The following is a 72,089-nucleotide window of genomic DNA, read 5'->3' on the forward strand; positions in this document are numbered from 1 at the left end:
TAATAAAATTTAATAGAAGTACTGAATCCTTAAGAAAGTTTCTACTTTACAAGGACACAATGCTCACTGTATTCATTCGTTCATGTTCTACTAACATCAGCTGTCGATATTTTAAAGGGAGAAATATTTATTCAAAGGAAAAGCCATGAAACAACAGCAAAAACTCTTTTGTAAGCGTGTTCGTAGCAGCTCAGTGAGGTGTCTTTAGGCAGAGTAAATTGCTGATTAGACCCGACGGCGTTAAGAACCCAATCTTTAATTTTATTCCAGTTTCAGGGATTTAGAATCCTGTGCCAATTTTAATGTTTTGGCATCCTTTCCATAACATGAAAAACGTATTCTATAAATCTAAACATTCAAGGACATTTAAAAACAAATATCAGATATCAAAACTACCAAAATTCCCCTGATTTCTAATAGACAAATCTTCCTAATGATAAAATTAAGATATATACCTGTGGAAAAGTAAAATAAACGCATCTCAACTTATAGTTACTGATGAATTGGTTTCTAATTATTCAGATAGAAATATATGCCTCAAAGGAATGCTCAATTATATTTAAGAATTATATTTAGTCATCAGTAACAATTAATGCACAAACTCAAATGTATTAAGGTGTAAATTATACTTGGTATAGAGAAATTCTAGAAAAACAAAGTCAAGTCTATTTTCTGTACTTTTCTTCCAAACTAAATAAATGACAGAAAAGAATAACATGTTCTAACCTTTCCGTTTTGGATTCATTGTCAATTTTGTACCGTTCAAAATCTTGGCTAAGGGCTTCCCTGGTGGCGCAGTGGTTGAGGGTCTGCCTGCCGATGCAGGGGACGCGGGTTCGTGCCCCGGTCCGGGAAGATCCCACATGCCGCGGAGCGGCCGGGCCCGTGAGCCATGGCCACTGAGCCTGCGCGTCCGGAGCCTGTGCTCCGCAACAGGAGAGGCCACAACACTGAGAGGCCCACGTACCGAATAAAAAAAAAAAAAAAAATCTTGGCTAAGAGACTGTAGCTTTTCTTGAAGTCTCTTTTCACATTCAACCCTTCCTCGATAAAATTTTCTCTCTTCTTCCTTTGCTTTCACAAATTTCTCTTCCATAGCCTTAAACTCATGAAGAATTAGACAGCTGACTCCACAGTACTTACAGACTTTCTTCGGGAGACATCTAGAAAATAGAACATACATTTACCAAAATGATGTTTTCTTAATTCTAAAAAATAAAGTTCACGAAAGCTATGTTTGGAAGGAGAGGCTTGTACTTTTGCTTTTCAGCCTTTCTGTGCTTTTGAAGCATTTTTTTGCCATTGGAATGTATTGATTTTTTTTTAATTAACAGGGCTTACCTGGAAATTGGGATTTGTGGAGACTTTTGTTTGCTTGTCTCCTTTTCATTTTTTACACTTTCTTGATTTTTTTTAACCTTATCGATAAGGAGGAGGAGGGTAGTTTAGGGCTTGCTACTAGCCCAGCCTCCTTAACTCCCCACACCCTACAGGCAGGAGGCCCTGCTGGCAGGACCTGGCTGCATGGTACCCTCCCTCCAGGGCAGGGTGGCAGACTCAGCCCCAGAGCACAGGGCCCAGGCACCCCAGGCTACAGGGAGGCCGGCACCATCTGATTTTCCAAGGCTGATTTTGAGGAACAAGGACAGATCCACGGGGTACTGAGGGCTTGGTGCTCAGATCCTGCTAGTAAGGCCCGCTGCCCCCAACACAGCAGGGCCTGTGAAGCGGAGCTCTGGGTGAACAGCAGGGCCCATGGAGTTATGAAAGCAGCAGGTATGTATGACCTGGGGATTTGCCAATCCAAACTGGGCTCGAGTCAACACTGTCCTAACAGTTTCAGCGGCAGATGGACCTTGTGTAGTAAAATGGTTGAGGCTTCAGAACCCAACAGACTTGACTTTGAACCTGGCTCCTGCATCTGACAGCTGGGTGACTTTGGGCAACTGACCTGACCTCTCTGGGCCTCAATTATCTCATTTGTCAAATAGCAGTTATAAGAACACTGTTATAAAAGTGAGTGTTGATCAGACTCACAGACATAGAGAACAGACTCGTGGTTGCCAAGGGGGAGGGGGGTGTGGGGAAGGGAAGGATTGGGAGTTTGGGGTTAGCAGATGCAAACTATTTTATATAGAATGGATAAACAACAAGGTCCTACTGTATAGCACAGGGAACTATATCCAATATCCTGTGATAAACCATAATGGAAACAAACATGCAAAAGAGTGTATACACGTATAACTGAATTATTTTGCTGTACAGCAGAAATTAATACAACATTATAAATCAACTATACTTCAATAAAATTTAAAAGAAACAAAAAGGGAGCATTGATGTACGTAAACCACCTAAGAAAGAGGTTGGCATATAGAAGACATTTAATGCATGGTGACCACACTCATTACCATCATTATTATCTCCTTCTCCTTTGCCTAGAAGGAAAATCAACCATAAAGCTGAATAGAATGAAAACTGAATCCAGAAAGTCTCCAGCTTGGTGACTGTCATCTGGTCCATCTCTGAACCAGATCAGTGTCTCCTCAAGAGTGCAGAGGATAGGGCTTCCCTGGTGGCGCAGTGGTTGAGAGTCCGCCTGCCGATGCAGGGGACGCGGGTTCGTGCCCCAGTCCGGGAAGATCCCACATGCCGCGGAGCGGCCGGGCCCGTGAGCCGTGGCCACTGAGCCTGTGCGTCCGGAGCCTGTGCTCGGCGACAGGAGAGGCCACAACAGTGAGAGGCCCGCGTACCGCAAAAAAAAAAAAAAGTGCAGAGGATGTTGCTCCTCTCTCAACCCTACCTGTGAAACCAAAGTCCCCACCCGGGACTCTGCCCATCCCCCCACCCCTACACTCACCACCACTCCATCCAAGGCGCAGGCTCAGCTCCCAACCCTGCAGTTCCTATTGTTCTCACTTGAAGGCAACCTTGAGCTTCAGATTTCAACCTGACCAGGAGTGTTCACCCTCCTCAATTCTCCAGCCTCCATCACCAAATCACAGACTAACAGAATCAGGCTGCTCATAACACAGAGAGAGCAATTCTAGAGACAAAGAAAAGGCGTGCTGCTTTCCACCACCTAAACACGGCACCAGCTGAAAATATAAAGGGATTTCGGCAGATAAGGAGCAAACATAAGATGGGGAGAGGGGACCTGTGTGCACCTTTGCAGACTTATCTATGAGCAATAAAAAATTACAAGCGACGTAAATGACTGCAATAGCTAGGTAAATTATAATATGTCTACTCGAATGAGCATTTAAAATTCTAATGATGAAGATAACACAGCAATGTGAGACAGTTCCCTAAGCGGAAAGAAGAATGCAATTTTTCTCTATATTTTTATTCCAGCCATCTAAAAATTATATATGCTTGTAGGGGGAAAAAGGAAACAAGAATAAATTAAAAATTAAATTGCAGAGGTGAGAGGACTAGAGGTTTCATAGAGTCTGTTTTGTATTTGTGTTGTTTATTCACTTTTTTAATATTCAGGACTGTTGACAGCTGTTGGTGGAGCATAATGTGGTAGAAAACACACAGATTCTGTAATAACACAGTCCTGACGCTTGTGCCCACTGAAGTCATGGGTCGTCCACAGTACAGACACACCTGTGGGTTAAGATACACATATTCTCCAGAGAGTGACTGAGAAACTGTTCCACTGGAGGGACGGGGCAAGCACTGGTCCAGGATTCATTAAAACACAGTAGAATATAAGAACATGTACGTTTATTAGGTTATCTCTCTTTACTATAGAAAAGCAGGATTTCAACGTGAGGGGAAGAGAATGGAAGAAAGTGGAAGGAGATACTAGACCATAATAATAATCCCTAATTTGGGCAGACCAGGTTTGTCTCAATAATGATTTGCCATTTATAAAGCGTCCCCATGTGTTACGTACCTAGCATTACACTGGGCACATCATGTATATTACCCCGTGTAACGCACTCGACAACTTCGTGAGACAGTAGGATTTACTTTCCACTTTTTATAGATGAAAACTGGAGGCTGAAGTTGCATGATTTGTTAGTGGCCAAGTCAGGATTTGAACCTGGGTCGGTCTCCCTTCCTGAAGCTTGCGCTTCACACACACACACACACACAAAACTGCTCGGAGAGGCAGACAGAGGAGACCGGAAGGGTCCCACGATGGGCAGGACCTGAGCTTGGCCTTAAGCACCAAGTAGGGGGCAAAAAGCTAAATGGAGTATAACCTTTAAAAATTGTGAATCACTATACTGTATACCTGTAACTTATATAATATTGCACAGCAACTATACTAATAAAAATTTTTATTCCAATAAAAAAAGGGGGGGCGGCAAAAAGCTTCACGAGAGACCCTTGTCTTCATCCTAATGACGACACAAATGACATCCGTGTGCCAGAAGATTCTGGACACTTTTGCTGCTGGGTGGGATCAAAGCAAAGCATTTGGCTGGCAGGAGGGGGCAAGAACATCTTCAGAAGATGCTCGTGGGTCCTAGTCTCCACGTTTGCTTGTCTCGCGTTCCCTTGCTCTGGTTTTCCTGCCTCTCAGCATCAATGGGTGAGAGGACAAAACCTGAGCGCCTGCCTGTGTGGGAAAGCACCAAGGTCAAAGAGTTGCATTCAAACCATATACCCCCAGAACTCAGGTGAGCAGAGCCTGTGAAATCAGTGTTGGCCAATCTGCAAATGGGCTAAAAGAGAGAACTTTTCATGAGACGTAATTTGGGCTGGGTTGGTTTTTAGCTAATATTTGTATGTCCGGGTAATCACAAAGGAGGCACTGTTATTGTGTCTGTTTCACAGATGAGAAATCCAGGACTGGAAGGAATTTCCCAAAGCCCCTTAGCTAGGAAAGCGTGACAGACTCCAGAGTCCAAGCTCACTGGAGCCCAAGCTCTCAACCGCTACAATATAATGCCTTCCACTGTGCCAGACTGCTTAGATGGAAAAGAGAACAAAAACTTCACAGCAACGTCTCTGCACCTCAGGCTCTTTATCTGTAAAATGGGCCAATAATAATAATAACACCTGGGACTTCCCTGGTGGCACAGTGGTTGAGAATCTGCCTGCCAATGCAGGGAGCACAGGTTCAACCCCTGGTCCGGGAAGATCCCACATGCTGTGGAGCAACTAAGCCCATGTGCCACAACTACTGAACCTGAGCTCTAGAGCCCATGAGCCACAACTACTGAGCCCGCATGCTGCAACTACTGAAGCGCACCTGCGCGCCTAGAGCCCGTGCTCCACAACAAGAGAAGCCACCGCAATGAGAAGCCCGCACACCTCAATGAAGAGTAGCCCCAGAACAGTATGGAGGTTCCTTAAAAAACTAAAAATAGAACTACCATAGACCCAGCAATCCAACTACTGGGCATATACCCTGAGAAAACCATAATTCAAAAAGAGTCATGTACCACAATGTTCATTGCAGCACTATTTACAGTAGCCAGGACATGGAAGCAACAGATGTCCATCAACAGATGAATGGATAAAGAAGATGTGGCACATATATACAATGGAATATTACTCAGCCATGAAAAGAAATGAAATTGAGTTATTTGTAATGAGGTGGATAGACCTAGAGTCTGTCATACGGAGTGAAGTAAGTCAGAAAAAGAAAAAAAAATACCTTATGCTAACACATATATATGGAATCTAAAAAAAGAAAAAAAATGGTTCTGATGAACCTAGGGGCAGGACAGGAATAAAGACACAGGACGTAGAGAATGGACTTGAGGACACGGGGATGGGGAAGGGTAAGCTGGGATGAAGTGAGAGACTGGCATGGACATATATACACTACCAAATGTAAAATAGATAGCTAGTGGGAAGCAGCCGCATAGCACAGGGAGATCAGCTCGGTGCTTTGTGACCACCTATAGGGGTGGGATAGGGAGGGTGGGAGGAAGATGCAAGAGGGAGGGAATATGGGGATATATGGATACGTATAGCTGATTCACTTTTTTATACAGCAGAAACTAACACATTATAAAGAAATTATACTCCAGTGCGCCACCAGGGAAGCCCCTCCAATAAAGATGTATAGAAAAAAGAGTGACCCCCACTCTCCACAACTAGAGAAAGCCTGTGTGCAGCAACAAAGACCCAACACAGCCAAAATAAATAAATTAAATAAATTTATAAAAATAATAATAACACCACCTACTTCAGAGGGTTGTTGTGAGAATTAAATAAGTTCCTTCATGTAAAGCAGTACATGGTCTCACTCAACAGATAGTAGTTGTTGTTTAACTATTATTGAGATTATAGAGTCAAGACTTGGAAGGACCAAAGTGACCTGGTCTGACATCCCTACAACAACTTCCAGTTGCTTAAACTGCAAAGGAATCATCCTTGCTCCATGAGGGGCTTGTTCTTTCATGAAGACATTCATGATTAGAAATGTCTTCCTAATATATTTGGCTAAATCTGGCTCCCACGACATACATCCTCCCCCAGGTCTATTTCTGCCCTGGAAGAGAGACTGAATAAAGCCAGTCTCTCGCTCCCAGCAGTGCTTCCAAGCCGAGGAGGAGCCCTGCCCTTTGTGCCCCTTCCAGGGCCCCCTCACTACTCAGCATCCCCGTCCCTAGAAGCCCAGAACAGGATGCAGCGTCCAGCTGGACCCTGCCACTTCCCTGACCTCGGCTAATATTAATGCAAAGGTGATCCCCTTTTGTCTTACATTGACAGAATGGAAGGAGAAAAGACATGGGAAGCATAATATTGAAAATAAAAAGGACAGTTGTGTTTGGAGCACTTTGTGATGTGATGAATCTCAGTTCGTGACACTTGGTGATTTCTCAGCTTCAACCCCCAACTCATTCTCCCTGACAGCCACAGCTTCCCCGGAGTGAGGTCTTTGTCCTGGTTTCTGTTCTAGGGGCTTCTGTGCAGTAACCCTCCTTTTCTAGCACACTCAGGCACTGAGAGTAACCAGGGCAAACAGGACTGGGGTCAGAGCACATTTCTGTCCAGAGGACCACGTAGCACGTGGGCCAGACCTGCCTGGAGCCCTCCTCCATCAGTGTTGATCTCTGCATCGTGTCCACACTACATCCAGGAGAGAATCAGGCTCTGGGCCAACTTCCCACAGAAGCAGAGTCGGTGTGTTAAGCATCTTTATCTCCCAGAGGCTGCAGGGAGCTGGGACCACTCAGGGAACTGTCTCCACGCCAAAGGAAGATGTTACTGGGCAGCAGGAAGGACACAGTGCAGGGTTGTTGTCTCATCAGATTCTTTTGAATGTGTGAAAGTGTCCTGGAAAGTTAAAGCTTTATTCCAAGTCTGGGCTAATTGCGTCTCCCTCTGTGCACTCATTCTCTGCCCTTACCAATTTAGACTTACCACTGCATTGCAATTGTCTGGTTACTGATCTAGATCTTTCCCTAATGCGTGAGTTCCTTGCGGGTAGGGATGCACCTCTCTTATTATTTCGATTCCCCAGGAGCTAGCACAGTGCCCAGAGATAGCAGGTGATTGTGGGTATTTGTTGAATGAATTGATTACATGAATGACCAGCACTTACCACCTGATCCACATTATTTTTTTTTTTTTTTTTTTTTTTGTCTGTATAAGGTGGCATGTGAGATTTTAGTTCCCCGACCAGGGATTAAACTCACACCCCCTGCATTGGAAGCTTGGATACCTAACCACTGGACCACCAAGGAAGTCCCCACATTGTGTACTTTCAGTGAAGATGTACAGCCATGGGTGGACTCCCAGTTTCAAGATGGTGGGGTAGGATTTTCTTCTTAGGAATCACACAAGGACAAAAAAGAAGAAACATGAACAGACTTCATTTTCAATGAAACAGGAGACAACTGTAAGACTAACCCCAATGTAGAAGAACTCAAGTACATAGAGAAATGTAAATGACCCAGCAGAGGGGAAGCAAGGCAAACTCAAGGATCTGCATGATTGGCTGGAGGGACCTACACTTTGCTCTACAGAACTCCACAAAGATTCAGGAACAGGAAGTCTCAAGCTTTCACATTAGATAGAGGCTGAACAGGGAATGAAAATAGAAAAAAAAAATTTTTAATCTCTTTAAAGAGTACACAGAGTCCATCAACTAATGAATAAACAAGATGTCATACATCCATACAATGGAATATTATTCAGCTTATCAAAAAATGAAGTACTGATTCATGCTGCAACAGAGATGAAACTTGAAAACATTGTACTAAGTGAAAGAAGCGAGACACAAAAGGTTACATATTGTATGAGTCTATTTATATAAAATGCCCAGACTAGGCAAATCTAGAGAGACAGAAAGTATATTAGTGGTTGCCAGAGGCTGAGGAGGGTGGAGGGAAAGTGACTGCTAATGGGTACAGGGCTTCTCTTTGGGGTGATGAAAATATTCTGGAATTAGAGAGAGGTGTTAGTTGTACAACCTTGTAAATATACTACAAGCAACTGAACTGCATACTTTAAAGGGATAAATTTTGTAATATGTGAATTATATCTCAATTTTTTAAAAAAGAGTACACAGAACTTCTGATCAGCTTTTTCTGATTTAAATTTGAAGTGGGAGACAAGGATCACCAGAATCTTGAAGAACATCTTGACCATGAAAGACAGAGACAAAAACATACAAAGACCATAAAGAAACTCAGAGCAGAGATAATGCAGGGCTCAGAAGAAAACTTCAAATATTTATAATTAATATGCCCTGCATGATAAGAGAAGAAAGAAATTGCTCCCATGAAGCAAGAGCACGAGTAGAGAAGCCAAAGAACAAGAAATTCTTAGAATAAAATTTTTTGTTTAATTATAGCTGAAATAAACCTTTCAATAAAAGGATTAGAAGATTAAATTGTGTGTCCTCCTGAAATACCCTCCCCCAATAAAAAGTCAAAGAGATGGCAAAAGGTGAGAAAAGATTAAGAAGAAATTATATATATATATTTTATTGGCGTATAGTTGCTTTACAATGTTGTGTTAGTTTCTGCTGTACAGCAAAGTGAATCAGTTATATGTATACATATATCCACTCATTTTTAGATTTCCTTCCCTTTTACCACAGATCCCTGAGTAGACTTCCCTATGCTATACAGTAGTTTCTCATTAGTTATGTTTTATACATAGCAGTGTATATATGCCAGTCCCAATCTCCCCATTCGTCCCACCCTCCATCTCTCCTTGGTAACCATAAGTTTGTTCTCTACATCTGTGACTCTATTTCTGCTTTGCAGATAGGTTCATCTGTACCATTTTTCTAGATTCCACATATAAGTGGTATTATATGATATTTGTTTTTCTCTTTCTGACTTACTTCACTTTGTATGACAGTCTCTAGGTCTATCCACGTCTCTGAAAATGGCACTATTTCATTCCTTTCTATGGCTGAGTAATATTCCATTGTATATATGTACCACATCTTCTTTATCCATTTCTCTGTTGATGAATGTTTAGGTGGCTTGCTTCCAAAAAAATTTTTTTTAACTTTTTTTTTAAATTATAGAATCAATTCAGGAAACCTAACATGAAATCCAAGTTATAGGCATTCCAGAAAATGAGGGCAGATAAAATGGTGAAAGGAAAATTATCATAAAAGAATAAAGAAAACTTCACAAAAATTGTAGGATATAAGTCTCTAGATTTTAAAAGCCCTCAAAGTTCCCAGCACAATAAATGAGAAAATAATCTTATGAAGGAATATCATTCTGAAACTGCAGAACAGCAAGGATAAATAAAAGATGCTGACAGCACCTACAGAGAAAAAAACTAAGTCACATACAAAAAGATCAAGAAATGAAATGGTAACCAACTTCTCAACAGCTAGAGAAAAATGGAGAATGACTTCAAAATCTTAGGAAGATTTGAATGAATTTCAACCTCTGTATCCTGCCAGACTATAAGTGAAAAGATTAAAATTAAGACATTTTAAGTATGAGAGATCTGAAGATCTGAAGAGATCTGAAGAATTCACCTCTTGTAAACCCTTTCTGAGAAAACTACTGAAGGATATTCTCCAAGAAAACAAGGGATCAAGGGGGAAAGGAACCAACACAAAAGAAAGGCAAACAGACATCCAGGAAGAAAGGCAAACAGATATCCTAGGAAGGAAGGAAGGGAAATACCAAGACAACCAACAGCTGTGCAGAAAGTTTAAGAAGCAGGAGGAGGGAAGGCTTTGAGAAAAATACTGAGCTGATGAATTCCCTAATAGGTTTGACCATATAAAAAATTATATGGGGAGGTTTACAGGTCTGTTGAAGGGCAGGACATGATTGGTCAAATATTCAAAGAAAAGTTAGCAAACAAAAATATTGTACAAGAAAGGAAATTTAATCACAGTAGACTATCAGATACAATAGCGGACAATGCTTACAAAGTCATAAAATGTAAATACTGAATAAGGATTTTATAAAATATTTAGATAATTATATTGTAGGGAAAGGGAAAGAGAAGGTATAAGTGAGCTAAAATCTTCATCTACCATGCATCAAATTAATGAATCAAGAGATAGCTTAATAGACATACTATTTAGAAACATGGAAGCAATGCCAGAATAAATAGTTAACTGGGTTGAAAGATATTCTTTCTGGGAGAAGGGGGTCAGCATCGGTTGAGTGGCCTGGACGGAGGGGGGAGGGCAAGATAATTTTGACAAAATTTTAAAAATTATCTTAAGTGCACTGACTTTGAAGTCTAGACATGATTTGACCTTGTTCTGCCATTTCCAAGCTGGATGACCTTGAGTGAGTTCTTTCCTTTCTCTGGTCTCAGTTTCTTCTGTGTTAATAATCCCTACCTAGTCCGCAACAAGGACACAATGTATTCACAGATGGTAAATAAATGGGAGATCTCTTCTCACTCCTGTTTCACATGAATGGCATCTTGTTTCTTCTAGGGGGCAGGGACTCTGCTTCTTTCATAACCCACCCACCCAGCACCCAGCAAAGTATGTGAAAAGTATATCATGTGACAAAACTGCCAAATTGAATAATTGGCTATTATGACTTATTGGTCATCTGAGAGAAAGTATTTCATTGAGGGTTAATTATAAGAAAACAAAGATATATCATTATAATAAACCATTACTACCCAGTCCTTTTCATTGCTCCCACAGAAACAGAGTTTTATGGGTTTGGATAAAATAAAAGACTGCAAAATAATCCTGTATGGCCAATAATTTCTAGCCATCCTTTTTTAATAAAAGCCCCTGTGGCCAAAGCTACTAATTATCCACCAGTCTCATTTTCCCCCATCTTCCTTTTAATCATAGAACACCCACCCAACCCTGGCTGCCCAGGTAAAGACTACATTTCCCAGCCTCCTTTGCAGCCAGGGGTGGCCCCTGACCCAGTGCTTACAATGACTTGAGAAGATGGGATGTGTGTGACTTCCATATCACTTCCTCAAAAGAAAACTGCCTACCCTCCACATCCTTTCTCTTTCCCCCATCACACAGGTTGGTTCATGGACATGATGACCAACAAGACAGAAGGAGTCTGAGGCCCCAGACGATGTAGGGGAGCAGAGCTGCCTTCCTGACCCACAGCCCAGCTACTGAGAATCCCCAGCCTGTCTTACTCAAGTGTTGACTGTGAACTCCTGGCACTGGATGTGACAGGAAAACACAAAAGTCAGTTACAAAGGGACTCCTTGCTTCATTCAGTTCTACAATCAAGCACCAAGGAAAGTTTGTCCTTAATTAAGTTGTATAGGTAATACATACACACATACCTCAAAACTCAAAATATGCAAAAATGTGTATTACGAGAAGTCTCCCTTGATTCTGTTGTGTTTCTTGTTTTGGTTTGGTTTTTGTTTTTTGTTGTTTTTTTTTGGAGGGGGGTTGTTTGTTTGTTTGTTTGCCGTGCCTCATAGCTTGTGGGATCTTAGTTCCTCCAACCAGAGATTAACCTGGGCCCTCAGCTGTGAAACCACAGAGTCCTAACCACTGGACAGTCAGGGAATTCCCAAGTCTCCCTTGATTCTAAGTTCACATGGCCAGATCCCATCCCACCCTCAGCCCCCAGGTAACTACTGTTATTGGTTTCTTGTAGATTCTTCAATAATTTCTTTATGCACGTATAAATATAGATGCTTATATTTGCTTCTTATTTACACAAAATAGTTTTCTACATTCTACACCCACCTCTCTACAGTGGTACCACTTCTGGGAATCTATTCTTAGAAAATAACTAGAAATGTTGCTGTATGACCAAAGATATTAATTGCAGCGTTATTTATAATAGTTCTAGAAAGAAAGGAGAAGAAAGAAAGAAAGAAAGAAAGAAAGAAAGAAAGAAAGAAAGAAAGAAAGAAAGAAAGAAAGAAAGAAAGAAAGAAAGAAAGAAAGGAAAAGAAAGAAAGAAAAAGAAAGAAAGAGAGAGAAAGGGAGGAAGGGAGGGAGGAAAGGAGGAAGGAAGGAAGGGAGAAACCCTTAATGCACACAAACAAGAAACTTAGCTACCAAGATTAAATTTGTAAAAAGTATTCCATGGCATGGGAAAATGCTTATGATTTTATACTAAGTGGAATAATCAGATCAGAAATACAATGTGTCTTCAGCTATGTAAAAAATACATACAGAAAATGACAGGAAAACACCACACCTCAATATCAGCAGTGCTTTTTTTCAATCGGCGCAATTATTTCTTCTTCTGCTTCTCTGTTTCCCAAAATGACAGCAATGAGCTTATAGTTCTTCTACATAATAGGGGAGGGCATAAGACAGGGGAGGGAGACATATACCCACCCACCTCCTTCCAGAGGTACCTCCAAGGTGTCTGGGCGCCTTCCCATGTCAAAGCGACCCTGAACTGGGAGGGTTAGAGTAATGGCTGGATTGCATTTTCCTTTACTCTGCTTGGAACTCCTCAGCCCCAGGCCTTGATGCTACCTTCTCCTTTGCTTCTGTTCAGCTTGCTCCCCAGATGATCTCTGGTCCCATAAAGCTGAGCTGGGAAATCACCGTTCCAGGTTAAGATAGGTGCATCAGAGACAGAGTCTTTGTACGAGTGGGTTGGAGCTTTCATTGTATCTCTCCTTTCACCCCAAGGAATGAATATTCCCCAGATAAAATGCTGCGCTATCTTCTCCTGTCAATCAAGACGTTTCTCCTTTATATGTAAGTATCATGATTTCCTTGTGGGGTACACGCTGTTCTGATTTTTGTTTTTGATCAAATGCCTGTTTGGGAAGAGATGGAAGTATTTAGTCTATCAGATTTGCACTGCTGGATTTTCTTTTTATAAGTGTAACCTTGGCAGCTGTCTTATTGTTTATCCTGTAAGATAACTCTGTCAATTAAAGTTTGATAATTTAAAAAAAAAAAAGAAATTTCTCCTTTGCCACCACCCACCTCGGCTTCCCCATCGGCCCACACCCACCAATAAGCCCCCATCCAGGTATGTCCACCCCGTATGCCAGCGCAGCATGGTTCCATGAATTTCCCACATTTTCCCATCTTTCTTTGAGTTAGGCCAGAATTTTTCCAATGCATGATTGATTATTACCTGGATTTTTTTAAAAATTAATAAGTATTGACTTTAAAGTATATTATGACAAAATACAACTAGGGTCTCAAACCCATGATTTTGGGGACATTATTGCTTGGGGCAAGGCTAAAATAAAAAAACATGTAGGTCCATTTCAATAAAAATAGTATTTCAATAAATATATTATTTACTCACTATGTTTATCTTTATTTATATACCTTTATTTATACACGATTTATCTTACCAGGTTATGGCAAACAGTGGGGTTTAGGAAACTCTACATTAGGGTATTAATATTTTTTAATGCATACCTGGAAGGGATAATTCATTATCATCCTGGAGATTCCCCACCCCAAGAGGCAGGCCTGGGCAAAGAAGCACAGACAGAAGGGGAGCCCCACTAGGGGTATATGGGAGGCCACGGTGAATATATTGTTTTCCCTCACACACCCCAGGTAAACCGCAGGGGGGCAGAATTCCACCAGGCTCTATCCGGAGCATCTTCCTGACCCGGTCCGAAAGCACCCAAAGTGGGCAGCCAAGGCGTGCCATTGTCCCCTTTCACCCAGGAGAAGGCATGAGTCTGAAAGCAACATTCTCTGGGTGGTGGAAGAAGCCCCTTCACCATGCCGCGGGGCCGGGAGCAAATCCCACTTGCTAAATGATAGACTGCATTTTTAAGTCACCTAATGAGGTCATCCAGCCCAATCCTCGTGAGATATAACATACTTTTGAAAAATCTCTCCATTTCCTGAAAGAAGAGCTGGCAAGCCAGGATCTCCCCAGCTCCTCCAAGGCAGAGGGGGTGGAAAGAGGGCTGGAAACAAAGACGGACCAAGCTAAATAGAGCAGGGCCTTTTAATCCCCCTGCACTTAAGTTTGGGACTCTCGGGCACTTGGCGCTTTTCCGGGCCGCCTAAAACGAGGGCCCTTCAGCACTCCTCACATGCGAGCAGGGGAGTACACATGGGTGGGAGTGGAACAGGGGTGGGGGGTAGGCAAGCGGCCTCCTAGACTCGAAGACTTCAGGGGATTAGGACAGTGACAGGCGTCTTCTGCAGGGAACACTGCCAGCGTCCCCACCCACGCCTCCCGGAGCCTGGGTCCAGCCTTTGCCACTACCCCAGAGCCCAGCCTCTCTGTGTGTCTCAGTTCACATCTCTAAACATTTGGGGAAGGGGGCGGAGGGCTTGGCAGGTCTGGTCCCCACCAACTGCCACCTTGCCGGCTGTGAGCAGAACAGCAGGTGGGTCCACGAGGAAGGCGCAGTTTGCCTATGTTGGCATCTGGCGGCATCACGCTGCAGCTTCCACGATATAAATACAGGGAGTGAAAATAGCTAATCCCAGATAACAGCAGTGTAATCACCCAGCGCCCGGCCTGGAATCCCGGAGAATTTGGAGGGAGCAGCTGTGGGGTCTGCCCCCTTCAGCAGCCCACTGCCCCTGGGTGGCCCGGGCTGAGAGTGTAAGCCAGCGTAAAGCTGGGGGTTGGGGTGGGGGGGCGGGGAGCAACTGGAAGACAGAGACCTGATGAAAAACACCTCTAATCGCCACTCTGTCTGGGAAGAGATGATTTTTCTAGAAGCAGCATGAAAATTCTGAGCTTGCAGCAATGAGAACCTGGTCTCCCAGTCTTAGTTGAGACATGTGATGATATACAAGGAATCATCTAGATTTGTAGTTGTTTTTTTTTTTTAAACTTCTGGGTATTATTACCATCACTGGTGTCATTATGGTCCTCCAATCTGGGAGGTCGGAGCCTCTCCCACGTCCCTCCCACATTCTGGTCCTGAGTGCCAGGGTGGTCGGTCTGTGGCCGCCAACCACAGGCTCTTGAGCTCAGATCTGACACGCTGGCTGCCCTGAGTGGTTGCCACTGAGGTTCCAAATGATGCCACCTCTGCTCCTGCGGAGACCACCGTCCGTCTGGGAGAAGCTGCTGGGCTTGCTGTTCTCAGCCATTCTGTTCAAGCAGCACATTTAATTAGGGCTGGTGGAGATGGTGTAAACAGCTCGGGCCTCCCCTGCCCGGTTCACTGTGCTCCTTGATTCTCTGCTTGATGGACAAGCAATCCCCAGCCTCCAGTCATGTCTACCCCCACATTCTCTGTGGTTCGTCCTGACTTCCCAGTTGTGTTTCTGAAGGGCCCTGCACACTCATCCCTTCTGATGGTCGTGAGGCGCTCTCCTGCTCAGACTCGGCTGCGAACAGAGCCCGGCGACCCTGGAGTCGGCTCAGGCTGGGCCGCAGTGGATGGACGCTGATGGGGGAGGCCACAGAGGGGCTCAGAAACAAGGGTGGCAGCTGGGCCTCAGAGATATGCCCTTCGTGAGTTTGGGTACATTTGATTCCTTATGGAAGCATCATGACCATCCTCTGTCTATCCAGGAAAAGCGGGGGGGGGGGGGGGGCGGGAATAGTCCAGAGTAAACCAGAAAGAATAGGAAATGGAATCATTTGTCATCTCTGCACAAACCAGGGGTGGCAGCGAACAAGACTCCTCCTGATTCGATTCTGAGAGGCTGTTCTCTGATTCTCTCGATTGGAGAATCCAACTCATTATGAATAATGTTATTTCTGTTTGGAGTTTCATGTCGCTTTATCACACAGACTTTCATATAGTCACTGCAGAAGAAAGTCACTGTGTTCTCTCCCCATAACATAATCATGAAGACCAGCCACAAATGTCTCAGTGAAGAGCAAACCCTGAGCTGTACGAGTGTCTGATCCCCCGACTCAAGGTGGCAAATGGAATAGACGGAAGGTTTGCCCACCTCAGAGCCCCCAGGCCCATGGGAGATGGAGACCCTGTCGAAAGAGGGGGCTGTGAGGCTGAAAGGCCACCAGGGCCACCACAGGAAGCTCGGCCACCAAGATCAAATTCGAAAAGAGTATTTGGTGACATGGGGAAATGCTTATAATTTTATACTAAGTGGAAAAACTGCATATTATGTGGTCTCAGTTATGTAAAATATACATGTAAAAAGATAACAAAGCCACACACCTAAATATTTTCCTGGCTTTTTAAATTTTTTTTAATTTTTTGGCCACGCCGCGCAGCATATAGGGTCTTTGTTCCCCAACCAGGGATCAAACCCGCGCCCCCCACCTTGGAAGCACGAAGTCTTAACCACTGGACCGCCTTTCCTGGCTTTTTGTTGCTTAGTAAGACTATAACTTTTTTCTTCTATTGCATGAACTCATCATGCCATGGGTTTCTCCCCAGTTTCTTTTCTAAAGAAGTAGCATTGGGCCTGAAAATCACCCGTGCATTAAAGAAACCCATGATTTCTTGGGTATGATTGTTTTGGTTAAGGCTGAGAAAAGTTTTCAAGTTAAAAAATATAAAAGAGTCAAATTAAAATATTCGATTAAAAGTAAATTAAAATTTTAAATAAAAATAATATTGGCCTAGTTGTGGCAAACAACTGATGCTTAGGAAACTCTACATTAGGGGATTAACTTTAAACAAATGTACCAGTATCTGACTTGGTGAGGGATAATTCATTTCCACTCTTGAGATTCCTGGCCCATAAAGGGTACCCACAGAAAGAATCAGAGAGAGGGACAGAGCTCCACAATGAGCATGTGGAAGGCCTGGAGGCCCCTAAACAGAGGTCAACACTCAGCTCCCTCTTCAACCCTGGGTGAATCCATGAGGCTCCTGATGGAGTTCCTTCCTGGTCCAGTTGGCTTCAACCTTGGTCCAGATACTGCTCATCTGCCACAGACCCTTGGTAACAGACCCCAGAAGACTGACATCAAAGATGACATTTGAGATCGTAACTACAGTGCATCCTAACTACATCTGAATCTCTTCCTCCTCATAATAAAAGGTTTTCCTTAGATATTTAACAGAAATGAACCCCAAACTAACAAGAGAATAAAAGGAAATGCTATTTGTTAAATGCATACAGTGTGCCAAACACTATATTAGAAACAGGATACATTTTATTTACTGCAGCCCTCACAACAACTAAGAGATGGATCTCACAGCAGACATTTGACAGATGAGAAAACTGAGCCTCAGAGAGTTTAAATAATTCATCCAAGGTTAGCCAGCTAGAAGTGGCCAAGCAAAGATTCAGACCTACTGAATCTGACACCAAGGTCTTTGCACCAAACTGCATTGCACCCTGCCTCTGAAAGGACTTACCTACGTACAGAAGGCAACGAGGAGGTAAGAGGAGGAGGGGGAACATGAGCTGAGGTTGACAAGTTTCCCAGTAGCTGACAATATTTCTCCCCAGATGTTTCAACATTGGGGAGACCCATGAGCCCAGAAAAAGAAAGTCAGAGAAGGAAAAGGAACAAAGGCTCAAAAGCAAAGGCATGGGGAAGCACTGTGGAATTAGCTTCCTGGCTCTGCACTTGTTGGGCCACTGCCTACTGGCCAGTATGTAAATGTGGGTTTCACCCCATATGAAATCAACAGACCCAGGTCTTCCATCTCTGCCAGACAGGCAACTCCAGCTGTAATCTAATCACACCCCTTAGAGCCCCAGCCAGCAATCTCTTTCCCTCACCCTGTCACACATGCCATCACGTTGCATCACTGATTCCCCTCACACGCACAGCCCCGGCAGGACACTGGGACCTGTCTTGGCCACACATCCACAGATCGGCAGGGTCAGCCCTGGTTCTGCACAGTGCACCAAGGCCAAAATAAGAGTGAGACACAGAGGGGCCCCTGCGGGTGGCAGGCCTGGCTGGCCGAGGGAGGCCAAGGCTTGGAGGCTTGCTCTTAACTAAGTTCCTTGCTACTGCCCACTGTGGATCTGCTCATGGAAAGTTATTAGGGATAAAAATGAAAGAAAAGAAAGGATCCAGGCATGATTCCTGAAATGCAATTATTTTTTTTAAAGGAGTGAGAAAAAGTATAATAAAAACTCATCTGATGGTCCAGATTTATTTGACTGCTGTAATGAACCGTGTACCATTAACTGGCCTGATGCTTGGACAGTCACAGAAGGGACTGCCTGATGCAAACTGCTTTGACACCATCACCCCGGGCTTGGAGTCAGCATGGGCTCATCTTCCCAACGATTTCAGATGCCTCTGGAAATTTCAGGATGAGGATCAAGGAGAAATGGACTTTAGCACTTTTCATTTATATTGGGTCCCATGTTTCCACGTAGCTTATCTCCTTTGCTTCTATGGTAATCTGTGAGGCAAGTAAGCCCACTGTTATTGTCTTTTCTTTTCTTTTTTTTTTTTTTTGGCTACACCACACGGCTTGCAGGATCTTAGTTCCCTGACCAGGGACTGAACTTGGGCCCCCGGCAGTGAAAGCTCAGAGTCCTAACCAATGGACCACCAGGGAATTCCCTTATTGTCTTCTTTTAACTAATGAGGAAAGGAAAGCCCAGCGGCCCCACAGTCCTACAAGTACTTTGTGACAGAACTGAGACCGGAACTAAAATCTGGAAGAGTGAACTCGCATTACCAGTTATAGGAAACTAGGTCATTGAGACCACCTGCCATTCTACTGAGGCTAATTAGCAATGCTGCAGAACCAGCAAATTCTAAATGAACAAGTGGAAGAAATTTATGAATTTTCTTGTAATATATAAAGAAGAGAAATATGGCTAATCTCCGTCTGTCACTTTCCCTGGCACATTTAAAATTGGAAGATTATTAATAGACTCAAAGGCAGTAACAAGATTACCCTGCCCCTCTTCTTGGTAAATGTAAAAACAAAGTATTATTTTTTATTATTACTATTAGTCCTATATAGTGACTGCTTTGCCTCAGGTGGGAGGATTTATCACTAAAGCATGCAAAGGTAGAATAAACTGAAAGAAAAATCTATATGTGCTTTTTTTTAGAAGTGGTTTCACTGTAAGAATTTTGTCTGCCAGAGTATCTTTTGAGACAGAAAAGGGGTAAATCCAGTGAAATATATTGTCAGCTTAAGTTGTTGTTGTTGTTTATAAACACTTGTTTATGTTTTTAATAAAACTGAAGATTATTCAAAGTAAAAAGCAAAACAAAAAAACAAACAAAAAACTCGCTTACCATTCTTTGAGCTGCTTTAAGGCCTGGGGGCAATTGCTAATTCTGCAAGTGGTGGCTGAGAGGCTGAGTGGTACTTCTGACAGCCTCAAAGGGAAAAGGGGGCAGAGAGGGAATCTGAGGCCCACCAAGAGTAGGATTGGGACTTGCCTTGGATTGGAACTCCAAGGGGATGCTCTCTACAAGTAGTGTGAACCAGAAGTAGACAGGCCCTTGCAGAGACTACAGCTCAGCTTTAGGTATTCCAAAGCCCTGAAGTTAGATTTAAGTAATCCTTGATTGTTGGTGGCCCAGGAACCTGGCAGAAGCAAACACAAACCTTCTCAGAAGGAAAATAATAGGTCTCAAACCGATTCTGCAAGCAATTTTGCAAAAACAATACCCAACACACAATAAAAAATACTAAGGCATAAAGGACACAAAGCAGTATTTTAAAAAAAAGAAAAACATAGGAAAATCAACGAACAATAGAAACAGACCCACATAAGCTCTAGATATTCCCATTAAAGTAACTATGCTTACCACATTCTAAGAAATAAAAGAAGTAAAACATAAAACTGAGAATTTTGGCAGAGAACTGAACTCTATAAACAGAACCAAACAGATATGTTAGAAATGAAAAACATGATAACTAAAATTAACAACTCAAAGGATGGTTTTAGTTTAAAAAAAAAATTGGTGAACTATGTTAGGTCAGAAGAAATTACCAGAAAACAGTAGGAAAGACAAAAGGATAGCAATACGGAAGGTAGGGCAAGAGACGTAAAAGCCAGTGAGATCTCACATGTGTGTTATTAAGAGCCCAGGGAGAAGAGAGAGGGAAAATGTCAGGAGCAATATTTGAAGAGATAACAGCTGAGAATTTTCCCAAAGTGATCAAAGACATCATCATACCACAAATTCAAGAAGCCTTATACAAATCCCAAGCAGGATAAATAAAAAGAGGTCCACACTTAGGCACATTTCTTTTAAAAGACTGCTGAAAACCAAAAATGAAGAGAAAATCTTAAAAGCAGCTAGAGGGGCAAAAAAGATGGATTACCTAAAAGAAAGGAGCTGGAATCAGGCATTCAGCTGACCTTCCATCAGCAACAATGGAAACCAGAAGGCAATAAGACTGCATCTTCAATCGGTCAAAAGAACTCAAGTCCCCATCTACAAATCTAGTTCTCTTTCTGCTATACTATGCTGCCACCCAAGCTTTCATTTCTTAGTGGCTTCTAGAGCTAGACAAACCTGAGTTCAAATGCTAGCCATTTGATGCCAAGCCTCTGCTATCTTTCCGTACAACACGGAAGAGAAAAATTTAATAGAAGATGTATAAGCATCTGGTACTTAACAGCTCAACACAATTGAAACCCTGCTCCCTCATTTTTTTTTGTTTCTCCCTGAGACTCTGATATCCCCTCAAATAAGCATCATTGATACATTTTGTTCCCCTTCTCTCATTTTTTCTTGTACAGTTCAAGTCCTTGTGATTTACACGTATTTAAATTTTCTTAGAGAATGGTCGCTTTCTCTCACCATCCTGAGTGGTATTTCTTCTTGAGCTCTCCCTATCTGTCCTGTCTGGATCACTCGATTACAGCCCCTCTAAGGCAGAGCTCATCGCTCTGGCCATCCCACCTCCTGACTGCCACACATGTAAGGCTGATGACCACCTGTCTTTTCTGCAGTGATGCATCAGATACCTGACTGCCTTAAGGTTGCAGTGTAGCTATATTCTGGGAGACCAAAAGCATGAACTTGAGCATGGCAAACCTAGAGCTCCAGGAAGACAGTAGTTCCTTACTCAATCACATGACAGTAAGACACCAGTTAACAGTTAGTGAGAACCTACCACGGATCAGGCGTTGCACTGAGCACGGCCGATGCAGAGGTAAGATCTGGTGCCCACCCCCAAGACACTCCCAGTCCACTGAGGAACAAACCATTTCAACAAGTACCAAAATAAGGCGTGATGGAGTTAGAAGGAGGGGAAAACTAACTTGAGCAAAGAAAAGACTAGTCCTGAGACCTCTTGTCTTTCTCTCTGCTTAATCTCATCCACTGCCATGGTTTTAATTACCATCTGTACACTGGTGGACTCCACATCTGTACAACTCCAGACCCAGAAGACAACTGCCCATTAGAAACCTGGATGTCTATAAGAATCTAAGACTTAACACATTTATAAGAGAGCTATTGAGTTCCTGCTTCATATCCCTCACCCCACTCACACACACACACACACACACACACACACACACAAGCCTGATTTTCTTCAAGTCTTCCGCACCCCCAGAGATGATGCTAGTTACCTAAATCAGGCACTTAAGTACTGAGGTGTTATTCTCAATTCTCCCTTTCCTTCATTCTCCCCAAATCCCATCAACACAGGATTGGGCTCTACTTCTAAAATGATCTTATGTATGAGTTTGAGTCCATGAGTTCATTTTCTTCCACCAGAATGTCATCTTCCTAAACGCAGGAACTTTGTTGTTCTTTTGGTTTTTGTGTGGTTTATTTTTACTACTGCATCTCAACGGTGGAACAGTGACTGTCGCTGAACAGGTCTTCAATAAATGTGTGTTACCAGCTAAGAATGTCAGGGAGGGTGTCAGCGGGGAGGTGATATTTGAGCTGGGTCATGAAATATAAGTGTCACCTACTGGAGAAGGAGGAAGGGAACGCCTGGAAGAGGAAACAGTGTGAGCAAAGACAGAGAAGCAATAAAAAGGGCAAAGTATCTGAGAGGCCCAGACCCAGAAGTCAGGCATGTTGTGTTCAAATTCTAGCTCGGCCCCTAGCTCTGTAACCTTTTGAAAAGTGGTTTCCCGATCTGAGAAAAAGGGAATTATTTCTAGTACATTCTTCGTAGGACTGTGCGGGGAATTAAGTGAGAATGGGCAAAGCACACTGTGAGTATGCCATGAGTGGTAATGTTATTAATACGAATTAATAATAATTACACATGTATAATGAGTCACAGTTTTAATCATTTGATGTGGCTAGAATGTGGGGTGCATGAGAAGTTTCTGGGAGATGTGACTAGATGGTCAGGTTGGAGTCAGAACACTTGAGGTCAGGGGACCCTCAAAATCAGGTAGCAGCAGTGGCCAAGTGACCACAGCTCTGCAAATTGTTCTGTCACTCAAAGCATTAGGGGATCAGCAAACTCTCACCTGAAAGCGTCCTTCTGCTCTGACGCAAGCTAAACAGCAGTCAGCTAACATAGGCAATTCTCAGTGATGACAGTGGCGTATTAGTTGTCTATGGCTGCGTAACAAATTATCCCAAATCTTGGCAGCTTAGAAAACAATGAACATTTATTATGTCATACAGTTTCTGTGGGTCAGGAATACAGGAACAACTTAGCAGGGTCGTTCTGGCTTGGGGGTCTCTCGTGAGGTTGAAGTCAGTTACAGTCATCTGAAGGCTTAACTGGGGCTGGAAGGTTCACTTTTAAGACTTTTCACCCGGTTGGCAAGTTCATGGCTGTTGGCAGGAGGCCTTAGTTACTTGCCACATAGACCACAGGGCTGCTTGAGTGTCCTTACACTATGGCAACTAGTTTCCCTCAGAGCAAGTGGTCTGAAAGAGAGCAAGCAGAAAGTCACAATGTCTTTCATGACCTAGCACCAGAGGTCATATCATCATTTCTAAATACCTTATGGGTTACCAGCTCAGCCCTACTCATTGTGAGAGGGACTGGGGGCCTCAGTTCTTCCCCACTTGGCCTCTTATCCTTCCAGAATACCAGGAAGCAATGATCATTGAGGGCCATCTTGGGAACTGGTTACCACAGCTGGCTAGAATGGAACTGAATTTTTCCTTACTTCCCAATAGATGGAAACAAATAACAATGCTGGAAGAAAAAGTACAAAAATAAAAAGCAGAACAGGACTGCTGAAGGAATAAAGTAATAATAATAGTATAATAATAACAATAATAGCTACTGTTTACTGAGTGCTCCCCTTATATTGAACAAAGACCAAGACCTTTCCACGCTCCATCACAGCAGTTGACAAACTATGGTCTGTGGGTCAAATCTGGCCCACAAACAGGTTTTGGGAAGAAAGTCTTAATGGAACTCAGCCACACCCATTCGAATATGTACTGTCTATGGCTGCTTTCACCTACAACAGCAGCTGAGCAGTTGTAACAGAAACCTTATGGTCTAGAAAACCAAAAATATTTACTATCTGGCCCTTTAGAGAAAAAGTTTACCAACCTGGGCTCTATCTCATTAAAACCTCATAAAAACCCCATGAGGTTGAAAACAATTGTTTAAAAAATTTAAAAACCCATGAAGTAAGTGATATTACTTTCCCCATTTTATAGATGAAGAAATGGAGCATCAGATGTTAAGTGACTTGCCCAAGATGGTATTTATTGCAAGGTTCCTATCAGGGAGCCCGATCTCACGGTCTGGGTTACACTGGGCTAGGACTCTCGGAGACGCTGGCTTTTCTAAGGAGCCATGTGACCTTGAGCAATTACTTAATGTCTTGCTCCTCATTTTTCTCTGCTAGGGATAGATTTTAAAATGTCTGTCCATGGGGAGTGGGAAGGGTAAGCTGGGACGAAGTGAGAGAGTGGCATGGACATATATACACTACCAAATGTAAAATAGATAGCTAGTGGGAAGCAGCCGCGTAGCACAGGGAGATCAGCTCGGTGCTTTGTGACCACCTAGAGGGGTGGGATAGGGAGGGTGGGAGGGAGGGAGACGCAAGAGGGAAGAGATATGGGGATATATGTATATGTATAGCTGATTCACTTTGTTATAAAGCAGAAACCAGCACAACATTGTAAAGCAATTATACTCCAATAAAGATGTTAAAAATAAATAAATAAAATGTCTGTCCAACCATTTTACGGGAAGGTCAAATGATAAATATAAAAGTGGAATGAAAAAAGAGCAAACACTTCAACAAAAAGAATTAGTATCCTTAGCATGTGATGCTAAGGCTTACAAAGAGAAAGAGCTCTGGGAGAAACTCCTAGAGGAGAAGTAGCTCAGTTATCCCTGCAACACAGACCACCCAAAACATAATGGCTTAAAGCAACAACAATTTATTACTTTTCATGACTTTGTAGGTTGGCTGGGTGGTTCCTTTGCTCGTTCCCCCTGAACTCACTTATGCAGCTGCATTCAGCTAGAGCAGCAGTTCTCAACTAGGGGTGATCTTTCCACCCAGGGGACACTTAGGAATGTCTGGAGACATTGTTGGTGGGTGCTACTTTCATCTAGCAGGTAGAGGCCAGAGACAATGCAAAACATCCTGTGGTACGCAGGAACCAAATATCAATAGTGCTGAGGTTGAGAAACCCAAACTAGAGAGTCACCTGAGCCAGGAAATTCAAGATGCCCTCACTCACATGTCTGGCATTGGTGCTGGCAGCTGGCTAGGGGCTTCAGCTCTCCCTCACATGGCCTGTCATCCTCCAGGAGGCCAGCCCAACCTCCTTCCATCATGGTCTCAGGGCAGAGTGCCAAAAAGGCCAGGGTGGGGCTTCCCTGGTGGCGCAGTGGTTGAGAGTCCGCCTGCCGATGCAGGGGACGCGGGTTCGTGCCCCGGTCCGGGAAGATCCCACATGCCGCTGAGCAGCTGGGCCCGTGAGCCATGGCCGCTGAGCCTGCGCGTCCGAAGCCTGTGCTCCGCAACGGGGGAGGCCACAACAGTGACAGGCCCGCGTACCGCAAAAAAAAAAAAGAATCCCTGGTTAAAGGGAGCAACCAGATGAGACAAATGTACATGCCCAGGACACTGGCTCGAAAGATGGTAGAGGTCAAAGTATCCCTCCCCCACTCCACCTCGCCTCTCCCTGGTCTCTGGTCATTCACCTGAACACAGAACTCTCTCCTTCATAATGGAGTTTAGTAGAAATAATCCTTTTACTCCCAAGAGAATCGTGCCATCTGTCAAGGGGGCAGGAACATGAGCAGCTATTATTGCACAACAGAGTCTACAGGCCGGGCAGAGAGGAAGCTGGGAAGGCAGCCAGCCCTCCTTGGGAGCTGGACTGGAAGAACCAGAGGGCTCTTTTATTTTTGTTTTTGCTACTAAAGATACTAGCAGAGGGACTTCCCTGGTGATCCAGTGATTAAGAATCTGCCTTTCAATGCAGGGGACATGGGTTCGATCCCTGGTTGGCGAACTAAGATCCCACATGCCACGGGGCAACTAAACCTGCGTGCCACAACTACTGAGCCCACGCAACACAACTAGAGAGAAGCCTGTGCACCACAACGAGAGATCCCACATGCCGCAACTAACACCCTATGCAGCCATAAATAAATAAATAAATATTATTTAAAAGATACTAGCTGAAATAAATGAGGTTGGGGGGGGGCTTCCCTGGTGGCGCAGTGGTTAAGAATCCGCCTGCCAATGAAGGGGACACAGGGTCGAGCCCTTGCCCGGGAAGACCCCACATGCCGCAGAGCAACTAAGCTCGTGTGCCACAACTACTGAGCCTGCACTCTAGAGCCTGTGAGCCACAGCTACTGAGCCCAGGTGCCACAACTACTGAAGCCCGCAGGCCTGGGACTGGGCTCCGCAACAAGAGAAGCCACTGCAATGAGGAGCCCGCGCACCACAACTAGAGAAAGCCCGCAGGCAGCAACGAAAACCCAACATAGCCAAAAATAAAAACAAATAAATAAATAAGTTTATTTTTTTTAAAAAAGAAAGAAATGGGAGGGAAGTTCATATTAAATAAAATGGTTTTTTAAGGCTAAAAAAATTACTAGCAGAGCCCATTTAGAGTTTTTTTTTGTGGTACGCAGGCCTCTCACTGTTGTGGCCTCTCCCATTGCGGAGCACAGGCTCCGGACGCGCAGGCTCAGTGGCCATGGCTCACGGGCCCAGCCGCTCCACGGCATGTGGGATCTTCCCGGACCGGGGCACGAACCCGTGTCCCTTGCATCGGCAGGGGGACTCTCAACCACTGCGCCACCAGGGAAGCTCTGGAATCTTTTTTAAAAAGTGATACAAATGAACTTATTTACAAAACAGAAATAGACCCACAGACATAGAAAACAAACTTATGGTTACCAAAGGGGAAGGGGGAGGAGAGAGGGATAAATTAGGAGTTTTGCCATACACCTGAAACAACACTGTAAATCAACTCTACTTCAATAAAAATAAAAGAAAAGAATAAATAAATTTTTTAAAAGAAGCAGAATGGGACAACACTGCTACCGGTGACTGCCAGCAGAAAGCACGCAGGGTGCAATAAGAACCCCTGTCTTTCAAACCACCTCCACCTCCACACACACACACCCACACACACACACACACACACACACACACACACACACACACAGTGCTCTGCAGCCTTCAGGCAAAACCAGAGGCAGGACACAGTCAAGTTCCCAAGCTCCCCTTGTGTCCCATCTGATAACTATGCCTCTGGTTTTTTGCTTTTGTGTATTCTGGAAATTACTGAGACAGCTTGTGAGCTGAATACCTCAAGAGTGCTACACAGGGGAACACTGAAGGCTGCGCTGTCCCTGTGTACCAAGGAGCCTCTGGCTGGAGGGGAAACTGCAAGAACAGGGTCTCTGCCACCTCCCGCTCCAGGAACCCTCCCGCCCAGGGCCAGATGGGTCCTCAAGCTCTTGATGGACGAGGGAGATGTGTGACCCCCGACAGTGGCCACTCCATTCCAGACAACATGAACTTTTCCTGATTCTTAGATAAACCACATGATCCAACAAAAGGAACCATCTTTGTTCAGCACAAAAATGGCTCAGCAGCCTGAGATATTCACCATCTCCAAGGCAGGGACTAAATGGGCCACCGGAGGGCGGGGGCACAGATTTGGGAGAGGAGGAGGTCGGAGGACTTTACTGGCATTAAAGTAATCTTTCTGATCATTGGCCCGATCTTTGCACTGTAGAGGCAGCTTGCCAAGTTAGCGAGGCCCTCTCACTGGAGTTATGCCGGCAAGAGGCAAGACACTAACAACCAATTGCTGGGGCATTTAGGAACTAGACAGAGAATTTCAACACAGCGGTTTCCAAACAGAAGCCACCATGAAGACAGGAGGACTCCCCTGCACTCAGTCCTTCTATTTTATGAATTGGGATTCTTCATAAAATGATCATTTTCAATAAAGGTTCCATTGCTTTAGAACAAAACTTTGAAAACAACTGAACTGGATGACTGCTAAGGTTCCTTCCAACTTTCAGACTCCTCGTTCTGGGTATTAAGTATCTGGGTGCCCAGAATAGTTGATCATACCTGAACCATAATCAACCTCCTTATAATAATCTCTAATATATGAATATAAACTATCCTACAGCATAAACAACCCAACATGACACTGATTTCACCTTCCACTGAAAAAGTTAAGTTCAACCTCCTTGGCTTGAACAGGGGTGGCAGAGCTGCTTCAATATTTACCTTTTACTCTTTGTCGCTATGAGAAAATGGTGATGACATCTTTTTGGCCAGATGGAACTGATGGGAGATTTATGGAGCAGCTGAGAACTGTCAAAGCCAGGCCAGGCCGATCCCACAAGACAATGACCATGGCCTTTTCATCAAGGAGCACGTTGCTTTCTGGAATCCACTAACACAAGAGGTTCATATCTACCCAGTCATCAGCAAGATTATCCCAACACCCCACCAGCTGCCGCCACCCAATCCGGGGGCCTCCGTTCCTGCTCTTGAGGGATGACATGTGAGTGCACAGGACTTACCCCTCACCCATCATCACACCACACCACCCCCGCCCCAGTCTGGCACCCACAGCCCTCCCAGAGTGGGAAACTTCATCCAATGCCTTCTCCGTTACAGAGATTTCAGAAATTAGTCACAGAAAGGAGGGAGGGAAGACAGTGGAGGTTTCCTGAAGGAACCAGTAACAAGATCTGGGCTGTTTCACCTCGAGGTCACAACAGCTCAGACTGTCCCTGAGTTAGCACTGAGTGGTCAAGAATGAAATCAACCTCTGCAAACCCTCCACTGACTTGTCCACCATCTACTTTGTACAAAGAGCTTCCTTAAGGTGGGGCCTCCAGCAGATGGGCCTCCCCATTCACTGAGCCTTTCTCTTTGGAAATTTTGATCCTTTCCCCACCGCCAGCCTCAGAAGATGGTCCCAGTGCCCACCCATTATCAGAAAGAGGCGAAGGAATTGGAGACTAGAGTCCAGCATTTGTTTGAAACAAGGGTTTAGATGAGCTTCCCATCCTTATCTTGTAAAGATACACGCAGGGACTCCTGTGGCTTTGGTGACCATATGCCCTACTCCGCATAGGACAGTCCCAGTTTGTTCCTCTTGTTGTCCCAGAATTGTCACTGATATCACTGCCTTTCACTCTCAGAAGTCCCTGTTTGGACAATAAACTAGGCAGTCCCTCTACCTTTGGCCCGGTCACCACCTATGCTTTTCAGTAAGAATCTGGAAAGCCACAGGTAGCCCGGCAAGCCAAGAGATGTGGGGATTAAAAAAAAAGCCAGAGATAACATATATTTCAAAAATAAATTTTAAAAAGCCAAAGAGCGGCGATGTTCGTTAGTTTGTAACAGGGAAACATGGAAACAATCCAAATGTCTATCGATAGGAAATGGTTTAATCAATCAAGGCTTGTAATATGGAATACTCTTCATCAATTTAAAAGAAAAAGGTGGATCGATATATACTAACATGGAACGATCTCCAAGGCAGCTTGGTCAGAGAAAACTAGCAAATGGTTGATCAATGCCACAGGAATGATCCCAGTTGTCTTTTCTTTGTCCTTGTGAGTATAGATGTATGAAAGGTCTAGAACAACACCGTCTAATAGGAATATAATGTGAGCCACTATGTAATTTAAAATTTTCAAGATCCATGTTTTTACAAAGTGAAATTTATCTTATGGAACCCAATGTATCCAAAATATGATGTAAATCAATATAGAAAAGTATTAATCTTATTTTACTTATTTTGTGCTAAATCCTCAACATCGCACTTACGGCAATCTCAATTCTTAGGACCCACATTTCAAGGGCTCAGAAGCCACACGTGGCTTACGGTTACGGTATTATTCAACAGCTCAGGGCTAGAAGGACGCATACCAGGTAACAAGTTATCTCTGGAGAGGGAAGTGGGATTAGGAAAATGGAGTGATTTGTCTAGGATTTTGAAATTTTTACAATGAGGATATAGTCACTACTTACATAATTTTATAAAACAACAAGAACTGGAAATTTTTAAAAATAAGGAGCCAGAACATGAGATGTGAAACTAACAAAATCTATGAATGAGCTTTGTGGAAACACAGTATTAAAATCAATGCATCAAAAATAAATAAGTAAGAATAAAATCAATTCATCAGCCAAAGAGTGTGCATTTTTGTTAAGTTTGGCCACAGCCAGCCTCAAGAGCCATGGGGCTGCACCAGCCTGCCCAGCCACTGAAAGCCAGCTTCCTGAGGGCCGCCTTGCTTGTTCTCTACCTAGAAACGGGAACCACGGTGCATCCCTGAGGAGTCTGTCACATCAGAGAGACAGGACACTGCTCTCAAATACTTAGACTGAAGCTCTGTCAATGTGCACACAGGAAAACCTGTGCGATCAAAATAGCCTGGGGAGCCTGTTTAAAGAGCAGACTCTCGAGGCCCGCAAAATAGGTGTTTCTGAGGTGGGGCCCAAGAATCTGTAATATACAAGAACTCCAGGGGATTCCTAAGCCCAACTAGGATACAAAGGAACATCCTTCTCTTCTAGCTAACTTTGCACTGCCAGATTCCTGGCTAGAATCTGATTCCATCTAGAATCGTGCTGCCAAAAACTGGTGGAAGATAGGAAGTCCACTCAGAACTCCCCTGCCCCACCCTACAGGAAGATGATCTTCTTTCACTGTACGTACTGAATGATGCTTAAAGACCCCGCAACTTAGAAACAGGCCATCTCTTGGTGAAGACTGCCTTGTCCAGAATTAGCCCTGCTTCTAACGCTGCAAATCAAAGACTCAGGCTGGTGGACCAAGGCCTGCCCTGAGCCCCTGTTCCTATTGGGGGAATGCAAAAGGTGTTTCTTTCTACTTCCACCATCCAGGAGACTGGGACATCCGGGTGGAAGGTTTTCCCTTAAGGTGAGACCTTGTGTCTATTTGGTTTTTGTTGTTGTTTTTTACATCCTTTTCTTTCCTTCTCTTAAAACAAACCAAACATGCAATTCACTGTTTAAAAGGGGTGGAGGGCGCGTGGAAGCAATTTCTTTTTTTTTTTTTTTCCCATTTTAAAAAGCTTTATTGGATAGTGCTTGTTTAGAACATTTACATTTAATGTAATTACGGATACAGTTAAGATTAAATCTACCACCATGCTATTTGTTTCCTAATTATACCATTTCTTTATTTTTTGCCTCTCTTTTCCTGCCCTCCTTTTCATTAATGGAGTATTTTTAATGATCTCATTATTTACTCTGCTACTGGCTTACTGACTATCCCTCTTTGCTTTACATTTGTAGCTGTTGCTCTAGGGTTTATACTAAATATCTCCAAATACTATTATACCTCTTCATGTATAGTGTAGGAACATTACAACAGCAAAGTTTTTTCCCTCTTCCTATCCTTTGTACTAACTGTTGTACATTTTATTTTTGTGTTATTATTCATGGCATTTCCATAATCGTTCAAATGTATTTTTTTAATAAATTTATTTTATTTCTTTATTTTTGGCTGTATTGGGTCTTTGTTGCTGCGCGTGGGCTTTCTCTAGTTGTGGCGAGTGGGGGCTATTCTTCATTGCGGTGCGTGGGCTTCTCACTGCAGTGGCTTCTCTTGCTGCGGAGCACGGGCTCTAGACACGCGGGCTTCAGTAGTTGTGGCACGTGGGCTTCAGTAGTTGTGGCTCGCGGGCTCTAGAGCGCAGGCGCAGTGGCTTAGTTGCTCTGTGGCATGTGGGATCTTCCCGGACCAGGGCTCGAACCCACGTCCCTTGCATTGGCAGGCGTATTTTCAACCACTGCGCCACCAGGGAAGCCCCAAGTCTTCCTAGCATCTCAAGCTCAGGAACTTGTGGTCCACAAGTCTCTATTTGCAGTGGTTGGTATTCATATAGAGCTTCCTCAAGCTTTTGAGTGGGTGCTAATGAAATATATTGACCCATTTTGATGTCTGTGGAAAATGTCACTGGTTTTATAGGTTTAGGTTTTTCAAGTTGCATTTCCAACTGGGTAGATCTATGTTTATGCTGAGCCAAAAGCAGAGCAACAGGGAGATCAGAACTCTCCAGTTCATCTAAAAAAGCCTGCTTATTCTTCCTTTTTAGAATCTGCTGCAGTTGTTCTTCTTTTTGTATAAATAGTCTTCTTTGTTCATTTTCCTGTCGTTCTACCTCTAAAGCTTCTTCCAATTCCTCCTGTTCCCCAGTCGGCTTTAACTTATTTTTCTGAATGACATCTTTGTTTTCCTTTTGGTCTATCTCCATTTTCTTTTTGGTGTTGTCCAAATCCACGTTGTTGGTCAGGTTGAAAACAATTTCCTCCACTTCTTCCAGGAAATCATTATATTCTCTTAGACTAGGAAAGTCTTCTTCCCTTTTATTGTATATCTTTAGCACGTTTTTCTGAATCTCAATTTCCTGTCAACAGTAGGATCTTCAAAGAGTTGTACCCTGAAGTTGCTCCTTCTAAGTGGAGTGCCACACTCAGGGCAGTTTCCAGCTCCTCTCACAAACCTCTCCCCGCCCCCCGGGGAGGCAATTTCTTCAAAGGCATATTCCCAATAGTGAAAAGTTATTGCTTACCTGTGTATAATATCTTTCTCCTGGTTTCTGGTTATTCTGGTCAATAACCTGAAATTGACAGGTGTGATTATCCTCATTAAAAAAAAAAAAAAAGACAGGAGGTTAAGCGAGTTGGGGACGTGTGGGGAGGGAGAAATTAACCTTTACCCTCCCTGTTTGGTCTTGAGCTAGGTAGTGAATACAGAGGGTCACGGTTCATTTTCACAACAACAACGAGAAGCTGTATAGTTACTCTTCCCATCTTCACAACTAAGGGAAGGAGTTGGCTGGCTCGCAAAGCTAGTGAGAGGCAGATTATCCACTGGACTCCTCCGCTGGAGCTCGAGCCCCTGCTTCACACAGAAGAGTTCCCTCTGACATAGAATGATTTACTGCCTACTTCACCCCCACTCAGCCACTTTTAGCCGATTAAAAGAAAGGCCCTCTCACCATAGTTAAACAAGTAGATGAACGTTTTCATCAAAGCTAAATGTCCTTTAATCACCTGATGCCCACTCTCCGATTGGGATTGACATGTATACACTGATGTGTATAAAACTGATGACTAATAAGAACCTGCTGTATAAAAAAATAAATAAAATAAGATTCAAAAATTAGAAAAAACAGAAGTAATCACAATGTCAAGTATGTGATACCTTTCACTTCCACCTTGAAAAGCATGGATATTAAAGTGCTAATATAAAAAATAAAAATCATCTGATGCCCAGTCTCCTTCCCTGACACCTGGCCGCTGTCAGTCTCCTAGTAGAGGAGAGAGAGGAGGGAGAGGAGAGTTTTCCTTCGCCTCACCCACAGCAGCCCTCCGAGGCCAGGCTGGGGGCATTCCATCACACCTGGGAACTCCTTTCCCTGGAAGTTTCTCCCCGCGCTTCCCGCCTCCCCGCCCCCCCACCATCGACACCTCCATCACCATCTCTCTCCGCTCTCAATCTCTCTCTTCTCTTTCAACCTCCCTTCCTCTCTTCCGGTCCTCTAGGAAAAGCAACCAGCAGCTAAGGCAGCCCAGCAGAATGAAGAGCGGGCAGGCGGACCCGTGTGTGGGGCAGCCTCGGCAAGTGAGAAGGTCAAGGTGAGGTGCAAGAGAAGCGAGAGCGAGGAGGAAGCCCGGGAGCGGGGCGTGGCCTGCGCCGCGGTGACAGTCTATCCGGATGTTCCCTTGGTGCTGCTCTGCCTTATCTCTCTTCAGAGGAAGGAGACGCCTCTTAGATCTAAAGAGTGCTGGGTGGCGCTCACCACGGAAACCCGAGAAGGTTCGGCACCCAGGCCCAGGCCCAGTTCTCCTGGAACCCCCCCTCACCCCCACCCCGCCCAGGATGTTGCCCCAGGATGTTGCCGGGGCCTGGACACCATCTCCGACACTTCTGCTGCAGCTCTAAATCTGACCATGTGTGTTTCATCCAAGGCTTTCCCTTCTGCAGGTCTGAGCCCCCAGATGTAACACCCCTTAGTTGTCTCCCCTGAGCCCCCCGAGGAGGAAGACATAAGCGGGTGAACCTGATCAGGGTGCACTGGAAGGCTGAATCACAACCACGGAAAGATCCCCTTCCTGTGCAGGAGGCACTGCGCACGCGCAGAGACTTCGATCAAAGTCACTGCTGGGTGGGTTTCAAATGATCTATCCGAAAGCATTTGCTGTACACCCACAGCCTGCCTGGAAGTGTGTTAGAATGTATTCTCTGCCCTCAAATACCTGAAGACAAGGTAACGCACGGGAAGACGGGCACTTCCTAAACGGAAAAGCAGCGCCCAGAGGCAAGGGGTTACTCTTCCTCTGCACAATTATTTTTATGCTTACTGTAGTACTATGGCTTTATAGATGGAGCAACAGAATGGCTTCTCACACCTCCTCTGCTCCTCACCCCTACATTCCCCAAGCTCCACTCCAGCTTACAACCTTTGCCAACGCCACTCTAGAATGTTTTTAAAAGACGAGGGGGGAGCCCTTCCCTGGTGGCGCAGTGGTTGAGAGTCCGCCTGCCGATGCAGGGGACACGGGTTCCTGCCCTGGCCTGGGAAGATCCCACATTCCGCGGAGCGGCTGAGCCCATGAGCCATGGCCGCTGAGCCTGCGCGTCCGGAGCCTGTGCTCCGCAACGGGAGAGGTCACAGTAGTGAGAGGCCACAACAGTGAGAGGCTCGTGTACCACAAAAAAAAAAAAAAAAAAAAAAAAAAGACGACAGGGGGTGCAAAAAGAGAAAATGCTAAGGCCCTCCAACCACCTTCTTTTGTGGTTATTTGCAGTTTAGAACTATGGAGGGAAGGGGGTCTAACACTGGAGCCAAAATGAAGACACAGTACAGGTGGAAGGCCTGAAATCACCTTGGATCAACTTTCCCACGGCAGGCCTGTCTGCTTTTTTTCCCTTAACAGCCTTGTGTTCTCCATTCCAGGTTAACTCCGTCACCAATAATACTATTAAGGGCCCCTGTTTAGTAAGCACCTACTACCAAGCAAACAGTATGCTAAATCTTTTTGCTTGAACAATGTTCTGGTTATCTACAGCTGCCTAACAAACCATCCCAAAACTTAGTGATATGAAAACAACCATTTTATTATATTCAGTGATCCCGTGGGTCAGGAATTTGGACAGAACATAACAGGGATGGCTTGTCTCTGCTCTATGAAGTCTGGGGCCTCAGCTATGAAAACTGGAACAGCTGGGTGCTGGAATCATCTGGAAGCTGCATCACTCACAGGTCTGGCTCCTGAGCTGGAATGACTAGAAAGCTGGTTCATCCGGAACTGTCAGTCAGCGGACTTACACGTGGTCTCTTCCTATGGCTTGAGCTTCCTCACAGCATGGTGGCCTCAGGGTACTCAGACTTCTTATGTGGTACCTCATGGCTCCAAGAGCAAATGTTCCAGCAAACAGAAAAACAGAAGTTACATGGCTTTTTCTGATCTAGCCACAGAAGTCATGTGGTGTCACTTCTATAGTATTTTACCAGTTATATTGATTGAAGCAGTGTCAAACCTGCCCCACATTCAAAGGGAAAGGACATACCCACCTACCCCACCCCCCATGGGAGAAGGGCCAAAGAATCTTTGCTTTACTACACTGTCTTCTTTAATTCCCAAACAGTCATCTTTTGAAGAAGTATGAGTATTATTCCCACTTTACAGATGGGAACATTGAGGTTCAGGGAGGTTAAACAATGCAAACAGCCCTACTCCAAAGCTTGAGCTCCAAATCACTGCCCACAAGACTCACTGCCTGGCATTTCTGATGCCTTCCTTTATTCTGGATGCTCCCCAAAACCACCCCCAGCCCAATCTCCAGGACCCTTCTTTCCTCACCTCTTTCTGTTGGTTTACCTGCTCTGAATTCCCTTCTGTCCTGGAAGTAGCCAATGATACTTCCACCTCCATCCCACATCCCATCTTCACCAGCTTTGGGGCCCAGGATGGAAATTTCAAGGAAGGCAGCCCTCCAGGTTTGACCAATCTCTAATGTCAGCCACTTGTGAGCTCTTCATGGTCTTTTAGGCCAGAGTAGGAACGGCCTTTGTCCTATGGAATCCCCACTGACTCAGGGCAGCTGGTTCAGTGGCCTGGGGCTCTGATGCACCCAGCCTTCATTCTGCCATTGGCCCATGGCCAGTCCTAACTGGGAAACAAAACCCCACCATTGTTTGAGTATTTCCTTTATATATTATCATCAGTGCCTTAAAATAAAAAAGAAGGCTTTAGGAAGACAAATGGTAAAAATACTGGTAGCATACACTAAAATGACAAAATGATACTAGCTAATATAAAGAGCTCATAAAAATCAATAAGAAAAAAATGAAGATCTCAGTAGATAAATAGATAATGCAAATAGGTGATACATTTTTAAAAAGAAAAATACAAATGGATTACAAACATTTGAAACTAATCAAAATAATTTAAAATAATTATAGTCTGATGTTTTCACCTCATATATTTGCAAAGATTCATAAAATGAGAATTCCCAAATTGCTTTCCAGAAGGATTGTACACAGTTATACACATGTTTCACTCATGTTCTAAGAGAGGGGCTCTTCCTGGGCTGCAGCAATCAGGAGGCGGGACTAGGATTGTGACCTTAAGAGGGTGTAGGATATCTCATCTACATCTCTACATTTACATTGTCTATGTTTTAAAAACCCATGGAGTTTAAATTATCCCACTTAGATTGCTATGTAAATATTTGATCTACCACAATGCATAAAAAAGGATACATAATCGTGATTTCTGCCCTCTCCTTCAAATCCAAAGGGTTTTATTGGAGTTTCCCCTATTTAATGAGTGACTAAAATATTCTTAGCAGAAACAATGCTCTGGCAACTATGAGGAAAACAAGCAGAATCAAACATGTGTTATGTCTTCAAGGAGTTTACCATGGATGGCAGGGCTGGTTGCCCAGAATCCAAGAAGCTACTCAGCCGCAGACACCCCAGACATGTGAACCAGCAGTGCTACTGCCTCAAGGTCAGAACCATGTCACAAGGCCAGAGCCAAAAATGGATGCAATGGCATTCAGAGAGTAAAAATGCAAACCACAAACTGGGAGATGACATTCACAATAAGTAAATATCCAACAAGACACTGGTATCCAAATATATAAAGAATTCCCACAACCCAATGAGAAAAAGACAAAAGATTTAAACAGGCCCTTCGCAAAACAGGACATTCAAAAAGCCAATGAACGTTTGAAAAGTTGCTCAATTTCATTAGTCAGTAGGGAAAGGCAAAATAAAACCACACTGAGATAGCCCTACACTCTCATCAGAATGGCTTAAAATTAAAAACTGATTACACCAAGTGTTGGCAAGGATGTGGAGTGACTGCAATTCTTCAACACTGCCAGCATGAGTATAAACTCATACAACTGTAAATTGGAAAACTGTTGAGTAGAATCTACTAAAATTGAATTTATGAATATCCTCTGGCCCAGCAATTCCACTCCTAGATATACACCCAATAGAAATGTGCTGTTCACATATGTTGTTCAACAGCATATGTTCAACAAAAGACATGTGCTAGGGTGTCCATAGCAGCACTCACTAGTCATAACAGTCAGAAACTGAAACCCACCCAAAAGCACATCAAGAGAGAAAGGGTCTAAAAAAGAATGAAATGTTGCCATTTGCAGCAACATGGATGAACCTGAAGATTATCATACTAAGTGAAGTCAGACAGAGAAAGACAAGTATTATATGACATCACTTATGTGTGGAATCTAAAAAATAATACAAATGAACTTATTTATTAAACAGAAACAGACTCATAGACATAGAAAACAAACTTATGGTTACCAAAGGGAAAAGGGGGGTATGGATAAATTAGGAATATGGGATTAACAGATACACACTACCATATATAAAATAGATAAACTCTTAGAGGAAAACATAGGCAGAACACTCCTTGACATAAATCACAGCAAGATCTTTTCAATCCACCACCTAGAGTAATGAAAATAAAAACAAACCATAAACAAAAGGAAAAGACAACCCTCTCGCCGGAATGGGAGAAAACTTTTGCAAATGAAGCAACTGACAAAGGATTAATCTCCAAAATATACAAACAGCTCACGCAGCTCAATATCAAAAGCACAAACAACCCAATCAAAAACTGGGCAGAAGACCTAAACAGACATTTCTCCAAAGAAGACATACAGATGGCCAAGAAATGCATGAAAAGATTCTCAACATCACTAATTATTAGAAAAATGCAAATCAAAACTACAATGAGGTATCACCTCACACCAGTCAATGGTCATCATCAAAATATCTACAAACAGTAAGTGCTGGAGAGGGTGTGGAGCAAAGGGAACCCTCCTACACTGTTGGGGGGAATGTAAATTGGTACAGCCACTATGGAGAACAGTATGGAGGTTCCTTAAAAAACTAAAAGTAGAATGACTATACGATGCAACAATCCCACTCCTGGGCATATATCTGGGAAAACCATAATTTGAAAGGCTCTATGCACCCCAATGTTCACTGAAGCACTATTTACAATAGCCAAGACATGGAAGCAACCTAAATGTCTATCAACAGAGGAATGGATAAAGATGTGGTACATATACACAGTGGAATATTACTCAGCCATAAAAAGGAACGAAATAATGCCATTTGCAACAACATGGGTGGACCTAGAGATTGTCATACAGAGTGAAGTAAGTCAAAAAGAGAAAGACAAATATCTTATAATATTGCTTATATGTGGAATCTAGAAAAATGGTACAGATGAACTTATTTGCAGAAATAGGGTCACAGATGTAGAAAAAAAACTTATGGTTTGTTTGGGGAAAAGGTGGGGGGGGTGGGATGAACTGGCAGATTGGCATTGCCATATATACACTGCTATATATAAAATAGATAACTAATGAGAACCTACTGCATAGCACAGGGAACTCTACTCAATGCTCTGTGGTGACCTAAACGGGAAGGAAATCCAAAAGGGAGGGGATGTATGTATATGTATGGCTGATTCATTTTGCTGTACCTTAGGAGCTAACACAACATTGTAAAGCAACTATCCTCCAATAAAAATTAATAAAAATAAATAAATAAAAATAAAAAACAACCACAAGATTTACTGTATAGCACAGGGAACTATATTCAATATCTTGTCATAAGCTATAATGGAAAATAATCCAAAAAAAAGAATACACACACACACACACACACACAAACATATATATATATATACATAATCTGAATCACTTTGCTGTACACCTGAAACTAACACAATATTGTAAACCAACTATAAAAGAGAGAGAGAGAATGGGTCAGTAGTAGTATTTTCATACAATGAAGTGTTACAAACTAAATGGAGCTAACTACAACTACAAACAGTACAGATGAATCTCACAAACATATGCTGAGTAAAAATTGCCAGACACAGAGTCTATATTATATGATTAGATATATGTGAAGTTCAAAAATAGGCAAACCTAATCTATGTTGTTAGAAGTCAGAATAGTAATTATCCTGGAGGAAAGGGGAAGGGGCTTCTAGGTACTGGTAATGTCCCATTTCTTGAATTGGCTACTAATTACACAACCGTGTTCAGTTTGTGAAAATTGACAGGGCTGTTCACTTTTACTTTGTTCACTTCCATGTGATGCTGGAATAAAAAGTTTCCAAAAACTGGGAAGGCTTCAGAGCCACAAACGTGCTCAGCAAGGGGGAGCAAGTGCACTCCTGGACTGGGTCAGGGCGTAGGACACCCCAGGGTTTGTCACAGGAACAAACAAAGCTCACTCCCTTAACCCAAGGAGCATCTCCCAAAGTCACTGCCCAGGATCACTGCTCAGGACCCAGGAACTGGCCGAGAACTGTTCCCAGGGCTGCCTGGTCCCACGTCCCCTCTCACCACTTCTCATGGACAAGCAGTACAGCTTCCCCTAAAGAAAAGTACCTAGAGCTTCTAGAAGATGACAGCCACATCTAGGGAGACAGCAGGGTACTGAGGGTTCACACCTGATCTACCCTTGGCTGTTCTCACCACCCCTAGCTCTAAATGTCCCAACTCCCCAACTCTCACCCCACACATTCTGTTAGAAGAAAAGAAACAAAGCACCCTGGATTACTTCTACAGAAGTGTTCATTCAGAGTAGCTTTTTGTGAGGGTCACTGCCCTGGAAGAGTGGGGGAAGCAGCTCTCCCCATCCAGGTGGGCCATCTCCAGATCTACCCAGGACTGAATAACTAGGTCACCAGTGTAACTCAAACAGATGGCATGGCAGTGTCCGGTTCACATTCTGCTAGTTTCAACATAGCACATGGCACATATGACCCACCCTGCAAGACACACAGCTAGAGTCTCCCCTCCACTGCCACAACCAATTTTATAATAATCAAATTCAGTATTTTTTAATTTCACATAAAATAAAATGGAAAGGCCCGCAGGGAGTAGGGAGACCTAGACCGAGCTCTTAAAGAATGGGAAGATTCAGAAATGCCTGCTCCTCTCCATAATAAATGAGAACCCAAATTTTCCCAATGCCTGCATTTTCCTCTGTATGGGTTTGGTGGGTGGTCCTCTCTCAGCAGGTGGAGTAATCCTGAGGATGCTGGGCAAGTTGGAAGGGAGCAAGTCTGTACTGAAGCCAAGAAGAAATCCCCCCCGCCCCCACCCCCTCCAGCTTCGCAGAAAAAAAGGAACCCTGTAAGGAATTATGGGGCTGGAAATAAAGGGAGTCTGAATCCCACCTTCCTAGATGGTTGGTGGCTGTGTGCATCCTTAAGGGGATTGAAATGTATTTGTTATTGTTATCGGATTATATTTCTTAAAAAAAAACCTGGATAAAACCTACTTTGATACATAAAGAAAAATGAGGAGACTAGGGTAGCAGTGCTTAGACATCCAAGAAGGCCCAGGGCCTACCGGCAGATCACTACATCTAAAAACATTTCGGCGCGGAGCCTGGCCTGCAGATCTCTCCTGAGTGTTCACCACGGGAGGGGGAAGCCGAGGCCGGCCACAGGGCCTTTGCGAAGGCTGGAAGACCAGCCTGGGTTGCATCTTTCCTCTGCGCCCTGTCCTCAGGCCCGGCTGCAGGCAGCTCTGACTCCAACTTGCAGTAAGCTGGACAGGTGACGCCGCCAGAGGCTAGACCGGTGGCCAGATCTGGAGGTCCCACCGACCCTCAGGGCTTGGGAGTTCTCTCCTCTCCCCGCACAGGTCACCCGGAGGCTGGCGAAACCTCACTCTACCGCAGTGCGAAAGGTAACCTGGCGCCGGGCAGGCGCTTCCTGAAGCCCTGGCGGCCCTCTCCAAATGACAAAGCCGATTTTCCTCCGGACGCCGGCAAGCAAGGTTGCCCAGATAGTCGCCAAAGCACTGCTCTCAACAACTATTTCCTTGGAAGAAAAGAAAAGAAAAAAGAAACCGTCCCCTCCCCCGCGAGTGATCTGCACCCCAAGTCTTCCCCCAGACGGGTCGATTTCAGCCTGTTAATTTCCTCCTGGGCCCGAGTGGGAGTTCTAGGCCCCCCGCACCTTCATCCTGGCCCCCGCCTCTTCGCCCCACCCTCCGGGACCCCCGAAGGGGCGGCGGGGCCTAGCCGAGGGCGCTGCGCGTGACCCCGAGCGGAAGGGCCCCAGTCTGGGTCCTAATGCGGGTGGCGTCTCCCTTGACAGGCGGCGTTTGGGGACAACAGCGGGGACGGGAGATAAGGTGACATACCAGAGCAGATTTGGTGCGCGCGCTGATACTCCTCTCCCGACAGGAAACGCGGAGCTATTTAAAAGACCCTATCGATTACTTTATCTTTCCCGGAGGAAAGCTTCTTGCAGAGAGACAAAAGATGTTCCCTACCTAGAGATACAAGGCCACAGCTCTCCACACACAACGGAGGGTCTGCACAGGCGACGCCCAATTAGGGCGCAGGGACACATGTACACCGCAGAGGGCACACCCGCGTGTGTGCCAAGAACGGCTCTGGAGGGCAAGAGCGGAGAGGAGGGCAAGGGGAATTTCACAGGATGATTTGCTGTACTCTTTGAATTTCTTTTTGACCGTGTGCACTTAAGGCACACACCAAGAAAGTGACTATGCACTTAAAGTACGTGTATGTGTAGCCGTGTCGTTTCGGCAAACTTAAAGCGCACCAGTGAGCACATTCAAGGCGGGTTACTGGTCTCTGTGAACGTATTCCACAGACACACGTCCCAAAAGTGAACGCTCCATCGTGCTCCTTTTAAGTGCTTGAATGTCTGCAACTGTCATGTGTACGCTTAAAGTATGGGGAGGCGTCAACACGGCCCTCTACAATGCGCTCATTTTGTGCCTGCGTTCCCGCATTTCGCCAATCTGTTGGGAGCGCTGAATGCCGTCAGCGACATCCTGCTACTGACACCGAATTTGCTCCGGAATCCCGAAGCTTGTTAGCCTCCGGGTCCCCTGCGCCATGCCCCGGGGAGGCTCCTAAGAAATATCGACTGAACCGAATTGCACGGAATCGGATTTTTTTTTTTTTTCTATGCAACAATTTGCACCCTAGGCATTCTCAGTGCGTTCCGCCGGGCTGTGGAAACGTCGCTGCATTTCGCAGAGCAGGCTGGAAGATGAGACAAGGAAGGAAGTTGCGGAAGAAGCAAAGGTGGCGGGCCTAGGAAGGTTTGATCGCCCACTGCCAGCTTCAATTCGACACTGACCAGGCCGCAGCGATCCAGGGTAGAAGCTCCGGGGGCCACGGTGTCGGCCCGAGCCAGGGAGGCCGCACAGATCTGGCCGCGACTCTTGAAGCTCTCTCCGGAAAGCCACGGCCGACGACCCCAGCCCAAGCTGCAGCACTGCAGACCCCGCGAAAACAGGCGTCCGTTTGCCCAGCTCGGCTTTTCCCAAAGCTTCGCGTTCACGCCAAGGGCTCTGCCAAAGCCGTGGCTCCCGAGCTGTACACCCACCGGGCAGGTGTTCACCGGCCCTAGAAAATCCATTTTCCTCTTCACTGTTTTCCGAATCGTTGTCTATCCGACTCGAATGTCACCTGACTTTTCCAGCTGTGACCTTCAGCGACGGGATCCTGAGGGACAAGTGGCAGCGTCTTGGTTCTCTCCGCCTCTCCTCGCTGTTTTCGCTGGAGCAGTTTGCAGCCGGGGGCGGACTGCGGTCCAGAGGAGAAAGCACGAAATTAACACCAAACGACAACGGAAGTTTAAAAGCGATCTGGCAAACCTTAACACGTGTTTTAAAGCGTGTGACATCTAGGCACCCAGGATAAATTCGGTTACAGAAACATACCCCACAAAGCATGAGAAAGTGGCTTACACAAAGATACTATGAACAAAAACTGTCAAGTCAAAAGTGCAAAGGAGGGGACGGGAAAAAATGCAAAGGAGTCAGCGGAAGGTAGTTCCTCTCAGAAAAACAAAAACAAATGTATAATAAATAAGACTTAAATTTGTAGAAAATGTCCCCAGAAGGATATATATTTTTTTAAAGCTGGATGGTGGTGGGAATTAACTGAGAAGGGGCAGAAGGAAACCTTTTCAGGTTATGCAAATATTTTTGTATTTTTTTAAATGTTTTTGTAGCTTGATTGTGGTGGTCCTTGCACGGGTTTATTCATGTGTCACGATTCATCGAACTGTACACTTAGACTGTGTTCATTTTGTTCTAGGTACATTATGCCTCAATAAAGTTGATTTTAAAAATAAATAAACCTGGAAACAACTTTGTCTTTAGGGAAGGGAACTGGGTGGCTGGGGAGAGGCCTGGAATACTTTACATTGTATTTCCCTCTTTACGTGTTTATTTTGGGTTTTCATTGTTGTTTTGTTTTTACGGTGTATTACTTATTCAAAATGTATAATTAGGATATTCAGTGCTGTGAATATAAAACAATCGTTAAGGAAACCAACAAAAACAAGAACAGAAGATGCTCAAACACCCCCCTGTAGGGACAAGAAAAATTGTGCACTGTCCAAGCACAGAAAATATTTGGGAAGGGGAAATATCTTTAATGTTCAGATTTGTTTCATTTGTTCTTTTGCTCCTATGTTTCAGACACCAACGAAAAATGAGGACCTAAAACTTTTCTGGTGTTTACGTGGGTGTGGGTGGCTGTCATCTCCTTGAGGACTGAAGGACTCCCAGGGCAGGCCAGCCACCGGAGAATTCCATGCAAGGCCACAGGAGCCTTTCCTGGCCATCACGTCCCAGCTCCCATGAGAGCTATCCCGCTTGGAGCAAAGATGCGGTGGCTCCTTGGGCCTCCTGGAGAAGGCCAGAACTTGGAGTGCACGACACCCCGAGATCCCTCCCAGAGGTGGAAGCAGGGCCTCCCAGAGGCTAAGCAAGCCAACAGGGTCCCTGGAGCCCAGAGAGGCCCCAGAGCCCAGCCCACCTCCCTATGGAGACCAGTGACTACAAGGGTCCCACCTCTGTCTGGGGGAACCAGATGTGACATACCTCCATGTATCACGCTGCAATACAGGGAAGAGTCACTTTGGCCTTGTTAAGACAGATTCCAGATCTAGTTCCGACTCAGCGCTATTTCAGAGAGAGTTTTGGAGGCTGACCCTCAAGAGACAGAGGGACAGTGGGTCCAAGGCCAGGGGCCAGGAAAACTAGGACATGCCAGACTTCTCTGCTGGCCTGAGGACAGGACCTGGGTGGGGTTACCAGGCCTTCCCACCAGCCTCATCTACTGCCCCACTCACAGCCACCAGACCCACAGCATCTTCAAGCAGCAAGCCAAGGCATTGATTAATGGAGGGAGCTGCATTCCCAGTGACCCCAAAACTGGGCTCTGGCCCTGGACCAAAGCACAGGTCAGGGGGAGATCATGAGGGTGAATTTGCTGAGTGGTAATCGGGACCGTTGAGGTCCTGTCCCTGGATAGTGCTGGACGAGTGCTGGCCACCCCACTCCCCTCTCTCTGAAGCTCCCCTGACCACCCTCCTCAGTCTTCCTACCACTGATGGCTTAGCTCCAGTTCCCTCTCGGAGACTGGAGATTTCATTGAAGTCTCAAGCCGTACACACCATTGATTTGTAAATTCCAAGATGAGGGGTGAGGCCCATAACTGTGCATTTTTAACACGTACTCCAGGGAATTCTGGCCTAGATGCTTCCACAGCCCAGGATTCCCTTCCCCTCCTTTAAAGGCATAACTTGATTCACTCTATTTGGAGTTTATCTTGATTGTGCTTTTTTAAAAATCTCTTTAAGGCAAGATACATGCATATGGTAAGAACAACAACAAAAAGGAGGAAATTGTCCTAAAAAATGTACTAAAATGTCATGTTTTAGTCCTGATCTTCCCTCCCCCAGTACTCTTCCCCAGAAGTTTTCGTTACCTTTTGTTTACCCTTCAAAAAATTTTCGTAAACCTACATATATGTACATATGCCCATATTTAAAACACAAACACTGCATCTTGATTTGATATTTAATGTGTCTCAAAAAGTATCCCTAAGAATACATAACAAATGTAACTAATTCTTTCTCAGGTCTGCTAGTATTCTGTTCCATGGGCGATATAATTTTTTTAACCAGTCCTATAAGATAGATATATTGGGTTTGTTTTGATTCTTTAAAAATATTTAAAACTGCAATGAAAATACTTTACTAAACATACATGTGTGTGTAGAACCATCCTCGAAGTGGAAATACTTGTACAAAGGGCTTATGCATTTTTAATTGCAACAGTACTAAATTGCTGAAGAGGTTTCCCAGTTTACACTTCCAGTCAACAGCGTGAAAGAGTGACTAGGCAGAGTAATTATCAAAGTTTGTGATCTTTGTCAATCTGATGAGTGAAAACCTTTGCCTCGTGGTTTTTAATTTTTTTTCTTCCTTTCTTTCTTCCTTCTCTTTCTTTCTTCTGTTTTTCCTTCCTCCCTTCCTTCTTTCCTTCCTTCCTTCCTTCCTTCCTTCCTTCCTACCAGCAAAGTTCTGCGAGTCTTGGTCAATTTGTCGATTGCTTTGTTGAGTCATTTTCTTATTGATTCATGGAAGCTCTTTCCATATTGTGGAAATTAGACGGTTTTTTGGTCATTATTTCTAGCACTTAAACTGTGTGCCATTTTCTCTTTGACTCTATTCTGGTTTTGTTTTGCTGTACACAAATTACTTTTATGCCGTCAGGTAATACAATTCATCTTTTATGGTTTCTAGGTCTGTAGTTCTCCTTATCCACCCTTCCAAATATATTAACACTCTAAAATTATTGTTTTAGTCATCTATAGTACTGTTCTGTTTCATTTCTTAAGTTTAACTTTTTAAGCTATCTGGAATTAAATGTATGTGGTGTAACACATATTCACTTTATTTGGAATATGTGTTGTTGTACGGACCGCATTCCCCAAAAGAACATAATATCACAATTGGTAGGGACCTTATTTCCCATCTTATCCAGTTTCATTTTGTAGGTTAGACAACCACCAACATGACTCTCCACCCTTCCCCACTGCCCAGGTGAGTCCAGGTAACAACATGGGACGTTTCCCAGAATGGCACAGCTGGGAAGAGACCTTAGGTACGCCTAAAACCATCTGGGAGACAAACGTGAAACCAGCGACCAGAAAGGAAAAAGGATGTGCTGGAGATCAGCCAATCAGTGGGAAGCAAGACAAGAACCCAGTACTAGTACTGGCTCACAGTCTAGTACTCATTCTGGTACAGCTCTGCCTCCTTCAGGGTCTGTGTGTCTTGGGCTGTGAAACACCAGCACCTGATGCAAGGTGGGCACCCAGTCACTGTGGGTAAACAGATGCACAAATCAGGCCAAGTATCCAGTAGTGACTAGGTGATGAGTCACCTGGAGGCTGGGGGCAAGTTCTGGCCCACTCTTCTAAGCCTTTCCCCTCACTCCCTACCCCCTCACACACACGCACACTCATACAGATATACACACAAATCCACCAGCCAGGTGGATCTGCCCACTGTTTTCCACTTATGTGGGCTCCAGGCCCTTCTTATGGCTGAGCAACTTTGGACAGACAGCCTTTAAAGCAGCTCAGGGGACTTCCTGCCTGTCCCACTGGCTAGAGGAGGCTAGACCCTGGGGCAAAGGAAGCCACAAGCCTGGCAGATTACAGGAGCCTTGGGGACATGAAGATAGTATTTCCAGGGCTCTGCTCAAAGTGCCCAGAAAGTAGGACCAGCTTTATAATTTGTGGAGCCCAGTGCAAAATGAATGAAATGTGGAGCTTCTTGTTCAAAACTTATGAAAAATTTCCAGACAGCAACAACAGAACACAGGGCCCTTCTAAGCTCAGGCCCCGTGAAGCTACACAGTTGGCATACCCATGAAGCCAGCCTTCAGGGAAGGATAGGGTTAATTATAGCGGGAGGCGGGAGGAGCATCCTCCCCAGACCTCTAAAGGCTCCGCTTTTAGGGTAGAAGTGGACTGGGGGGTTATTCACAACAGCCAAAAGGTGGAAACAACCCAAATGTCCATCGACTGTTGAATGTAGAAACAAAATATGGTATACCCATACAATAGGGTATCATTCTGCCATAAAAGGGAACAAAGTACTGATACTTGCTACAACATGGATGAACCTTGAAAATATTATGCTACGTGAAAAAAAGCCAGTTACAAAAGGCCACATATTATATGATTCCATTTGTATGAAACGTCCAAAATAGGTAAATCTAGAGACAGAAAGTAGATTCATTAGTGGTTACCTCGAGCTGCGGAGGTGGGAGATGGGGGAGGGTGTGGGGTTGATGGCTGAAGCCTACAGGTTTCCTTTGGAGCTGATGAAAATGTCCTAGAATTAATCTTGTCATGATTGCGACTCTGTGAATATACTAAAAGTCATGGAATTGTATACTTTAAATGGATGAATAATAAAGTTGTTACCAAAGAAGAAGGGGGGGGCGGTAGGAGGAGATGAAGGAGGGGGCGGAGGAGGAAGAGGACGGAATGGAAGAGATTCTGGAGGAGGTGGAGGAAGAGGGGGAGGTGGAATCTTACATTTCTCCCTCTCTTTCTCTCTCTCACTCAGACGAACTATATGCCAGAAGCCCCCGTGTCGTTGAAGGTTTTGGTGAACCCAGCATCCCCAGTCCAACAACCTGGTCCTCTTCTCTAGCTGCGTGGAGTGTGTGTTGGGGGAAGGGGTAGCGTCTTGTTTCCTCACCAGCTGGTATGACTCTAGGAGTCAGCGACATGCAAGAAAAGAAAACATTCACAGCTCTGCAGTCAGTCCTGTGTTCGAATCCTGAAACTGTCACTTTCCGTCTGTGTGACCTTGAGCAAGTCACTTCACCTTCCTGAGCCTCTTTCTCTTCTGTGGAGCCATCGAGATAAGCGGGTGCGCGAAGACGTTCGAGGGCGTGTGACTCATGCCGTGGGAGAGCAAGAAATTGGTACCTGCTGAGCCAACCCGAATAAGGCGAGTCCCGGGCAGGAAAAATCCGGTGCCCCGGAGGCCGCCCGGGCTCTTCCGGAGCCCAGGGCGAGGGCAGCAGCCCCCAGAGTCGCCCCCCACTCTCAAGCCCCGGCCCTGAAGCAAGGCAGGACGCCTGAGGGGCCCCGCGGCCGGGCCGGGGAGCCGGAGCGAGGGCCGGGAGCCGGGCCGCAGCCGCCGCTGCTCATCCATCAGCCGGACGAAGAGCAGAGGCGCGCTCTCGGCCCTCTGTTTGCTTTCTCGCCAATTATTGCCGCGCCGTAGCCCCTTTGTTGATACAGTAGTCCGAAAAAGTGCTAATGTTCATTTATCAGGGGGCCTGCCGGGGACTCCCACGAGTTGCGATTCTTCCCAAAATATAAACACGGGGCGAGCGTCCCAGACAGAAACCCCCATCTGTTTCCCCGGCGCGGGCCGAGAGCGAGGCGTTGTTGAAGATAAAGCCGAGGATAACGCCGCCTGTCTCCAATGGACGTCTCCCCGGCGCATTAATGACATTCCCGGTGATAGTTCCAGCTTATCTTTCAATTAATCATATATACCTTTTGCGGCCGACCCTGCTGATTGCAGGAAAGTGGGGGCCGGCTCGGGCCGCTCCGATCGCTTTCAATTAATAATATTTTATGTGCGTAGAATGCTCTCAAGTCATCCTGGAATCTGGCCCATCTTAAAGCACCGACTCTTTAAAAGGCAAGGAAATAGATTTTCAATCTCTCCTCTCTGCTCCTTTTGTCTTTCTCCCTCTCTCTGCCTTTCTCTGGACTGAAGGTTGTTTGTTTGTCCTGCTAGTTTGGCCAAAGTGCGGCTTAGAGAGGCGGCCAGGTTAGGTCAGTCGCCCTTGGGAAGGAAGATGCATCCCTGGTGGGGCTGGAGAATCAAGTTTCCTCCCTCCCTCCCCCCAACCATGGCAACTTCACTTAAAGAAAACAAAAATGTTTTTACTGACTCAGAAATTGTGAGGACTTCAAAGAAAATTAGAAATTGCTCTTGGACATTTCTCTGCAGAGACCAGCGTGGGTCACCCCAATTTTGATTTTACTCGTATTTATCCGGTTTTGCCCCGTTTTCCTCTTTTTGGCAACGCTAAGGCCTGTTTTAGATCCAAGAGAAATTATTACCGGATTCACAGAGGGTGTGGGCGGTTGAAAACGTATTGATTTTGTCCAAATATGGAGGGTTTTCTTTCCTCCCCTTTTCATGACACCTGACCCACAAATCTGTCAGCCCTAGGAACCCCCATACCCAAAAATAAGTGATAAATCTTCACCGCCTTGATTTGCAGAGGAAATGCTGAATTTTTCTCTTCCTCCAGAACTCCCTTACAACACACACACACACACACACACACACACACTAAAAACAGAGATCCCGGATGCAGCCTCAATGTCCCCCATTAAACGGTAATATTTCAGGCGTCGGCTCACACTAATCTTTCAAACTGTCATCGCGAGCCGCCCGGCCAGCCCATTCACTTAACAGCGCTCCCAGGACCCTCGCTCCGAGCTCTTTTCAGCGAGACGTTTAATTGAATCGGATGTGGCTCGTTTGCCAGACGTCACCGCCTCGGCGATAGGCATCCTCTCCCATTCCCCAAAAACATTCTTGAAAGGCGAGGCGGGCCCCCAAGCTAGGTTAGTTGAAGGCAATTACTGTAACATTGGCCAAAAGCCGTGGCGAGGTAGAGCCGAAGAGAGGCCACTGATCTGCAGATCCGTCGAGGGAGAACTCGGGTTAGGAGGTTGGGAAGTGGGCGGGTGCGGAGGGTTCCTGGGGCTTTCGAACTCCCCACATTTGAAAAAAGGAATCTCTACGCAGACCAAGCTAACAGTCCCAGAACCGGCCGTGATCCCCGGCTCGAAGACTTAAAGCGAGATTCCGCCGCGGTGGTGGGGGCCTGGTAGCGACGGCTGGCGCCTGGAAGCCGGGTCGGAGTGCTCCGAGCCTCCGCGACCGCCGCGCGGGGCTCCGCTCTCCTTCGCCCTAGCCCGGAGGCCACAGGTCCCGGGAGTGTGGATTTGATGAGGCGTTGGCAAAGTTCCAACATTAGGCCTACGCTTGACTTCACTGGCGCCCTTCCCGGTGGCCCTAACCGACGGTTCACCGTCAGGCTTGAGCACCCTAAGATTCACGTTCTGGACCTGCTTCATGCATTTCCTGGGCGCCTTGAGGGCGCATTCTGGAATCTAAGGCCCTGAGCCCTGTCCTTAGGTTGCCTTTGGCCCTGTGTGCCTTTCTTCTGGTTCAAACGCTTCTTCCCTGGTCCCCAACTCGCCCTCCGCAAGGAGCCGAGCCCTACAGGTCTCCATTCTCAGAAAGTCGGCGCGCTCCACCCGGACTTCCCCGCAGAAGCTAGGGCGGTGGGAAGTCGACGTTTTTCCCCTGACAAGCCTCGCCATCCCTAGAGATAGGATAAGGCGGAGACCATAACCTGGGGCCATTCTGTCTGCCCAAATCCTCCCTGAAATTGTACACAAAATAGAGCGCCTCTCTGCAGTTTTCTGGGGGTGAGGGGAAGGCCCCCCAAGCTTTCATCAGATCTCCCAAGGGACCCAGAAGGATGAGGTGGGCTAGCGCAGGATCTGACCGGATAGCTTGCTCCCGGGAAACACTTACTTGTTTCTCTGACAGAAGATCCCTACTTTACTGACCCTGGGCTAAAAATTAACACCCCGGCCCCCACCCCCCATGCGCCTGGCCCGGCCGCCGCCGCGGCGCCCCACTCGGAGCCGGCCCAGAGAAATCTTGGCCACGTTGAGTTCAGAGGAGCCCCACCTGCCTGAGAACTAAACCTGAGCTGGGACCTGAGTCCCTTGTGCTGACAAAGGCCTAGGGGACTCGCTGCTAGGCAGGGAGGGCAGGGGAAAGAGGGAGGTCGGAATGACGGGCCCTCAAGAATAGGAGAAAAGGCCACTGGGATCTAGGATGCCCTAGAAGACAGCTCTCTTCTGGGAAGCTGAGTTTCTCTGCCGGGATTCTGGATTTGTTTCATTATTAAGGGGAGGGTCATCTCTCAGGGAAGAGACTGGCAGTGACTGGTGCCCCCTGGAGTTGTGTTTGTACACTTACACTACTGTAGGCGGTGCCCCTCCGTCCTACAACCACCCACCTTGCTTTTCAGCTTGACTCACACAGGAGCCCCCAGAGCCTGGCCTCCTGGCAAAGGGAGTACTACACAGAATCCCCAAATTGTCCAGAATGGCCCCCTCCTGCCATCGCCCCAGAGCAAACCCTTTCCCCAATGCTTCTCTTCTTATTCAGATTCTTCCAAGTCGGACACACCATACCGTTAGTAATAAAGAAAGCCTTTCCAACTCCTGGAAATAACTCAGTCCCCCCAGCCCTCACCCAATCCTTCACTTCCCTATTCTGTTTCAGGTGCTGAGGAACATTTCTTCAAATCCCAGATCCACCCAACCCGGCCTAAAGGGCGGATTCGGAGAATAATCGGGTCCTTTCCTGTGCATCCATCCTGGTAGGATTTTCAGGCTAATGTTTTGGACAAATCTCAGGCTGCAGGAGCGAAAGGAGTCTTCCGAACGCGTTGCGGGCCCTTTAAAAAGCAGAGCGGGATTTTTTTTTTTTTTTTTTGAGCCGTATGACTATATTAGGTGACCCGAAAGTGCTCATCGCTCCTGTCAACGAGGCCCCCGGCCCAATGGCAGGCTGAGCCCCCCTCCTCCGGCCTGGTCCCGCCTCTCCTGCCCCTTGCGCCCCGCACTACCTGCCGCCCGGCCACATCCCGAGCTGGAAGGCGGGTGCGCGGGCGCGCGGCGGGCACCATGCAGGGAGGCTGCCGGGGGCCGTGGGCAGCGCTGCTCTCTGCCGCCCACCTGGCGCTGTGAGACGCGCGCTGCCACCATGTTCCCCAGCCCCGCGCTCACGCCCACGCCGTTCTCGGTCAAAGACATCCTGAATTTGGAGCAGCAGCAGCGCAGCCTGGCCGCCGGGGAGCTCTCCGCGCGCCTGGAGGCCACCCTGGCGCCCGCCTCCTGCATGCTGGCCGCCTTCAAGCCCGAGGCCTACGCGGGGCCGGAGGCCGCAGCGCCCGGCCTCCCCGAGCTGCGCGCAGAGCTGGGCCCCGCGCCGTCGCCCGCCAAGTGCTTGCCTGCCTTCTCAGCCGCCCCCGCCTTCTATCCGCGTGCCTATGGCGACCCCGACCCTGCCAAGGACCCTCGAGCCGATAAGAAAGGTGAGGAAGAAACACAGGCTCCTTCTCCCCTCTGGGGTTGCTTTCGTCCCCAAACCTCGCCGCCAAGAAACTCTGGCTTGGGTAGAGGAGAGGCGAGTGCCTGGGCGGATGGTCGAGCAAAGGGGGCTCCGAATGTGAGAAGCGAGGTTGTCGCCAGGGTCTCCCCCCACCCCCGTCCCACGCTTCCAGTCGGAGGTTTAGAGGAAATGCTGGATCGTGACGATCAGAAACAAGAGATCGGAGAGAAATATATATATACTTTCTTGCGGCCTAACAAAGCCCCAGGCGGCGGCAGCCCCGCTCCTGGATTTGTTATGAAGTTGAAGTTGAGCGATCCGTTTGTGGTAGACAGAACAGAGGGAGAGAGAGGGAGTCTGTATATCGGTTTTTTTTTTTTTTTAATCTCTTGAGGGTCTTTTTGAGGATCTGACGAAAACCGCTAAACAGAAATCAAAATGCTGCACGCCAGACATACTTTTGCGCACAATTGGAGCAGGTCCAGGACCTTCTATAGCCCACCCGTTACCCGGGGTGGCTGGGGCCTTTCCTCCTTTGTGCCCTGAGAGTGGAATGTTTGAGAACAAGGATCTTGAATTTAAAATGGGATACTCCGGACTCTCAAGAATCTGACTTAGCAGCTTTATTTTTCCATAACAATTTTCCCACGCGGCCAGGGCCGAGAGGTTCTCTCCTGGAAAAAGTTAGAAAATGCCGCGCGACGAAAGGCGTGGGGCAATGGAGGAGACGACTGGGGAAGTCGGCCGGATCGCCGCGCGCATCCCGAGGTCCAGGGGGAGGCTTGCCCGCCGGTGGAAAGGGCGCGTCGGGGAGACGGTGGCCCAACGCGGGGTCCGCAAGAACCTGGGGAGGCCGGGGGCACTGGCTGAAGGGCCGCCGAGAGCCCAGAGGGGCTTTCTGTGATCCTACAAAAGTTTGTCTAGTTGCAGAGGGGAGGCCTCAGGAACAGCTGCCGGAGGGCACGGCAGCTTGAATTGGTCACTACCGATTCAAATTCAATTGGAATCCAGGGCCGCCTGCCCACCCGCTGCTTTTTGGGCGCTGCAAAATCTCCGCAGCAGTTGCACGGGAGCCTTTGATAGATCACCAAACCAACACCTCTTGGCCTTCTGTTTCTTTGGTTCCCGTAATTTTGAGATAGTGCGACCGACCCTGGTGTGAGGCCTAGGTCTCCTTCATTTAACCTCTCAAACCAAAGTAGTCCTAATCTAATTCACCCCAGCGCATCACTTGGCTTTATTTTCTTTGCAACCTGAAGTCGTTAAGTCACTGTCCATCTCTTTCACCAGAATGTGAACCAACCCGAGGGCAGGGACCTGTCTTGTTTTGTCCTCCTGTGCCTAGAGCCGTGCCCGGCACATAGTAGGCAGTCAACAAATGTTGGCTGTCGAGCGGAAACCGAGCAGTCGCAGCGCCCAGTGCAGCCGGCAGAGTGACCCGTAGTCAAGCTGGGGGCTCCAGGCAGGACGGGGTGGCACCCACTGGGGCTCATCACCCGGCGGGAGCTCGGGGGGGTCGGGTCGCTGTGACCCAGCGTCTCTCTGCCACTCTGTCCCCCCTCAGAGCTGTGCGCGCTGCAGAAGGCGGTGGAGCTGGAGAAGCCTGAGGCGGACAGCGCCGAGCGACCCCGGGCGCGACGGCGGAGGAAGCCGCGCGTGCTCTTCTCGCAGGCGCAGGTCTACGAGCTGGAGCGGCGCTTCAAGCAGCAGAGGTACCTGTCGGCTCCGGAGCGCGACCAGCTGGCCAGCGTGCTGAAGCTGACGTCTACGCAGGTCAAGATCTGGTTCCAGAACCGGCGCTACAAGTGCAAGCGGCAACGGCAGGACCAGACTCTGGAGCTGGTGGGGCTGCCCCCGCCACCGCCGCCGCCAGCGCGCAGGATCGCGGTGCCAGTGTTGGTGCGCGATGGCAAGCCTTGCCTCGGGGACTCGGCGCCCTACGCGCCAGCCTATGGCGTGGGCCTCAACGCCTACGGCTATAACGCCTACCCCGCCTACCCGGGTTACGGTGGCGCGGCCTGCAGCCCTGGCTACAGCTGCACCGCTGCTTACCCCGCCGGGCCGCCACCGGCGCAGTCGGCTACGGCGGCCGCCAACAACAACTTCGTGAACTTCGGCGTCGGGGACTTGAACGCCGTGCAGAGCCCCGGGATTCCGCAGGGCAACTCAGGAGTGTCCACGCTGCACGGTATCCGAGCCTGGTAGGAAAGGGACCGGTGTGGGACGTCCCCGACCGGTCCCACCTCTAAAGAAGGGCACTGACTCTCGAGGAGAGGGAGGGCTCCCGACACGATCCTGCGTCCCTCGGATGTCACATTCACTCCCACGGAGGCCTCGGAGCTTTACCTGCCCCGTGCGCCTTTGTCCCCACGCGAGGGAGAGTTTGTGGTCGGGTTTACGGAGCTTGCGGTGAGTGATCCCGCAGCCTGGTGCCTTAGCCGTCGCCCCGGGAGTGCCCTCCGAGAGCCCACGGGCATCCCCAGTCTGCCGAACACCGGCCAGTTGGGACTGGGAGCCCGGGCGCGGCAGGCCTAGCATCCGGCCGCCTTTCCTCGAACCTGGGCCGGGCGCCCGGGCCCTTGCTGCCTTGCCGCTGCCCCCACCCCCGGTATTTATGTTTTTACCTGTTTCTGTAAGAAATGAGAATCTCCTTCCCATTAAAGAGAGTGCGCTGATCCTCCCGTGTGTTTCATTCAGCTTCGGCGCTTCAGAAACTGAATTTGGGAGGGCAGAGGCAGCCGGCCTTGAGTTGTAGGGATGGGTATTCACTGAGCAAATTGATAATAATGATAAATAAAGACTCACCTGTGCTGGGTCCCATGTTAGGTGCTTTCTGGGATTGCTCACGTAACCTTCAATAATCCGACAAAGGGAGGTCCTATTTTAAAGTTTAAGCAGACTGAGGCCTGGAGAGGTTTAATGACTTACCTGTGAGCAAACAGCCAGTACTGGTAGAAATGAGGTTTGCTTCTGGGTCTCACTTCAGAGACTGAGGACACCGGCCCAGAGGTCTCAACCTCACTTCCTTTAACCCTACTATGCACCAGGCACTGTTCCAGGTACTGGGCATTAAATGGAGGGCAAAGGCACCTAGGCCCTATGCGATCGGAAGGCACCAGAAGTCATCTTGCTTAGAAGAATGCTGCAGCCCATTTTATAGATGGAAAAGCCCAGAACCAAAACCTTCGTCCAGCTCCTCAGAACTCCCCAGCCCAATGCCGTGGCCCGGCCTCACCGGTTTCTTGGCTGGGCAGAGGGCAGAGCCTGGACCACACAGAGGCGTCTGGCGGACCGTGCTCACCTCCTTCTGTGGCTAGGCCCCCATGAATTCACGTAGTCAGGGAACCCTTCTCCCCCATTTGGCCGCCTCTCGGCATTTAACGAATTTTGCACTAGTCCTCACCAACGAAGGCTGTTGTGTAGATTTTACAGATGAGAAAACTGAGGCTCAGGGAAATCCAGCTAAAAACCTGCTCACTGTGGGAGTTTCTTGCTGCCTTCCCCTGTTTTTTCATCAGTAAAATAAAAATAACAAAAATACTCAGGTCCCGCCAGTCCTCAGGGGCTCGGACCTGACTTCCAAGCTCCTCTACCTCCGGCTCATCTACCGCCAGCCTCCAAAGTCAAGAGGAGCTAATTCAATTCTTTAAAAGGGAGGAAAAAAGGAGGGAGTCAGGGACTTTGTGTTCCTGTGGAATGTGGGTTTTTCTGAATTTTGCCTGGAAAGTACAGGCCTGGCTACCTGGTCCCAGAGCTCTTGGTGGAAGACAAAACATTGCTCCCGGCATATCCTAATTCAGTGCGCCTCTTAGGCTGGGGAAGAGTCCTCAAGCCGGGCCTGGGGCCATCCTTCTGTCGAAGGGAGGGACCGAGCCAGGGACCAGGCAGCTCTGCCAGTGCCTGTACCGTCCTCTATTCCTCAGGCTCACCCCACTGCCTTTGGGGATAGGGGAAGATGCCAGGAGATTCTAAGCGCTAAGAGCTGAGCTGGACGCAGCTTGCGATTCAGGGATGCCGGGGTGTATGCAATCGACCATTGCAGGGTTATGGGCTGTACTCTGTAGGGAAGTGGGAAAGGCTGCCTCAGAGCTTGGCTCGGGGCCCTCGGACTTGAATGTCTCTGCTGTAAAGTCCAAGCCGAGGACTGCGGGGCGGGGAAGCGTTCAGCTCAGCACTGGCACACCGCCTCCTGAGCCCACGACCCTACTCCGAGATGCACACCGCGGTCCCATCTCATGGAAGGGCACCCGGAGGCTGTGTCAGACCACCAGACCAGCTCTTGATTCAGACAGCCCCTTCCTACCAGGCAGTCCCAGCAGGCGGCCTAACTCACACAACCAGGGAATCCTTCGACCTGGAGCTCGTCCACATTCTCACCCTTAATTAGTGTCCAGCCGCCCCCCACCCCGGGGTCCTGCATGTCCGTGGGCCTTTCTCATCTTACACTCGTCTACGGTAACATTAGAGAGAAAAAAATTTTTTTTTCACAACGTTATACTGCTACGGTTTTTCTATGATGCCTCTGTCTCCGTCTTTATCATCCTTCAGGGACCAGCTGAGTGACCCCAAGGTCTCTCACAAACGGATAACAATGGCTGGCTGGCTTTGGGCTCACTGAAAGCCAGGACTCCGGGCTAAATGCTTACCGGGGTTCTCTAATCTAATCCATCTTAATTTGCAAGCCAGGAAGCTGAGGACCAAAGGTTAAGGTAATGGTCAAGGTCATACATTCCCTAAGCACGGAACTGGGAAACCCACCGGGCAGATACTGAAGGGCGGGGGTGGGCGTGGGCGTGTTTAAGAACCGAGAGCCCGTTCACGTCGCTCTTCAAGATGCAGCGGGACGCTGCTCCCTGCCCCGAGCGAGCCTACGTTCTCACCAGTGGGGTGAGGATCTCAGGCTCGGTATCCAGGCTCATTATGGAGTAAACTGTAGTGCGCAGAGCCCTGGGAAGCGGCACACGGCTCTCGCCAGCCGAGGGTGTTGGGTCCGGGAGCCAGGGGGATGAGGGTCTAAGGGTCATTACTATCTTAAACTAATGACGCCCGCCTTCGCATAGCGACCCCTTCGCAAATCAAATCGGCAGTATTTGTTTTGTTTTCCAAGTATTCTATAAACGAAGCGTGCAGAGTGAGAATATTCAACCAGGACAGAAAAGTGAGAAATGCTGGGGACCTCCGAGGTCGCAAAGCCCGCGGAGATTAGTGCGGTGCAGGCGGACTCTGCATGCCCGGAGTGCCAGGGGCGCACCTAGGGAAATAGTTATACTTAATAATTTTTTTAAAAAAATCAGCCACCCGCCGCGGTTAAAAATTAATGAGATGATAAACCGTGACATTAAAAAGAAAGAAGCTGGCTCCGCAGGCTGAGGTGGAGTGGTTCCCTCAAGCCCAGCGCCGCCCTGCACCAGCCGGCGGGCGAGAGCCCAGGCTGAGGGTGCCCAGCACAGAGGCTGGGCCACCACGCCTCTCCCCTTTCCGCCGAGCTCTTGCCCAGAAGTCCTCTCGCTTCCTAGCGTTATTCCCAGCGAACAGACACAGGTTTGGCCAAATCAGAATAGCTCCCGTTTTATTTCGTATAGATTCCCCATTAAATCGATGTCATGTGGCGTATTTCAATACCTGTATTTAAACGAACGCTCAGAGCACGCAGGGTTCCCTGGAACTTTACGACTTGACAGCGGCCGGGAATCCTGGCCGCTCCTTGGCAGGCACGCCCTACGTGTGCCTGCCCCTCGCTTCCTCTGGGAGGTATTCCCGGCTCAGGCCGCGGGCGCTCCACTGCGGGAGCCAACAGCCCGGCAGCTCCGGGTCTTGCTGACCTCCCTGCTAGACTGGGCTCCTGGAAAAAGGGGCCAGTGGCTTAGATTTCATTTATAACTCATGGAGCTTCCTGCGGTACGAGCACTGTCCTAGCTCTTTACAATAAACCCGGGACTTCCCTGGTGGCCCAGTGGTTAAGAATCTGCCTGTCAATGCAGGGGACACGGGCTGGATCCCTGGTCCAGGAAGATCCCACACGCCGCAGAGCAAGTAAGCCTCTGGGCCACAACTACGGAAGTCCACGCGCCTACAGCCCCTGCTCTGCAACAAGAAAAGCCACCGTAATGAGAGCGCACCGCAACAAAGGGCAGCCCCGGCTCGTCGCAACTAGAGCAAGCCCACGGGCAGCAACGAAGACCCCAGAATACAATAAACCCATCTAATCCTATTTTACACCTCTGAGTTCTGCTGAGGAAATAGATGAAGAATGAATCTTAGGCCCAAAGAGGAGGAGTAGCTTGCCCAAGGTCACACAGCTCAGTAATGCCAGAGCTTGGTTTCAAACCCAGGCAGTCTGATTCCGGAGCCCAAGAGCAAGGTAACGTCTCATGCCCAGTTCAAAGAGGAGGCACAGAAATGTCTGTCAGCAATCCCACTACTGGGCATATACCCTGAGAAAACCATAATTCAAAAAGAGTCATGTACCAAAATGTTCATTGCAGCTCTATTTACAATAGCCAAGACAGGGAAGCTACAGATGTCCATCAACAGATGAATGGATAAAGAAGATGTGGCACATATATACAACGGAATATTACTCAGCCATAAAAGGAAATGAAATTGAGTTATTTGTAGTGAGGTGGATGGACCTGGAGTCTGTCATACAGAGTGAAGTAAGTCAGAAAGAGAAAAACAAATACTGTATGCTAACACATATATATGGAATCTATAAATAAATAAATAGAAAATGGTTTTGATGAACTTAGGGGCAGGACAGCAACAAAGATGCAGAAGTAGAAAATGGACTTGAGGACACGGGGAGGAGGAAGGGTAAGCTGGGACGAAGTGAGAGAGAGGCATGGACATATATACACTACCAAACGTAAAATAGATAGCTAGTGGGAAGCAGGCGCATAGCACAGGGAGGTCAGCTCTGTGCTTTGTGACCACCTAGAGGGGTGGGATAGGGAGGGTGGGAGGGAGGGAGACGCAGGAGGGAGGAGATATGGGGATGTATATATACGTATAGCTGATTCACTTTGTTATAAAGCAGAAACTAACACACCACTGTAAAGCAATTATACTCCAATAAAGATGTTAAAAAAATGTCTGTCAATTGATTAAAGGGTACAGTAATAATATTAGCTAACAATTCTTCAAAGATTTCTAGGTGCTAGGCATATCAAGAATATGAGGTAAGCACGACTATTTCTCACTGAGGGCAGAAGAGGAGACTGAGGCACGTAGAAGTGGCCCACCCCAGATCAGGGCAGCTGGGATTCCAGGGCGCCCATCTGTCCCCCTTGCACCACTCTGCTGCTTCTCAGGAGAGCTTACTGCAGAGGCAGGTAGGAAGTGAGCAGGCCTGGTAGGCCAGTCACCCAGAGCCACCACCCACCCTGCCCCAACCCACAGCTGCCGAAGATAACAGTGGCGACGATTGCCTAATATCTGTTCTTGCTTCCTCTGTGCCAGGCACAAGGCTAAGTGCTGAACCTGCAAAGCTCATTCTGTCACTTCCCAAGGAGGAAACTGAAACCCAAAGGAGTTAAGGACATTGACTACCAAAGGTCACTCTGGTAGTGTGGCCCGGGGAATCCTAGATGGGAATCTAAATGGCTCCGCTAGAAGCCCTGGCTCCTTTTTTTAAAAAAATATTTATTTATTTATTATTTATTTTTGGCTGCATTGGGTCTTGTGCTGAGCGCGGGCTTTCTCTAGTTGTGGCCAGCGGGGGCTACTCTTCGTTGCGGTGCGTGGGCTTCTCATTGCGGTGGCTTCTCTTGCTGTGGAGCACGGGCTCTAGGAGCATGGGTTTCAGTTGTTGTGGCACATGGACTCAGTAGTTGTGGCTCGCGGGCTCTAGAGCGCAGGCTCAGAAGTTGTGGCACACGGGCTTAGTTGCTCCGCGGCATGTGGGATCTTCCCAGACCAGGGCTCGAACCTGTGTCCCCTGCATTGGCAGGTGGGTTCTTAACCACTGCGCCACCAGGGAAGCCCGAGCCCTGGCTCTTTGAACCACTCTCAGCAGTTCCCAGACTTGCCTGAAGACATAAACTGCTGGAGGCTGGGACAAACCCAACCCCCTGGCTGCCCCAGCTCCCTTGAATTGGCCTCCCTGGGGACATCACCTAAAAAACCGCATTTGCAAACAGGTGATCTTCATCATGTGGCAAGTTGGAGAACTGCATCTTTCCCAGAGGCCCCAGTTCCTTCAGGCTCCTCTCCTGATGGCCTGGGAGAGACTGGAGTCAGATTTCCCCTCTCCAGGCCCTGCTTGTCCATCTCAGCGTCTCTGTGTGTTTGCTGGGATCCAGTGGCTACAGCACAAACCCAGCAGCCTGGGGACCCTGGGAGGGCAGAGGGGGGCAGAGGGAGGGAAAGAGGAGGCGGGGGAGGTTAGGAGAGGTACTCTGGGACACACTTGTCTTGGCCCAGACCACAAAACCACCCCTGTGGCTTATGCAGCCCAGTACCTGCCAGCACTGCATAGGAGAGAAGATGAATTCTGGGGGACTCTTCAGAGACAGTCTATCTGTTCTTCCCAGATCCTAAGCTCCCCCGTGGAGCCCCACAGGAAGGTGAGTAGGGGCGAACCAACCTCCACAGGGGTTTACAGGGCGCCAAGCTTTCCATCTGGCCCTCTGTCCACAGGAGGCTTAAAAGGTTTTTGTTATTTACCCTGTTCCACACTTAAGAAGCAGCCAAGCTGAATTCTAAAACCAAACCCTCTTCTTTCCAGCACACCCCAACTAACCCTACCCCACCCAAACTCCAGCCTACAGAAGTCTCACTTGCTGCTCTGTCTCACATTAACTCCGCCACTCACCCCAAAGAAGTTTCCTTTGTCCTCAGCTTCTTAGGGGAGGTTTGTCACACAATCCTGGCACATTCCTGCCTCAGGGCCTTTGCACTGGCTGTTCCCTTTTCTTGCAATGACCTCCCCCAGATATCTGCCTGGCGGATGCTTCATCTGTTTCAAATCTTTACTCAAATGTCACCTTATCATGAGGCTCCTATTTAAAATTGCACCCCCTGTGGAGAAAAGGGAACCCTCCTACACCGTTGGTGGGAATGGAAATTGGTGCAGCCACTATGGAGAACAGTATACAGGTTCCTCAGAAAACTAAAAATAAAGTTGCCATGTGATCCTACAATCCCACTCCTGGGCATATATCCAGAAAAGACAAAAACTCTTAGTCGAAAAGATACATGCACCCCAATGTTTGTAGCAGCACTATTTACAATAGCCAAGACTTGGAAGCAACCTAAATATATATATATATATATATATATATATATATATATATATATATATATATATATAATGGAATATTATTCAGCCATAAAAAAAGAATGAAATAATGCCATCTGCAGCAACATGGATGGGTCTAGAGATTATCATACGAAGTGAGGTAAGTCAGACAGAGAAAGACAAATACCATATGATATCACTTATATGTGGAATCTAAAAGAATGATACAAATAAACTTATTTACAAAACAGAAATAGACTCACAGACACAGAAAACAAACTTATGGTCACCAAAAGGGATAGCTGGGGGGCAGGAAGGAAGAAATAAATTAGGCATTTGAGATTAATATATACACACTACTATACATAAAATAGATAAACAACAAGGACCTACTGTATAGCACAGGGAACTATATTCAAGACCTTGTAATAAACTATAGTGGAAATGAATCTGAAAAAGAATGAATATATGTATATGTGTAACTGTGTCACCTTTCTGTACACCTGAAACTAACACAACACTGTAAATCAAATATATTTCAATTAAAAAAAGAATTAAAACAACTGTAGATACAACTATATTTATTGACTATAAGATGAATTTATTTTCCTAATTTTTCATTTCATTTTCTTCAAGACAAAGTCCCAAACTAATTTTTCCTTTTTTTTCCCTATATTTTGTTTTCACATTTTGTACTCTATTTTAAATAGCCTTTTTTTCTGGCATGAGTTTTCTTTAGAAAATGATCATCCCCTGTTTTGTCTTAGGACACAACTTTCTCTTATAGTCTTGTATTTGAAGTTCCTCCTTTCTATCTGGTGAACTCCTACTCATCCATCAAGGTCCATGTCATATGCCCCCCCCCCTTTCTGAGAGCATCCCCCACTGTTAGAGAATTAACTTTATAACTTGGTAATCACTGTTGTATCTGGTTCATCTCTATGCCCACAGTGCTTAACAAAGAACATGCTACGTAGTAGGTGCTCTCATCTGACAAATGAATGATTGAATAAGTGAATGAATAAAGCCTGCCGTTGGGAAGCAGTACACCCCACAGATGCATCATCTCCTGTACTTCTTTTCTGTAACAGTCATGGCATTTGTAAGTCCTGTTGTAATTCTCTCTCCACTGGTAAACTGGGGGCTCCATGTGGGAAAGACAGCGTTTGTGTGCTCACCCTGCACAGAGGCTGATCATAGCAGGCAGGTAATCAATGTGCACTGCCTGAATGAACAGATTTATTTATTTTGATTTTCAAGATAAAGAAATGCACTTCTGGAAACAGAATCTTAAAATGTGCCTGTTTGCAATTACTCACCGCCTTCTCAAACCCCGCTCCTCCCTGGCAGCCGTGAAATTCATTCAATACATACTTATTAAATAATGTGCAAGGCACTGGTGAACCCACCGGAGAGTAAGATCCCTGCCATCATGAGTTTCAGTTCTGGTGGGGGACAGACAATAAACAGATAAATACATATATAAGACCATTTGAGATTTTTATCAGTACTGAGAAGAAGATCCAGCTGGGTGATATGACAGAGGGGGCTGGGGGGGTAGCTGAGGGGGAGGGGGAAGAGGTATTTTAGACTTTGTGGTCTGGCAAAGCCACACACTGAAGGCAATGTTTAAGTTTTGAATGTTTAGAGGCAGCCGCCATGGGAAGATCTGATGAAGAGAGTTCAAGGCAGAGGGAGCAGCTTGTGCAAAGGCCCTGAGGTAGGAATGACCTTGGCATGTTCAAGAAACAACAAGTGTGGTCAGAGCTTAGTGAGCACTTGGGTGGTTAAGTGGGTGGGTGGAGGAATATGATGTGGGGTCGGAGAGGTCAGCTTCATAGGCATGGGACAGATTGATTTATCGGTTATAAGTCTCCACTCCCCTGTATAGTATTTCCACCCATACCCAAACTTCTCTGATGCTTGACTTTGGACTTGCCCATGGGAGTTGCTTTGATGAATAGATGTTAGCAGATATGACGCAGGCAGAGGCTTGACATATGCTTTGCTCTCTTGTGTTTCTGCCATCGCCATGGGAAGAAACTGCTCTGCCAGCCCACTGGTCCAAGGAGGAAGAGAGACACCTGGACGTGACCTATGGGCCAACCCCCCAACCTCTGCCAAACTCCAGCCAACCCAAAGATGTGTGAACAAGAAAAGCTGATGTTGGGCTTCCCTGGTGGCGCAGTGGTTGAGAGTCCGCCTGCCGATGCAGGGGACGCGGGTTCGTGCCCCGGTCCCGGAAGATCCCACATGCCGCGGAGCGGCTGGGCCCGTGAGCCATGGCCGCTGAGCCTGCACGTCTGGAGTCTGTGCTCCGCAACGGGAGAGGCCACAACAGTGAGAAGCCCAAGTACCGCAAAAAAAAAAAAAAAAAAAAAAAAGCTGATGTTTTCAAGCTACTGCATTGGTGGGCAGGGTTGTTTCACAGCATTAGTGTGGATGCAGTTAACTAACAGAAGGCCATTGCAGGAGGTGGGAGCGTAGTTCAAGGGTAATGAGAAGCCAGCCGGGGATGCTTCCTTCCACGGCCCGTAGATGGCGGCAGGTGGGCAGCCACGAGGGCAGTTCACTCACTCTATCCGTCCTCCTGTGGGACACAGAACGTGACTGCCTTTCCCCACTACCTTAAAGTTAGCGTGGCCATGTGACTTGTGAGCAGAAGCAATATTAACGTGTCACTTCCAGATGAAAAGCTTTAGGAGCCAGAATATTGTTCCGTCTGTCCTTCTTCCTCTGTCAGGGCAACCAGTCAATCTCGTCTAATTCCCCAGACTTCGCTACACTTCCACTGCTCCCAGCTTGGTCCAGGCTACCATATGTCTCACCTGGGTGACCACAGTGGCCTCCAGCTGGCCTCCTCCTTTTCATTCTTGTTCCCTGTGTTAAACAGAATAAAGGCCCCCAACAATGCCCGCGTCCTAATCCCCAGAACCTGTGAATGTGCAAAAACAAAAACAACAAAACAACGACAACAAAAAGCAAAAACCCTTGCAGATGTGATTAAGTTAAAGGTCTTCAGATGGGGAGGGTATCCTGGATTCTCTGGGTGGGCCCCATGTAATCACGAGGGTCCTTATAAGAGGCCAGACAGCGAGAGTCAGAGGAGATGTGATGATAGTAGCAGAGGTTGCAGCGATGCAGCCAGGAGCCAACGAATGCAGGCAACCTCTAGAAACTAGAAAAAGTAAGGAACAGATTCTCCCTGGAGTTCCCAGAAGGAATGCAGCTCTGCCGACACCTCGATTTTAGGACATCCGACTCCGTTACTGTGGGATAATAAAAGTGTACTGTTTTAAGCCCCTAAGTTTATGGTAATAGAAAACAAATGTACTTCCCTACAGTCTGTTCTCCACTCAGCAGCCAGAGTGATCTATCAAAGACCAGAAATCGGGTGCTGTCACTTCCTGCACAAGGCCCTCGAGGGGTCCGTCCCCCTTGTTTGTAGGGGACTCTGAACTCCTTGCCTGGGCAACTGGCCTTGCCCACTGCTCCAGTCCTGTCACTCACTCCTGGTCACCGGCTCCTGCCACGTTGGCTTTTCCTCACCTCCTTCCTACAGATCTCTTCCTTCTGCCCATGATATTCCTCGCTTCACTTGTAGCCTGTATCTCCTCCTCTTCCCACAGGACTCGGCCTGAATGCAACTTTCCCAGAGAAGGACTTTCTGAGTCCCAGTCTAAACCGGGTGGTCCCGTGTCCTCTATTTCAGCAGCCTTATTACAGTCTGTTGTTACACGTTTGCAGGTACACTGTGTACTGCCTTCCCTTCTAGACTGTAAACACCACGAGGGCAGGGACTTTGCAATCACAGCCAGTACTTACTGAGCAATGACAAAGTGTCAGGATGCACTTGCAACATCATATTGAATCCTTACAATAATTCTGTAGCTGGACACCGTCCTTATCTTTGTTTCACAGATAAGGCCCAGAGTCTTAGTGCACAGGCCACCAGGAGCAAGGGGCAGAGCCAGGACTGAACTCAGCACCCAGACAGGCTGGTCCACAGCCCATTCTTTAATTCACTAGACTCTCCTACTTCTGTTTGATTTCAAACCTGACAGCGTTTTCCCTCAAGGAAATGCACTGTTTGGTCCTGCAGGAATCATATTCAAAGCCAGAGAACCTGGTTCAAGCACTGCCTTTCGAAGAAGCTAATCGTGCCCCTGACTCCCGCCAACCACATGGCTGGGCCATCTTCCCCTGGTGGAATAAGGGGCCTGCCCCTCACAGCTGTCCAAGCTGGGGGCTGACATGAAGATGCCGGAATTCATCCTCTCCGCTCTTTCATCCGCAGCCTCTGGGGCCTGTGGTCCGGGGTCAAGTGTGGGGTGGGCGGCAGAGGCTGCAGCAGGTGAGGCCTCGCCAGCAATTAGCTCCCATGCCCAGACACTTACTCCTTTTTGTGTTCCTAATCTTTTTACTGGAAACACTCTGGATTTTGTTCTGAGCTGTTCTGGGAGCATCACCTTCTTCAGAGGGCACTGGGAAGTCAGGTGTTTTCAACACCAAGATCCCCTTGGAGAATGGCCCCCACTCTGAATTAATAAGTTCCAGAAACACCACCACTAGAGAGAATGGGTGGCGTTAACAGAGGACGCCTAAACAACAGGTTAAGAGAGAATTGTTGCAACAAGAGAAAAAAATAGGTAAATTGGACTTCATCCAAATTAAAAACATTTGTGCATCAAAGGGCACCATCAAGGACTTCCCTGGTGGCACAGTGGTTAAGAATCCGCCTGACAATAGCAGGGGACATGGGTTCAAGCCCTGGTCCGGGAAGATCCCACATGCCACGGAGCAGCAAAGCCCCTGCGCCACAACTACTGAAGCCCGTGCACCTAGAGCCCGTACTCCGCAACAAGAGAAGCCACTGCAATGGAAAGGCTGAACACCACAACGAAACCTCCGCTCACCGCAACTAGAGAAAGCCAGTGCACAGCAACGAAGACCCAAAGCAACCAAAAATAAAAGAATAAATTAATTAATTTTTTTAAAAAGGCACCATCAACAGTGTAAAAAGGCAGCCCACAGGACGGGAGAATATATTTGCAAATCATATGTTTAATAAGGAATCGATGCGCAGAATATAAAAAGAACTCCTACAACTCAACAACAAAAAACAAACAACTGGATTTTTAAATGAGCAAAGGACTTGAATAGACGTTTCTCCAAAGAAGATATACAAGTAAGCCAATAAGTACATGAAAAGATGCTCAATATCATTAATCATTAGCAAGATGCAAATCAAAACCACACACACATTAGGATGCCTACCATCTAAAAAAAAAAACAAACAGAAAATAAGGGCTGATGAGGATGCAGAGAAACTGGAACACTTGTACGCTGCTGGTGGGGATGTAAAATGATGCAGCCTTTGTGGAAAACAGTATGGCAATCCCTCAAAAAAAGGAATCATAGAGTAACCATATGATCAGCAATTCCACATCTGGATACACATCCAAAAGAAGAGAAAGTAGGAACTCAAATAGATATCTGTGCAATGTTCATAGCAGTGTTATTCACATTAGCCAAAAGGTAGCAACAACCCAAATGTCCATTGATAGATGGATGAATAAATGAAATGTGGAATATACACACAATGAAATATTATTCAGCCTTAAAAAGGAAGGAAATTCTGACATATACTAGAACATGAATGAACTTTGAAGACTTCATGCTAAGTCAAATAAGCCAATCACAAAAGGACAAATATTGTCTGATTCCACTCATATGAGGCACCCTAGAGCAGTCAAATTAATGGAGACAGTAAATAGAATGATGGTTTCCAGCAACTGGGGGTAGTAGTCATTGGGGAGTTGGTATTTGATGGATACAGAGTTTTAGTTGGAGAAGATGAAAAAGTTCTGGAGAAAGATGGTGTTGATGGTAGCATAACAATATGGATGTACTTAATGCCTCTGAACCGTCCACTTTAAAAATGGTTAAAATGGTAAAGTTTATGTTATGTATATCTTACCACAATAAAACAAAAAGAAAGAATTATCCTCCCAACAAATGAACTACAGGATCACCCTTGACATTGTCCTCCTCCTCAGCCCCAGCTGTGAACACATTAAGGGTTACAAAGTTCTGTGTTTACATCCTTGATGTCTATAGTAGAGTGATTGTAAAATAGCCCCAATTATCCACCTCTGCCCACATCCATGTCCCTGACAATGTGACTTTGCTGCTCCTCCCATCAAGCAGTAGAGTCTATTTCTTTATCCCTAGAATCTGGGGTGGCTTTGCGGCTTGTTTAGAATCTCGTGGAAGTGGCAGTATGCCAGTTTTGACCTTGTCCTCAGGAGATCTGCTTGCCCTGTCGGAATCCTGTCACTGTCATTAGAGAGAGCCAGAGGTAGCCAGCTGGAGGATGAGAGACTCTGTGAAGAGAGCCCATTTATCCAGCTGAGGCCATCCCAAACCATCCCACAGCCAGCGGGGCCCCAAACACGTGAGCGAGGCTAGCCGAGATTGGCAGAGCTCGTCTAGATGACATGTAGCTGGCTGCATATGCATGAGTAGGCCCTACCCAGACCAGAAAAACTGCCCAGTTGACCAGTAAACTCAAGAGCATAATACATGTTTATTGTTCACAGCCATTCTTGGGGTTGGGGAGGGATAGTTGTTATGCAGCAACAGCTAACTGATACATACAGTACAGAGACCTCAGAGATATTGTGGGTTTAGTTCTAGACTATTGCAATAAAATGAATATGGCAATGAAGTGAGTCATTGGAGTGTTTTGGTTTCCCCATGCATTAAAAAAAAGAAAAGAAAAGAAAAAAGGTTCTGAAGCACCTAGGAGCAGGAGAGGAATAAAGATGCAGACATAGAGAATGGACTTGAGGACATGGGGAGGGGGAAGGGTAAGCTGGGGCAAAATGAGAGAGTGGCATGAACATATATAAACTACCAAAGGTAAAATAGATAGCTAGTGGGAAGCAGCTGCGTAACACAGGGAGGTCAGCTCAGTGTTTTGTGACCACTTAGAGGGGTGGGATAGGGAGGGTGGGAGGGAGACGCAAGAGGGAGGAGATATGGGGATCTATGTATACATATAGCTGATACACTTAGGTATAAAGCAGAAACTAACACAACATCGTAAAGCAATTATACTCCAATAAAGATGTTTAAAAAGTTATATTTACTCTATACTGTAGTCTATTAAGTGTGCAATAGCATTATGTCTAAAAAAACCTACATACCTTAATTCAAAAATACTTTATTGCTAGAAAATGCTAACCATCCTCTGACAATGCAGGGCTGCCACAAATGTTCAATTTGCGAAAAAACACAATACCTGCAAAGCACAATAAAGCACATGCAAGAGAAAAAGGAGTGCCTGTACATTTTTCATCCATTCCCTCTGTCTTTTTTGCTGCCAATAACCTCCTTTGGACTTTGATTAACTTATATATTTTTTGTTATTAATTTCTGCTTCTTACGTGCTTTAAGTTTTTTTTTCTTCTCCTTGAATTGGAAGCATGTAATATTAATTTTTAGCATGTTAACTGTATGACTCAAATCCTCTATATTTTTTGTCTACTTTGTTAGACAACTCCCAAGAAAGTTTTGTTAAAGTCTTTCACGAAAATTGTCAAATTTTTGTATTTTTGAGAGTTCTTGTGTTGTATATTTAATGGCTTGTTCTTCGGCATACAAAGATTCATAAATGTTACATACTCATATATCTTCGCTTCCTATGCGCCACACAATATTCTAATATATTGTTTAATTAATGTCCTAATTTACAAATGAAGGTGCACAGAGAGGTTAAGTAACTGACCATGGTCACACAGGAGAGAAGTAGCAAAGCTGGAATTTGAACCCAAGCAGTTCTGGCTCCAGAGCCTACCACTTAACAACTACACTCTACTGCTCCTCATTGTGATGGGTAGAATTTTTCAACATGAATAAATTTGTACCATTTACTCCTCATTGCCTGAATCTACTTTGTCTGATATTGATGTTGTTTTTCCTTGCATTTCCCTCAGGTTTTAGCCTCGTTCCTCAGAAAGCAGAGCTGAGGTCAAAGCTTACTACTTTGCAATGCAATAGGAGACCAGCTGGAGTGGGGCAAAGGAGGTGAGGTCAGGAAGGAGGGTGAGGTCATGGGAAGGTGGTTTCCAAGCTGGTCACCATCTGGTAACCAGCACAGTTGATCAATGGACCTCGTGGGATTGTCTTCCAGAGGTTGTAAGCACAACTGCATCTCCGGACACCACATGGAGAAGAAGGGAAGAGAATGATTTGCCAGCTCTGGTCTCTCATTGGTGGAGGGTTTGCTCCATAGAGTATCAGCTCCCTGCTTTTCCAGCTTTGCCTGCATGGGGACCAAGTGGTCCTCGAGCATCTCACACCTCAGCAGCAACAGGGAAATCCCAGGACCCGAGGTGAGAGGCACACGGCGTGGGCATGAGGCTGCTCTGTCGGGTTGTGCCCACAGGAATTTGGGTGGAGCTCACAGAGGTGTGACTGGGGTGACCTGAAGACAGGTGAGGCGTATGAGAAGTCTGATACACCTTGTCAGCCATCTCTATTTTCAACTTTCCACGTCATTTGATTTTAGGTCTGTCATACTGTTTATTATTTATAAGGGGCTGATCTAAAATAAACAGAATGACCCAAATGTTTTTTAACCTAATCTGAATCTCTGTTTTTCTTTAGGGAATCTAACTTATTTAAATTGTTTTCCTGTCTTTTAATATTCTGATCAGTCTCGCCGGTGATCTGGAAGTTACACATTATATCCACACTTTGCTAAGTAGGTACATTATATCAAATTCACACACATGACACACGAACTTATTTTTCTCTATTAATGCCCAGAATGAAACAGATTTATTGATTCTAATCTGTGGAGGGTAAGAAATTGAGTGTACTCTTATTTAGTCCTTTCTTCTCGTTATTCAAGAATTACATTTGACATTTGCACTTAACACCAAGATTACATTATCAACAAGTATTTAGACTTAATTTCAATTTTACTGCTGACTGCCATTTGCTTTACACCATATTTTCCTAGTTTTTGTGTCCTCTATTTTATATACTCATTAAATGACAGAATTAAAAATGGAATATCTCGTGTAATGTTGTTTCAGGAAGAGTATGTAGATGGTATACTTAAATTGGTTTTTAATTATAAAAGCTCTGCAGCTTGTGAAACGTCAAACAGAATATCAATATACAACTCAGACAGAGAGGATGCTTTCTGAGTTCCTGCATGTCTGAAAGTGACTTTATGTTGCCCTTGAATTTGAAAAATTGCTTGACTGAATATGGGATTCTTGGGCTATAATATTTTCCTTTCAGTGTTCTGTAAACATTGCTCACTATTTTCTAAGGAAGCAGTCTGACACCGACCCTAGCTTTCCCTCCTTTCTGAGAACCAAATTTTTTCAATGGCTAATGGGCAGGATCCTTTAAATTTAAAAACTTCACCAGGGTATATTCAGACACTGATTGATTTGCCCTAATTTTTTTTTTCACAGTTTTTGACCTTTGACAATGAAGTATTTTTCAGGTGAGAATTAGCATTCTGTTATCTCATTGATTCCTGCTTCTGTTCCAACATTTCTTCTATGCTTGCTTCTCCTTCCCGTGCACATAAACTGGTGGATGATGGGTCTCTGGGGGTCTTCACCATGTTTCCTGTGCTCTCTCCCATCCATGTCCTTCCTTCAATCTTTTTCTCTGTGTTTTGGGAGCACTTCTTTTTAATTCCTCAATTCGATATTTTGTAGGATCCAAATTCCTGTCACTTCCTCCATGACATTTTAAATTTCTGATCATCATAATTTTCACCCCCAGGAATATTTTCCTGATTCTCAGATTCCTTTTCATGACTGCTTAGCTTTGTTTTCCAGAGGCTGTATCCTCTCAAATCTTACTAAGAAGATAAATGAGAGTTTGCTTCCCCTGCTCCCCACACCCATTTCTTTCTTTCTAGTAATTATGTTTGAAGGGAGATAGTTGTTTTAATTTATTAATTTTTTCTTTTTGGTCATGTTGCACGTCTTGCAGGATCTTAGTTCCCCAACCAGGGATTGAACCAGGCCACGGCAGTGAAAGTGCTGAAGTGCTGAGTCCTAACAACTGGACTGCCAGCCCAGGAGATATTTGTTTTAATTCCTCCAGGTAGGCCCTTTCTTTTGATCTATTCACTTCTTTCCATATCCAGGTAATTTTGCTGTTTGCTCATTCCTGTAGGAATGGTGGTTTTGATAACTGCAGTGGAGTGGTGATGGTGCTAGTGATGATGAGGATGGTGGTGGTGGTAGTGGTGGTGATGGTGGTAACGGTGGTGGTGGTGATGGTGGTAGTGGTGGTGGTGATGGTGGTGGTGGTCATGGTGATGGTGGTAATGGTGGTGGTAGCGATGGTGGTTGTGGTGATGGTGGTGGTGGTGATGGTGGTGGTGGTGATGGTGGTGGTGATGGTTGTGATGGTTGTGGTGATGGTGATGGTGGTGGTGATGGTGATGGTGGTGGTGATGGTGGTGGTGGTGATGGTGGTGGTGGTGATTGTGGTGTGGTGGTGGTGATGGTAATGATGGTGGTGATGGTCATGGTGATGGTGGTGATGGTCGTGGTGATGGTGGTGATGGTCA

The 72,089-nt window shown here is 46.3% G+C and overlaps 2 protein-coding genes across 2 annotated transcripts; one reads left to right on the forward strand and one right to left on the reverse strand.

The window, feature by feature from the left end:
• Positions 1–29,820: 29,820 nt before the first annotated feature.
• Positions 29,821–48,222, reverse strand: LOC132422367 (CDK-activating kinase assembly factor MAT1-like). Its single transcript, XM_060007142.1, is given in 8 exon segments — positions 29,821–29,898; positions 31,420–31,562; positions 31,674–32,030; positions 32,033–32,124; positions 36,810–36,827; positions 40,645–40,750; positions 42,322–42,459; positions 47,994–48,222. Coding segments are annotated over 8 exon segments (1,161 nt in total).
• A 3,564-nt stretch (positions 48,223–51,786) lies between these two features.
• Positions 51,787–54,905, forward strand: NKX2-5 (NK2 homeobox 5). The gene is made up of 2 exons (XM_060006790.1): positions 51,787–52,219; positions 53,801–54,905. Exons 1-2 carry the CDS (start codon positions 51,889–51,891, stop codon positions 54,439–54,441), a joined length of 972 nt encoding a protein of 323 aa, XP_059862773.1. The 5' UTR covers positions 51,787–51,888; the 3' UTR covers positions 54,442–54,905.
• Positions 54,906–72,089: the final 17,184 nt, after the last annotated feature.

Source organism: Delphinus delphis, chromosome 3 (assembly GCF_949987515.2).
Source record: "Delphinus delphis chromosome 3, mDelDel1.2, whole genome shotgun sequence".
Lineage (NCBI taxonomy): Eukaryota > Metazoa > Chordata > Mammalia > Artiodactyla > Delphinidae > Delphinus > Delphinus delphis.

What these genes read in the sequence shown, in the direction of transcription:
- NKX2-5 (XM_060006790.1), top strand. Translation starts at nt 51,889, where the DNA reads ATGTTCCCCAGCCCCGCGCTCACGCCCACGCCGTTCTCGGTCAAAGAC. An exon ending in CCCTCGAGCCGATAAGAAAG is followed by an intron (nt 52,220 to 53,800) that starts GTGAGGAAGAAA and finishes GTCCCCCCTCAG; the next exon opens with AGCTGTGCGCGCTGCAGAAG.